General features: G+C 40.2%; 3 protein-coding genes, 1 long non-coding RNA gene and 1 pseudogene across 20 annotated transcripts in view; 3 read left to right on the top strand and 2 right to left on the bottom strand.

The window, feature by feature from the left end:
* Positions 1-14,237: 14,237 nt before the first annotated feature.
* On the top strand, positions 14,238-35,450 carry LOC116810607 (uncharacterized). Its single transcript, XR_009214126.1, has 5 exons — positions 14,238-14,640; positions 16,389-16,489; positions 27,434-27,615; positions 31,869-31,989; positions 34,744-35,450. It is a non-coding gene; the product is annotated as an uncharacterized LOC116810607 (long non-coding RNA).
* On the bottom strand, positions 32,635-53,605 carry PRKRA (protein activator of interferon induced protein kinase EIF2AK2). 9 transcript variants are annotated; one of them, XM_058440740.1, is made up of 9 exons: positions 53,539-53,605; positions 53,135-53,190; positions 52,411-52,580; positions 48,824-48,905; positions 45,798-45,876; positions 44,645-44,762; positions 42,965-43,059; positions 37,483-37,657; positions 32,635-33,331 (listed from the first exon to the last, which is right to left on the bottom strand). In XM_058440740.1, exons 3-9 carry the CDS (start codon positions 52,568-52,570, stop codon positions 33,174-33,176), a joined length of 867 nt encoding a protein of 288 aa, XP_058296723.1. In that variant the 5' UTR covers positions 52,571-52,580; positions 53,135-53,190; positions 53,539-53,605; the 3' UTR covers positions 32,635-33,173. The 9 variants fall into 9 exon arrangements, with proteins under 9 accessions (XP_058296723.1, XP_058296722.1, XP_058296730.1 ...); XM_058440739.1 differs by having other exon boundaries at positions 53,519-53,585; XM_058440747.1 differs by lacking the exons at positions 53,135-53,190; positions 53,539-53,605 and adding exons at positions 46,801-46,910; positions 52,095-52,218 and having other exon boundaries at positions 52,535-52,554.
* Positions 53,606-53,673: 68 nt separating this feature from the next.
* On the top strand, positions 53,674-64,078 carry PJVK (pejvakin). 7 transcript variants are annotated; one of them, XM_058440723.1, is made up of 7 exons: positions 53,674-53,927; positions 55,913-56,102; positions 56,813-57,008; positions 58,478-58,619; positions 60,996-61,113; positions 63,138-63,236; positions 63,766-64,078. In XM_058440723.1, the coding sequence occupies exons 1-7, from the start codon at positions 53,916-53,918 to the stop codon at positions 64,056-64,058; spliced, it is 1,050 nt and encodes a 349-aa protein (XP_058296706.1). In that variant the 5' UTR covers positions 53,674-53,915; the 3' UTR covers positions 64,059-64,078. The 7 variants fall into 7 exon arrangements, with proteins under 7 accessions (XP_058296706.1, XP_058296710.1, XP_032611167.1 ...); XM_058440732.1 differs by lacking the exon at positions 53,674-53,927 and adding an exon at positions 54,028-54,071 and having other exon boundaries at positions 56,035-56,102; XM_058440727.1 differs by lacking the exon at positions 55,913-56,102 and having other exon boundaries at positions 53,861-54,071.
* Positions 57,081-58,345, top strand: LOC116809391 (nuclear migration protein nudC-like; annotated as a pseudogene).
* A 4,303-nt stretch (positions 64,079-68,381) lies between the features above and the next one.
* FKBP7 (FKBP prolyl isomerase 7) overlaps positions 68,382-70,991 on the bottom strand; it is a 13,535-nt gene continuing 10,925 nt past the window's right edge. For all 3 annotated transcript variants that reach the window (XM_032755272.2, XM_032755273.2, XM_058440716.1), the window contains one exon: positions 68,382-68,706. In XM_032755272.2, coding sequence (XP_032611163.1) covers positions 68,545-68,706 — 162 coding nt within the window. In that variant the 3' untranslated portion in view covers positions 68,382-68,544. The remainder of the gene's footprint in view (positions 68,707-70,991) is intronic.

Below are 70,991 nucleotides of genomic sequence, written 5' to 3'. Positions count from 1 at the left end.
AACAAAAAGCATATGAAATTCCTGTGTGGGCTTAGTAGTACTATAAATGTAACTGTTTTTGAGTGAAGCACCATGTAATCCATGTCTCAATCCCATGCCCACTCCACTGACACTAGTCGAATTCCACTGAGAACAAAGGCAAGAATGCTAGTAGTTTATTTGCATTGTTTAAATGAATTCTATGCAAAATCATATTTCAAATTTTCATCAAGTGATTCCATATGGTACATGACTATATATTAAGCATTTACCTTGCTATTGGCAGAGATATGAAACTTAAGCTAAGGAATGTATCCGTCCCAAAGCAGGAAAGCAGAAGTGTGTTTTGCATACTTCAGGATTTGTTTTTCCTCCACTAATATACAGAGGCTTTCGCAGAAAACTTGCATCAGTATTCCTAAGTTTCTGCACGTAGATGACTATATAAATGCCTATATGTTTTTTTAAAAATATCTCCTCAGAGATTTTCCTAGGGAATTATAAAATTACATATATTTTATTGTTAGATGTTTATTCTTAGATTCTTACCATTAGAATTTAAGTGTTATTTAAAACTCTGATACAGTTACAGACACTTTACATTTTATTATGAGGTGTTGATTTTAGTGGTATTTCTCCTCAGCAAAGCATTCCTAATAATGGTTAATACACCATCAAATGAAAAACTGCTGATGAGAGCGTAAGGGAAAGCCTAACGTTTCCACTAGATGGCGCAATATTTTATTTATCCAAAACTCATCCCTTGCATCTGAGTTTTTATGTTATGTGTACAGTTGGCATTAGCTTAGAATGGAATTTCATTCTCAGGTAAATTTTCGAATCCATCACCAGATCTAAGCATTCAGCTTCAACAATACCCTCTCTATTCCTCCCATTCCCATTTTAAATCCATAGGTGGCCTGCCCTGCGGCAGTAAAATCTTTCCCTTGATATTGATTCTTTTTCTGCTCATTCATCTTGATGTTCTTTTATCTGCATCCTGAGATACATGTCGTTAATTTTAATAAGAATCCTATTGACTTCCTCACAGAAGTCTGTTCTCCTATGGTTGATAAAGCTTTAAATACTATTTAAAGTGGTTCTGGTCTGTACTTACTAGCACTTCCCTGAACAGTCTCAAAATAGCCTAAACATAAGAAAATAATCCTGCAAGGTAAAGGTTTTTACAAGCAGAGATGAAGGAAAGGGAGCATCAGCTGACCATCAGATGTGGTATCAGGCAGCTGGAAGAAGACCCAGGACCCATCAGGGAAGCAACGACTGTACTTAGCAATTTGGGTTATAATTACAAAAAAGAAAAAATAGTAGAAAGGATCTTTACCAGGCAGTAAGGTCATGGTACAAATCAGGTGAGTGAATGTTGGTCAGAGGTAGCCTGATACGCTGATGAGGACTTCAAGATGAGAATGAGAAAAATGTCAATTAAAATCACTACATTTGATAATATCTCAGATTTGGAATCTCTTTTGGGATTCAGATAGTCTGATTATTCCAATTCAAGTGTTCAGTTAAGTGTTAGTTACTATTCCTATGATACCCAATTCACTAATATCATATCTCCCATGGAATATTCATTGGTGCGATGGCCTCATCCCCTTTTTTACTTTTTATTGACATGGTGATTATAAAATTATGAGACTTAACTCTATTGGAATTTTCATCTACATAGTATTTGGGCTGTCAAGACTAAATAGCAAAAGGGTAGAATATTAGATCATTCTCTTAATAAGACCTGATTTATTCCTTAGGATGTTATACAAACCTTTTTATTTCAGGCCTACTTTCTTGTTTTTTCCTAAAAGGATCTAGGATAGAGGAGAACATAATATGCCTGTATACTTCTCCCATGGTTTATTCATAAGCTGCTTCATCTCATTGGAGATGGTCATTAAGGAGAGAAGTAATGAGTGACGATGATTCTGAGGACTTGGCTAGACTGAGCAGATCAATGGCACACACCAGCACTGGTAGAGGCCGACCAGAAGCTCATCGATTCCATGTGCTGCCACCCAGGGTGCAGATTTACTCTCTTTTGCTGTTATTTTATTGTTTTTCTTAAATTAAGTCATTGTTTTTCATGGATTATTTTAAAAATACCTACCCCATAATTTTCAGGCAATTGTAAAAATAAACCTTATTTAAGGTAACTTTTAATGGTACATATCAACTGTATGTGGGAAAAAATGCAATTTTCTGGGCAAGAGAAACCAAGGGATTTTCAATATATAAGATGCCAGGTTGTCAATTTTCTAAACCTTTTCCTCTAGATTATTCTGGTCCTAGAACTTTCAGCGACCCCACTAATCAATTATTAGATCCTGCCCCAAGGAGCAGTGGCTTGGGGGCTGGATTTAGGGAGGAAAACCTGATTAAACTGTTTTGCTTAGTACTAGTTACAGCTGTAGCTGGAGAAGAGTTTATAAGCATAAAGTACATTTTTGTTATTACCTTGTGGATTTTAATTATCCATCTTGTCTAATCTTGTTCTCTGTCATCCTAGATAATGAGGTGTTTGTGGGAGCAGAGCTCTGCACACACCAGGGGATGTAATAAATGTTTGCACTTGGCCCAGTATATTATGAATGTGGCACAGTAAATAAAGTTTGTGTACAAAATATTAGTTTATTTCTATGGGAGCCATTATGTTCAGGATATATAAAATGTATCTAATTAAACAATTTTCAATCTATTTTGTGCTCTAGAAATGTTCTTTTGGGGAAAGATGGAAAGAAATGTATAAATGGAGTTAAGATTTAAGTGTTTGGGGTTTTTTTTCCCCAAAAGCTTCCCAGTTGTTTAGAAATAATACTGCCCAAAGTAGGATTCGATCCTGTAAGTCCTAATTGAATTTCTTTTGTAAAACTGATACGTTTAAACTGTACATTGCATAATCATTCTGTTAAACTAAACTTTTGTTTAATATATAATTGTAAGAGCATATATTTGTTATTGAATTGAAGGACCTTTTTTTGTAGCTTTTGCTTTTAAAGAAGATGGCAAATTATCTATGAAAGACTTAGCTTTAATACGTCCAAAATGAGATCTAAAGAAGGAGGTCTTTAAAAATTGTTGTGATGGAACAACATGTCCAACATCTTAAGCAAATGAGGCTTCATGATTAAGGCAGCTTACAGATAAGTGGAAAAGAACTGACCTGTCATATGCATCCTTTTGTTTTCCAAAACAACATCTGATTTAGTTCATTTTCTCCAGCCTTGCTCCTGACATAGTGAAGGGCATAGATACACATGTATGTTCTTTTGCACTGTGTCATTGTTTGTAAAATATACAGTATTTATGTACAGTTTCAGAGACATTCAATATTGAAAACCACTTCAGTTAGCCTCCTAGTGAATACTATTAATTTTTCATGGATTACATATTACCCCATAAATACATTTTATTAGTTACTTTGGTATCTCCAAATTGGTAGAGAAAAAAAAAACATAAAAATGTTCTTATTTTCTGCAATTTTTTTTTTCTAGCCTTTCCTTCCTCCCAAATAGAAGTGAGGGCAATTGTAGAGAGAGGAATATTAAGTTTTCGTAAAGCAAAGTATCATCTTATTTGTGTTCCACCTGTTTCTTCTAACACTTAATTCATAAGGTGAGCAATTGAACTTCTTAATACTGTTAACGAGAGAATATGCTAGAACTATTACTTCTTTTATCTTAGACACCCACTTTCCCTTAATTCTCATCTATTTAGTTTTTTAATAAAAGTGTTGCTAGGATTTTTTTGTCTTTTCAAGTTCTTTTTTGTTAATTTTATTGATATTGCTGTACTTTTTTTTTTTTTTTTGAGACAGAGTCTTGAGTGCTCTGTCACCCAGGCTGGAGTGCAATGGCACAATCTCGGCTCACTGCAGCCTCCGCCTCCCAGGTTCAAGGTATTCTTGTGCCTCAGCCTCCCGAGTAGCTGGGTTTACAGGCGTGTGCCACCACACCTAGCTAATTTTTGTATTTTAGGTAGAGATGGGGGTTTTGCCATGTTGGCCAGGCTGATCTCAAACTCCTGACCTCAAGTGTTCCACCCGCCTCAGCCTCCCAAAGTGCTGGGATTACAGGTGTAAGCAACCACGCCTGGCTTCAAGTTCTTTTTAAAGCTTGATTAAGGTATAACTGACATATAATACACTTCGCATATTTGAACAGTACTTGATACAGTTTGATGTATGTATATACCCTTGACATAATCAAAATAGTGAACATATCTATCACCCCCAAAAGTTTCCCCTGCCCCTTTGTAATCCTTCCCCATCCTCCATCCTGAGGCAACCACTGATCTGCTTTTATTATTTTTAAAAGTTAGCATATTTTCTTATATGTATTGCATATAGGATTTTTCTAGAAGGCCACGTGCATATGCACCCTCCCCTTCCATTACCCCGGTATCCGCCATCAAGTAGTAACATGTTGTAAGAGAAAGAATCCCATTAAGTCCTAGTTCTGGTAGCCCGGTACAAATGTAAGATTTTCCCCCAAAAATGAAAAAAAATTATTTAAAAAATTTAGATTTGAAATGCTTAGAAAACAATCATTTGTTTTTTTATATCAAAATGTCCAAGTAAATTAATGAATTAATTTCCATGCTTTGGGAGTCCAAAATAATGCTAACGCATCTAGTGACGTAACACCACTTGGTGGTGGCACTGAGGAAACCCTGGGAAGTGTTTTTTCTCTTCTGTGTAATGAAAGACTCACTGACAAAGCCACCGGGATCCAGAATGACTGCTATTGAAATGATATTTTGATGATGATGATCTTGGAAATAGCCTATGCTGATTTATTTATCATCCCCCCACCCCAACCCCACTTTTGTGTCACAAACATTTGAAACACCCAGTGCTCAAGAATGCTGCTTTTCCAATTCTCCTAATACCCTCTCTCCCCATCTGGAAACAAAGTTACTAAACCTAGTTTTGAAAAAGCAATGGAAATGGAAGTGTCCAGTGAACTTACTGGCAGTTGTGCAAGTTGAAAGCTTATTCCTTATATCCTAAGACTAAAAGCCTTATTCCTTATATCTGGAGCCTAAAAGTTTGCTCAAAAGTAGAAAACTTTCCAGACAAGATCACATACAAAATGGTTAACATGAAATGCTAATGAAGAAACAAGGCAAGAATGAATATAAGGGAAATGGAATCTGGGGGGAAAAAGTAGGTTCTCTAACTGGGGCAGGGATCTTGCTTCTTGGGGGCATATAGATGGATCCCAGGTGGGCCACGAAAATCATCTTGGATATTTGCTTACAGGCTGATTCCTGAATTTCCCTCCAAAGATTCTGAGTCCACAGATCTAGGGTGTGGATCGAGAATCTTCATTGTAACAAGCACTCTCTGCCCCGAGGACGTTTTAAGGTAGATGGAGAACTAAGGTAAGAGTGTGCCAGCTAAATACTCTTTCCTTTGTCCCTATGCCTCAGTCTTTTTTGTTTGTTTTTTTTTTTTTTTTCATATGACACTCAGTAGGAAAGTCTAGTTCAAGAACCAGAAACTGAGCCGGGCATGGTGGTGCGCACCTGTAGTCCCAGCTACTCAGGAGGCTGAGGCAGGAGGATGGCTTGAGCCTGAAGCCCATGCCGCTGTGAGCTATGATTGCACCACTGCCCTGAGCCTGGATGGCAGAGCAATTTCCTGTCTTAAAAACAAAAACAAAAAGTAATAAAAAAGACATTTCAAAACAAAATTAGAGCTCAGTGACCTGTGACTCTCGCTTTTCCACTTTGTCATTTTCTTGACTTCTGTCCCACCGCCAGCACTGTAATATGGAGATAAAGAATGGGGAGGACAGAACTCTGAAACCTAAAAGACAAGATTTTTGCTAAACCAGAGAACATAAAAATACATTCCTAGAGGCAATCTAACCAGCCAGCTAACCAGAAGTTTACTCTTCAAAGCCAAGAATCAGTACCCCTACCTCACCTTCCATTCTCTCTTAGGCTTTGTCTATGTCTCTAAGGGGAGTTTTTCAGTTGACTGATGAGGTCCTGACTGCTAGGGAAGCCTGCAGGGAAATCCTGTGGCAAAGCACACTCTTGATCACCTACTTAACAAGGAGGTCTAGCAGGACATTCTTGAGCCAGGTCAGCTTCTTCCCTGAAAATAATATATATTTTTAATTTCTGTTTGAAAAAACTCCACTGTGAAATTACTCTGCTTATATTAGAAGGTATGAAGACAGTGGTTATGTACTGTTTGTTTGCATACGGTCATTTTGAGATAGAAAAATTAAATTTTTTTAGGAATAGAATTTCAAGCAACTTTCTACGAAAATACAGCTTGTGGTTAAATTTCCTAATGAAAGAGGAATTATTCACTGAAAAATTTGTCTAATCTGTGCCACCTCAAAATAAGAATTGTGCCTCTTCAATGAATGTTGTATAGAGAATGTTACATTTGTAACAGCACAGGAAACTCAATAAATTTTAAATAAATTATATAAGGAGTTTTTTTTGTCTACAGTATGTCCTGATGACTTTTCTACATTACTAATTTTTCAAAAATTACTAAATTTGCCAAATATTTTTATCTGTTTGAAGCAAGAGACTTCGAATAGGATATAAAGCTTGAGTACTTATATCTGACTATATTTCCAGGTCTTCCTCATGTGTTTTCAAATCAAATATGTTTTCAAATCAAATACTAAAACACAGATTCTTTTCCTGGATTTTGAACTGAACTTTCCTGAATATTAAAAGACTTAAGGCTGGGCACCGTGGCTCACGCCTGTAATCCCTGCACTTCGGGAGGCCAAGGCGGGCAGATCACCTGAGGTCAAGAGTTTGAGACCAGCCTGGCCAACATGGCGAAACACCGTCTACTACAAATGCAAAAATTAGCTGGGTGTGGTGGCGCATGCCTGTAATCCCAGCTACTCGGGAGGCTGAGGCAAGAGAATCACTTGAACCCAGGAGACAGAGGTTGCAGTGAGCCAAGATCATGCCACTGCACTCTAGCCTGGGAGACAGAGCAAGACTCCATCTCAAAAAATAATAATAATAATAATAAATAAACAAAAAAAGACTTAGAGTTGCCTTCAGTTTCCCATGTTTCTAGATTATGGGAGAAAAGCTGTAGTTCATGAAGTCTGCAGGAAACTCACAATCACTTAGATGAGAGTTTCTTCCATCTTGGTCTCTTGGGAAAGTTCTAGGGATTCATTTACATTCATTCAATAATTCTCCCTTTGGGAACAGAGATTTCACGGGGGGTATTTTCTATCTGTCAGTGGTGAAAACTCTTTCAATAAAACAATGACGATGTGTTTAGTTTGCAATCTGTACATGTATTATAAGTAGATGATTTATCAGCCTTAATCTCCAAGTCTCCAATTTCTTCAAAAGAAGTAGAGGAAGAAATATTTTCAGAGTGTCAAAACAACATACCAGCTGTTTGGTTAACTAGAATCCCAAAATCCGTTTTTTGTAAAACAAACATTGGTAGTCAACCTATTTCAATCCTGCTGGAATGTGATAAACTCACATGCTCTGGGGCCTTTCTACAGCCTGGCCCCACTGTGGTGCATTTATGGGATGGTACCCAGCCTATCCTGACACTGTCCAATCACAGAAATGTGAGGACCTTGTAATATCACGTCCTAGGGATAAGTTCCTAGGGCTCTATTGAGGAGAAACTGATGTGGTTGGCGAGAACACACAAAGAAGTCAGTCTTGTCTCCTTTTCTGTGTATGCACCAGAAGTTATCAGCTTAGAGGGAAGGGGGAGGTGGCAAGAGAAGATTGAGAAAATGCTAAACACTTGAAATGACAAAGAAATGCCCCCACCCCCTTTGCCATATGTACTTAAGTAACTGGGAAGCAAATTGAAAATAGACATAATAGATGAAACTTTCATTTGCATAGTTTGTGATTATACAATCACAGTTGCCATAAGTCGGTTTTCCTGCCCAATTATAAAATCATGCCAGAGAATTAATCTCTTATAAAAGTGCATATAGCCCCAGTTACATTAAACTATTGCTGGTTGTAGGTAGTGGTTTCTTGGTTTTGTTTTAGCTTGCTAAGTACAGAATTAGAGGATACAATGGGATAAACACAACTGAGTATGTGACAACAGTTTGTTGACTCGGCGAGAAAGCCATCAGATGGCAAGGGTTGACCATTGAAGGATGTGGGTTGGCCTGACTCAGAACTGCACAGCCTGTCTGGCAGCTGCTTGGCCAGGCAGCTGTGCAATGTGGACAGCTGGCTGCCTGAAGACCAGCCTGCTTCAACGGCACAGGTTCTGCTAACATGCTAACAGGGCTGTTTTCTCTTTAAAACAATGGGTTTGATGGGTTGGGAGGGAGTGAAAACTATAAAAATAAATCTCCACCAGGAAGCTCTCAAGTCTCTTAATGAGGTCATCCATATAGCAAGTACTCTAAGGTATAAATAATGAAAGTTCAGTATTTCCTACTTATTCCTGAAATTGTCCATCATTTTTAAAGTTTGCCAAGAGTAAACTTCCCAAATGTAACAGCTTAGTACTTTACCCTTCAAATTCAGATTTATAAAATTTTAGAAGAGAAATATAAGAATGAGAATTTTTCTTTCAAAGAAAATCAAACCACCTCACATTCAACCCTTCTCTTCCTTAAGATTCTCCTCCAAAATACTTAATTTTCTACTTCATTCTCTCGGAATTTTCTATATGTTAGCATAGTATTTTTTGGTTATTATTTTTTAAGCTGCTCATCTTCCCTGATTGCTTTTTTATTACTATTATTTGATACGGAGTCTCACTCTGTTGCCCAGGCCAGAGTGCAGTGGTGCAATCTTGGCTCACTGCAAACTCCGTCTCCCAGGTTCAAGTGATTCTCCTGCCTCAGCCTCCCAAGTAGCTGGGATTACAGGCATGCGCCACCGCACCCGCCTAATTTTGTGTTTTTAGTAGAGACGGGGTTTCTCCATGTTGGTCAGGCTGGTCTCGAACTCTCGACCTCAGGTGATCCACCTGCCTCGGCCCCCCAAAGTGCAAGGAGTAATAATTTAAATGTGTTTTAATCCATTGCAGTTATTATTTTTACTGATGCTTAAATTATCTCCTCTTTGGCCAGTGGGAACCTCATTAATCAGCTCCTGAGCCTCTTGACACTGTGGTGCGGTGGTTCACACCTGTAATCCCAGCATTTTGGGAGACCAAGGAGGGGATATTGCTTGAGCCCAGGAATTCGAGATCAGCCTGGGCAATGTGGCAAAACCCAGTGTCTACAAAAAATACAAAAATTAGCTGGGTGCGGTGGCATGTGTCTGTAGTCTCAGCTACTTGGGAAGCTGAGGCAGGAGGATCGCTTGAACCAGGGAGGTTGAGGCTGCAGGGAGTCAAGATCATGCCACTGCACTCCAGCCTGGGGGACAAAGTGAGACTCTGTCTCTAAATAAATAAATAAATAAATAAGCCAGTATGAGCTTATTAGAGATCTACATTTTACTTTTAGTTTAGAGACATGGTTTCACTCATATACTTAGCAGTATATGAGTAGGTGCATACAATGAACAAGATTCTCGCTTAACACATGATTAAATCTGAAAAAAAAAAAAAAAGTGAAAACCTTAACAATATCCTCTGTCTCTCTCACAGACCATTGCAGGAGTCAATATAACTAAATACCTCCTAAAATTTCAAGGAGAGTAGCCAGGGTACTTGATGATAAGACAAAGTATGCTCAGACTGAGGGACTGAGGACAGCCGTATCCTTCCAGTCCTGTGGGAGAAGCAGTTGATGCTACCGCTCAGCTACTTGGTGTGTCTGTTGTGCTGTGGTCTGTGCCTTGGCATGGGAGGTACATGAAGCAGGGTCAATGAAAACTGTGGGAAGTTATAGAGTATGTAGAGGCTTAACAGTCTTATGGAAGAGTGTATAACGGTCCATTCACTTTTGCTATAGTAATTCTAGTATTTATTGCATGGTGAAAGTCTACAACTGTTCATTTATTTCCTTGGTTGATAATAATTTTTGTTGTTGTTGTTGTTAATGAGACGGAGTCTCGCTCTGTTGCCAGGCTGGAGTGCAGTGGCGTGATTTCAGCTCACTGCAACCTCCACCTCCTGGGTTCAAGTGATTCCCCTGCCTCAGCCTCCCGAGCACCTGGGACTACAGGCGCACGCCACCACACCCAGCTAATTTTTGTATTTTTAGTAGAGACAGGGTTTCTCCATGTTGGCCAGGCTGGTCTCAAACTCCTGACCTCAGGTGATCTGCCTGCCTCAGTCTCCCAAAGTGCTGGGATTATAGGCATGAGCCACAGTGCCCGGCCCGATAACAATTTTTTATTTGTTGTAAGAAGCTAGCTTTTTAAAAAAGGACACATGTAATAAGAGATAGAGTACTGAATATTTGTTTTTTAAGAAAATTGATAGCTACTTGGGAGGCTGAGGCAGGAGAATCACTTGAACCCTGGAGGTGGAGGTTGCAGTGAGCCATTACACTCCAGCCTGGGCAACAGGAGCAAGACTTCGTCTCAAAAAAAAAAAAAAGGAAAAGAAAATTGATAAAGGATATGTAACTTGTACCAAGTGTTCATCAATGTTTACCATCCACTATTGGTCATTTCATCCATCATGAAATCAATGATGGGAAGTAGAGGAAGACCACCCAAATGAGAGCAGAGGTTACTGACTCAGAGCTGGCTATAGCAAGAGAGTCAGCCTCCATCACTTGCATTTGGCAGAGACTCAAAGGCAGGAAAGAGAAGAGTCAAGCTCTATATTTTAAGCAATTTCAGATATATTTGGTTTGAAAGTTGTTGGCAGGAAGAGGTGCAGGTGGGCTAACTAACTGGAAGCAAGGCCTCTTAGGTGTTTGGTTTAGGGAGCATATTTGACTTTCTCTGGTTGGTCCTGAGTTGGAAGAGGGGTAAAAAACAGGGAAGTTGGCAGCCATTTGAACAAGTCCTGACTGTTCTGGACTGATTGTTGTAGGAGTTGTAATACAGTTTCCCGGACCGGATACTGTAGAGCAAGCTTGCCCAACCCACGGCCTGTGGGCCACATGTGGCCCTGGATGGCTTTGAATGCGTCCCAACACAAATTCATAAACTTTTCTCAAAACATTATGGGACTTATTTTACTTTTTTTTTCTTTTTTAGCTCATCAGCTATCATTAGTGTTAGTGCATGTTATGTGTGGCCCAAGACAATTCTTCTTCTTCCAATGTGGCCCAGGGAAGCTAAAAGATTGGACACCCCTGCTGCAGAGGTTGTGGGTAAGAGTTCTATTGCCATATATGATGTGGCCTTGTCTGTTTTTATATTCAGTCTCTAACTTGAAAACCAGATTTAAATCTTGTGAATAAGCCATAGCATGTATTTGAAAAGTTAGTTGTTATTTTAAGAACATCATGCCTAAAGATGGTGATTTGACACATACAGCAGCAGAAGGGGCTTCGTTTTTTTGTTTGTTTTTTGTTTTTATTTTGCCTTGTTTTTTGAGATAGATTCTCACTCTGTCGCCCAGGCTAGAGTTCAGTGGTGAGATCTTGGCTCACTGCAACCTCCACCTTCAGGGCTCAAGCATTTCTCATGCCTAAGTCTCCCGAGTAGCCGGGACCACAGGCGTGCGCCACCATCACTGGCTAATTTTTTGTATTTTCAGTAGAGACAGGGTTTCACCATGTTGCCCAGGCTGGTCTCAAACTCCTGACCTCAGGCGATCTGCCTGCCTCAGCCTCCCAAAGCAGAAGAGGCATTTTCATAGCATTCCGTGAAGCATGAGTTTCATTCAGTTCACATGTCTCTACTTCTAAATTACTTGTACTCGTTTTTTAATCCAAGTTTCATATGTGTACATTAACATGAAGTAATAGCTGTTAGTGTGTTGGCTCCAAGAGCAGAAGAACTTTGCAGATAGTTAACTAATGTCGATTTTATACCACTGGTATAAGATGCTTCAAACAGAAAATCAACTGAACTAATTCCAAAAGTGGTTCAATTTTTTTCATCCAATTTATGAAATCAAAGTAAAACTTTTAGATGTTAATTGTGTCGAAAATAAAATATCTGACACTATTTTGTGAACGTTACTATAAATTCAGTTCAAAAGTTCAACTGTGCTGTGAAGATGCAAATGTCGGTGAGTATAGCATTGTGGTAAAAACAATGTTCTTATGAAGAAAACTTCAAGGCAAAAATATACTAGATATAAAATAAGACAAAAATATGTATATGCCAGATTTTGGCTATAGTATAAACATAATTCAAAATTGTGTTCAAACAAACTGAGAAATCTTACCAATGAAAGTAGCCGTCACATTTAACAAATATTTATATCATTTCCAGTATATGTAATCAAATTACAAAATTTTTCTAGCAAAATTGATATTCAATTTTTTAAATCCCTGAAGTTTTCAGCATAGTTATATACCTTTTTTACTATCTATCATTAATTGAATTTTAAAATATTTGAACCTTTGCAGTACTACTTTGTAAATCATCCTAAGTATCTTACAATGGTATTGAACTTTTGTGTAACAAGTCCCCTAAATTTTGGTTGTACTTTGCACAAAATCAGTTAGAAATTGTTACTCTAAATATTCAATGAATAGCATGCTAAAAACTTCAGTTTTTGGAGCTTTTAATGAATTGCAATTAGTGAAAACAAAACTTCCAAACGGGATAACACTACATTTTATTCCTTCACAGAAGACAGGAGCTGAATAAATTAAATGATGAGGGCTCAAACAATGTAGACATAATCTTAAAATTTTCTAACTGGACTTTGGAATGTCAAGACTTGTTTTTTTGTTGTTGTTGTTTTGTTTTTTTTTTTTTTTTTGAGACGGAGTCTCGCTCTGTCGCCCAGGCTGGAGTGCAGTGGCGCAATCTCGGCTCACTGCAAGCTCCGCCTCCCGGGTTCCCGCCATTCTCCTGCCTCAGCCTCTCCGAGTAGCTGGGACTACAGGCGCCCGCCACCACGCCTGGCTAATTTTTTTGTATTTTTAGTAGAGACGGGGTTTCACTGTGGTCTCGATCTCCTGACCTCGTGATCCGCCCGCCTCGGCCTCCCAAAGTGCTGGGATTACAAGCGTGAGCCACCGTGCCCGGCCTGTCTAAAAGTTATTAATCTTGGTCTGTCTTAACTACCAATTCTCTTAATTTGGGTAACCTCAATTTTTTTTTTTTTTTTTGAGACAGAGTCTTGCTCTGTCGCCCAGGCTGGAGTGCAGTGGCGCCATCTGGGCTCACTGCAATCCCCACCTCCCCGGTTCAAGCGATTCTTCTGCCTCAGCCTCCCTAGTAGCTGGGATTACAGGCGTGCACCATCACACCCAGCTAATTTTTGTATTTTTATTAGAGACGGGGTTTCATCATGTTGGCCAGGCTGGTCTCGAACTCCTGACCTCAGGTGATCCACCCGCCTCGGCCTCCCAAAGTGCTGAGATTACAGGCGTGAGCCACTGCACCTGGCCTGGGTGACCTCAAATTTTTAAATGAAGGGATTGGAGGTAACATCTAGAATTTTATCTAGTTCTATCTTCTATGATTCAAACCCCAAATTCTCCACTGCAATGACTGCTTCTGCAAAAAATATTACTGGTTGCCTGTCTCTGAAAAAAAGCTCTCACATAAGGCTAATGAGAGGGGAAACTAAGGCAGGATCTCTCCTTTCAAGACCACATAGTCAGGGTTGTTTAATAAACACACAAAGCAGAGACATGTTTACCCATTCACCATGAAAAAACACCCCTATAAAGGGCCCAATACCTGGGCTTAATAGCTTCATTTCTTGTGTGACCTTGCAGTATACATCAAAAAATTAACAAATAACATCCAGTGACATGATCTTGGCTCACTGCAACCTCCGCCTCCCGGGTTCAAGCGATTCTCCTGTCTCAGCCTCCCTAGTAGCTGGGATTACAGGCATGCGCCACCACATCCGGCTAATTGTGTATTTTTAGTGGAGACGGGGTTTCTTTCTCCATGTTGGTCAGGATGGTCTCTCTCGAACTACCGACCTCAGGTGATCAGCCCGCCTTAGGCCTCCCAAAGTGCTGGGATTACAGGCGTGAGCCACCGCGCCCGGCTCCCCCACCAGCAATTTCTAAAAATGTATCTGTCTCCTCCCAAGGCCTTGTTCCTTCATCCCCAACCCGGTGCAGATTCAGACAAGCATTTTAGTTCCTAAGCCGCGCGGTGCTCCCAGCTCCCGCGCCTCTGGGCGGCCCACACCCCTCCCAATCCCCTCCTCCGCGCCGGCGTCCTCCTTGCTCTTGGGTGGCCGCGGCGCCCGCTCCCTCTGAATTCGCTGGGCAAGGATACAGCCGCCCGGGGCCTCTTGCTCGTGCTTGGTTTTCCGGACCCCGCTTCCTAAAGGGTCTTTAGGGGTTCCCGGACTCCTCCGCTTGGGAGCCTCTATCCTCCTAGGAGCCTCTATCCGCCCCGCACACCCCCCGGCAGGGCCGAGGGGAAGCTTCAGTGGCGACCTGGTGGGGCCTCGCGGCCCTGCAGCCTGACGTCAGCGCCGTCGCGGTCATTTAACAGCTTTTGTTTTGGGCAGAAGAACCTATGGGCACAAAAAGCAGGATCGAGTAGCGGTGGCTGAAGAACGAGCAGGAGCTTGAATTTCAGTTTTCTTATGAGGAATTTTCCAGAAAAGATATCTTCACTGTGAAATAAGTAAATAAATGCCCACTCAGTACAGTAAGTATTGATATCGTCCTATAGCATTTGGCTAGAAAGTAGTGTCAATAGGGTTTTTCCTTCAGATTTTGCAATACTGTTCAGAAGGGCCAATGCCAATCCTTCTGTGAGGAAGTTTTTTTTCTTCCTAAATATGTTAATTGCCTCAACTTGGACTAACGGTCACACTTGTGAATATGAGTGTAAGAAACAGTTTATTTCTCACATGTATGAAAAGGAAATTTTCCTTCATCTATCTCAGGCCCCTATTCAGCGTAAAGTCAAGATTATTTAACTTGCAAAATTAAACAATGATCTTATTTCAAATGAAATAAAATTCAGTCTGATCAGAAACCCCTTGGAGCAGTTTATATTAACCTAATTATCTTTTTACTGCAGTAAGTTACTTGAGGATTATAGAATGCATCTAAAAAGCAGTTATATTTACAGGTCCCAAAATTAAATGCTAAGGAAAAGCATTTCTGCAAACCCAGGTAGTAAGGACAAGCCGAAGGGAGTTTTATTCTGTCAAGTTTTACTCTAAATTCAATCGTTGATCAGCTAGATCTCGGCTTGGTTGTTCTTGGAGGAGCTGCCTTCCAAATGATTCCACTCTGAGCTCGCCGGCCACAGTAGCGTGAAATGGACGCCAGTCAGTTTCCTCTTCCTAAGACTGGGTGGGTGTGGTTTCGCTGGGCAGAATACACAGTGGCGACTCTGGCGGGATTTGAGGAGCCTGGAGAGGCCCACCACGTGTGTGTGTCTCCCCCTAGTGACCAACGGGCTGAAGTTCCTGTGGTTAAAGGCAATTGCTGATTTTGTCATTAGCTGGAAGGTGAAGCTCAACGACCTCCTGCGTGTACAGCACCATTCTAGAAGCTGGATGTGTTTAAAGATATGATGCAATATGTACCCAGAAGGCATAAGACTAGATCACTAGAGTACAAATTAAAATATCAAGTTGCATACGCTGAGTATGGGATTAGCTCAGCGCAACACACTTTGGAAAACACTACTTTAACCACCTCATTCTGAGTCCCTGTAATGCTTAAGATTATAGCACAGTTTAGGCACCTTATATACATTATGATGGAATGCTTTCCTAGAGTGATATTCTGTGGTGGAAAGAGCAAATCAAAGGTCTTTGTGTTCTCTGTGACTGTGGAAGAAATTGCAATTAAGTATTAACATAAATAGGGGTTTTAAAAAACGTGGGAAAAGTCTGAAGAAGCATTTGCAGAAACTCCTTACAAAGTCAGTGACAGCTAGGCCAGGCCAAGGTGGGCGGATCACTTAAGGCCAGGAGTTTGAGACCAGCCTGGCCAACATGGCAAAACCCTGTCTCTACTAAAAATACAAAAATTAGCTGGGTGTGGGTGGCTGAGGTGGGAGAATTGCTTGAACCCAGGAGGCAGAGGTTGCAGTGAGCTGAGATCGCACCACTGCACTCCAGTCTAGGCAACAGAGCACGACTCTGTCTCCAAGAAAAAAGAAAGACATGTACTGTAAATGTAAAATATAAAATATAGGCTGGATTTCAGAGACATGGTATGTAAAAAAGAATGTAAAATATCTCATTAATAATTTTTATATTTATTACATGTTAAAATGATAACGTTTTTGACATATTAGGTTAAATAGAATATAATTCAATCAGTTTCTTTTCTCAAAGAATGTGGCTACTAGAAATGTTTAAATTATATATATGGTTTGCATTACATTTTTTTCAGACAGTGCGGATGTAATAGTAACAAAAAGTCTATTTTTAGTTAAAAGGCCATCATCAGACAATGCAGGACAGATTGTGACAACAGGAAGTACTACAGAGATTCAGAGAATGCCATAAATAACCTTGGAATCCTGTGCTTGGGTAAAACATTTGCTTTTTACTTAGCTGATCCCTTAAAGCCTGTTAAGTTGAAATGTTACAGAGGGAATTTTATATTAGAGTTGGCCACCTCAATTTCATAACTTTGTAAGGAGAAAATGGCTTACATTTGTGCATCTTCAAGGTTTTCAAAGCATTTGCACATTTATTATCTCATTTCATCTTTTTAACCTGAGAGGAGGGTAGAGCAGGTTATCCCCATTTTACTGGTAAGGGAACTGAGGCTCAAAGAGTTCACGTGATGTGAAGAATATTGGAATTAAGGATGCCAGAGAACAGTGACTCAGAGTGACTAAGTCATTATGGGGTCCATTTGGAGGTCTCTATGTAGAGGAAGAGCTTCCTCAGGGACTTCTGCAGAGACGTCCTTTTTGGAGGACAGGAGGAAGCTTGAAGACACTTTTCCCCACTCAGACTCAGTACTGAGTACTTTTCCACTCTAAGCCCTTCACCTTCTCCTCATCCCAGGCCCTGGGTCCATAAAACTGCAGGAGCCTTTTGTTCAGGGGTTCTCTCAGCAATGCTGTGCTGATCCACCTGACCCTGGATTGGTGCCATTCTATCACAGCATGGCTTTAAAGCCTTGACCCTTCCTTTCATATTGGCTTATTGTCTTCACTGCTTTTCTGACATCTGGCACCTCAACTCTCTGGAACTAAGCTCGGCCCTTGACAATTAGACCTGCTGTCTCTTCCCACTCTGACTTCCCTCTTGTCTCCCATCCCAATACTCTTCCTTGCTCTGGCTAGGCACAGCCCCCAACTTTAAAGTTTTAGAGTGATCACAGGCATTTCTGGGATTTGGCCAAGGGATAAATTGAGTTGAGACTACATTGAGTTTGGGTTTAATGGGATATATGTATGTGGTTTGTAGTCACATCCATGTATAGTTAAGTAATGGTCATCCCACCACTGGAATGGTTTCTAGGAATACTCCTACTAGTGACTATGCGGGTTCACATACACCCTACATATAAAAGCAGGGCCATAGGTCACACTATGATATGAATGTGACCTATTGCTTGGCACTAGAACTGTGCAGGTAGTGGAGAAGAAACAGATTGAAATGAACTGTGGTAGATCCATTTCAAGAATGTCTCCAATACTTCCTTGTAGGCAGACCATTTGCAATGTGATTTTTTTAACTCTACCCATGAAAAGTTGGGCCCACCTCTTGAATCTGGGTGGGTTTTGTGACTTGCAATGCTGTGGAAAGAGCCATACTTGAAGAATAGGGCTGCTTTAGTCTCTAGGAAGGGGCTACTTTAAACCCATGCTAACAAAGCTTTTAAAATACCCCTCCTATAAGAATTAATGTGATCCATCACTGAATTAACTGTGAGAAAAAAACTGAATACTCTTTAAAGGAAGACAACAAAATCTTGATTCACAACAATGTAGAATCTGTAATGTCCAGCATATGATCTATCAAAACATAAGAGAATCAGAAAAGCAGGAAAATGTGACACATATTCAGAATATGTATTGCTGGACAGTGCTGATCACCTGTGTTTTCTAACACTGTAGGACTTGTGGAATCTTGACTCAGCTTGTCACTCATCAGTGGTAACTGTTCTCTGCTGGCCCTCACAGAATCTTACTCCGCACATGCACAGCTTTGTATTTGGCTAAAGACTTCAGGGGAATCCCTATGCAGGATTCTGTAGTTCCTTCTCTACACCACTCCTTATCCTCAGGCACTCTGCCCTACTTACTCTAGGCAACTCAGCGTCCCTGAGGTCTCTCTTCACTTCTCCATTCTGCAGTCCAAAATGGGCCCCTGAGCAGAAATCTAGGGCCACCAGGGGATCATCTCATGTGTTTCCCCTCTCTCAGGTTAGCAATCTGTGCTGTTGTCTAAGATTCTTTGCTTGGCCAAACTTTAAGCAGGCTCCTGAGCCTTTTACTAAGCCCATCTGTGCACTTCCATGTAAAAGCCAGTTGTAGCAAGAATGCTGCTTAGTTGGGTTAGCAAGAATCCCCACCTTTGATATCTGATCACTCTTGATATCTGATTGGGTTCCTCATCCTCTACCATCCCACAGGTGACATCTGATTAATCTGGTCTGACTTTGCAAGAATCCTGTTAGGTTGGTTGGTTTAGGCAAAATTCCCCTTACCCTTGATGTTTCCTCTCAGTACTTGTCTATCCACTGCCACTATCCTGCCCCTTGGCTATAAATTCTCTCTTGCCCATGCTATATTCACAGCTGAACCTAACCTCTCTCCCCTACAGCAGAATCCCATTGTAGAGGTCCCTATACCTTTTGAGATAGTCCTAAAATCTGCCTTATTGTGCTTTAAAAAGTATCATTTAATTTTTTTTTTTCTTTTTCAGAAGACAGGGTCTTGCTCTGTCACCAGGCTGGAGTGCAGTGGCACAATCGTAGCTCACTGCAGCCTCCAACTCCTGGGCTCAAGTGATTCTCCCACCTTAGCCTCCCAAGTAGCCAGGACTACAGGAGGGTACCATCAAGCCCAGCTAATATTTTAATTATTTTTATTTTTTGTAGAGATGTGGATCTCACCATTTGCCCAGACTGATCTCAAACTCCTGACTTCAAGCAATCCTCCTGCCCCAATCTCCTATAGTGCTGGGATTACAGGAGTGAGTCACTGCACCTTGCCTCATTGAGTAATTTTTTTCTTTATCATATACAATGTCTGAAAGGAGCTGCCTTCTGTCTTTTGTCCAGTTTTAAAGTTGTTTACAGTGAAAGGAGGGCTAGCCCACACGTTATTATATCATGTTTGGAAGCAGAAGTCAGTTACCCTTAAATTAGAGATGAGGAAACTGAGGAACTGAAAGGTTAAGCAACTTGCCCCAAATCACACAGCTGTTTACCTGTGATGGAGCTTGAATTCAAACCCAGGCAATCTATGTTTAGAGATGCTCACTTAATTATTTTTCTGTACAGCTTCTTAGAAAAATGGCTTTATATATGTATGTAAAATGTTTTGTCCAGTGTCAGGTAACAGTCAATCCTTAATAAAGTCTAGCTAAATTATTCTTTAAAATTCTAAAGCTCAGTATGAATTTGTTCCTAGCCCAGTGTTTCAAAGCAAAAGATGATTAATAGGACATAAGCACCATCATGTGAGTTGATCTTTATTAACACAATTTTTATTACTATTAGCAAATAAAAACAAAGCATTTGAGGCCGGGCGCGGTGGCTCACGCTTGTAATCCCAGCACTCTGGGAGGCCGAGGTGGGTGGATCACGAGGTCAGGAGATCGAGACCACGGTGAAACCCCGTCTCTACTAAAAATACAAAAAATTAGCCGGGCGTGGTGGCGGGCGCCTGTAGTCCCAGCTACTCGGAGAGGCTGAGGCAGGAGAATGGCGTGAACCCGGGAGGCGGAGCTTGCAGTGAGCCGAGATTGCGCCACTGCACCCCAGCCTGGGCGACAGAGCGAGACTCCTTCTCAAAAAAAAAAAAAAAAAAACAAACAAAAAAAACAAAGCATTTGCTTAAGTCCTTTATTAAGCGTTTGAACAAATGCTTAATAAAGCATGAACAAAATATTAAATCCTTAGCCTGCTTTCTTTTGCCATTTAAACTATCTTTCTTAATTAGAAATATGAGATAAAATGAATAAAATAAACCAAGCAATCAGGCACAGGTACTATCAGTTTCTGAATTTCAAATAAATCCTGTGCAGTAACACACCCATCTGGCCATAATGGAGATTGCACTAGAATGAAAGCACAAGCTCATAAATAAGAATGTAAATATTTGTAATAGAACCCAGCATTTACTATACTATCTAATTCTTAATCTGCCATCTAAATGAGCTCCAATTGTTCATCTTATTTTAAAAAATTGTAACTGGAGACATCTGTAAGTCCAAGCCTTTCTTTAGTTTTAGCTCATATACTTGAAAACAGTTTGCCTCTGTCTTCTGCCTCTTTTTTTGGTGAGATATATGTAAATATTTTTCAAACCTCTACTGTATCTATTAGCACAGAATGCTATAAACATGTGGCAGCTATCCATTCCCTCAGATCAGCATAGAAAGAAAAACTAGTTTCTCCAGGTCTTCTCTCTACAATGTCCCACTCTTGCCCCAGCCCAAGCAGTGAAGCAAAAACCACATATTCCAATCCATCTACTTCGCCCTCTCTAATGTTCAAAAATTGACTGAATAGCTATCAGATCTTCATTACACACTGTTCTCTAAAGATGGCCTTTTTGATAAGTCTTAACCTAAAAAAATTATTGAGGGAAATGAAGAAATCAGAAAATGATAAATTAAATACAAGAAATGTAAGACTTGGCTTATTGTTATCGTCTCCTTTTTGATATCAGCTGTATTTGTGGCAGAAAGCCATCATGATCTGCTATCTCAATATATTGTCAAGCTAGTAATTCTGAATATGTTGTCAAGCTTGTAAATGTTCTGAGTAGACCACATCCTCAGTAATTTCCACAAGTTTACAGTTTTTCAGGTAAAGCTATAATTTATTGCCTTAAAAGAAATTCGTTTTTTCAATGTAGTAAGAGCTGCTGCTTAGTTACAATACTCTGAAACTTCCACGAAACTATCCTTTTTAGAACTCATATTACAATATGGGCTCTTTCATGTTTTTTAACTTCTTTGGACCTTGAGATGCAGTGTTATTCTAGATGCGGCATTACTCACAGTGGACATTGTCCTCAAATTAGCATAATTTCTATTTCATTTCCTACATATTGTTTTGGATAATGTTGAAAGAAATCTCTTGAAAATGCAAATACTTTTTGTCGCAGCACATACACACACCGTCTACAGAAACCTTGTCTTTGTTTAGTGTTGCTATAAAGGAATACCTGAGACTGGGTAATTTATAAAGAAAAAAAGTAATTTCGCTCCGGATTTTAGATGGCTGGAAAGTTCAAGATTGGGCTTCTGCATCTGGTGAGGGCCTTAGGCTGCTTCCACTCATGGCAAAGGTAAAGGGAAGCTGGTGTGTGCAGAGATCACATGCAAGAGTGGAAGCAGGGGTGGGGGAGAGGTGCTAGGCTCTTTTTAACAACCAGCTCTTTTGGGATTTAATAGTGTGAGAACTCACTCACCCTTAAGGGAAGGCATAAATCTATTCATATGGGATCCACCCCCATGATCCACACACCTTCCATTGGGCCCCACCTTCCAACACCACCACACTGGAAATCAAATTTCAACATGAGATTTGCAGGAGAAGGGACAAACAAACCATATCCAAACCATAGCAACTCTGCCAAAAATAAAAAGCAAAGAAAAAACTGGCTACAAACTCATAATTTGTCCTCTCTCCAGAAATTCTAATAAAAGTCAAAAGATATATGATCTGAAGAGAATGCAGAGTATCTCCAATGCTGACTTGTAATTTTATATATCTTAAATTATGTGATTTCTATGATATTCTTATCATCTTTTTTCACTAAACTATAACTCCATATCTCAGGTGGGACTCTCAGGGAGCAGACTCAGGAGACAGTGGGCAGCAGGTTTATTAGGGAATGCTTTTGTGATCGTCATCTGTGGAAGGAATGGGAAGAAATCAGGATTGGGTGAAAGGAGGACTTGGGTTGTGATACAGTGTCAACAGTGTTCTCAGCTTGACCCCATGGGAAACTCTGAAGCTGGTTGGCCCTTTTGATGTCCCATATTGGAGCAAGAAGGCCAGGACTTTGTTGCCCAGTCACTGGATGCAAGGAACCCAAAGATGGGGGTGACCTTGGATGCAGTGACACTCTCAGCTGTTCTCAGTGACTTACCTGGAGATAAAACTCAGTCCTCCATCCTTACAGGCTCAGAGTCCCTGGTCCCTATAATCCTTTTAGGCTCGTAAGGGCTGCTACACCATCCATTTACAATCAAAATTGGGCAAGAGCATACCAAGAGGTGCATACGTGCACTGCTTGGTTACCAACATTTTCCTCCTTCCTCCAACTGTGTAACCATGGTCCTACCTCCTCTTTATGATAAGATCCATTATCCCTGCCAGGATGTGACTCCTCTTTTTGCCTGCTACTTTCTTGGCACAAGGAACCTGAAGTACCTAGCCCGCAGATGTAGCTCATAGTTCAATGAGACTGATGAGTCTCTTCTTGGGTCTCACTGAACTATAAACTACATCTGCTGGTGGAGGTGTTTCACCTTTAGGAAGCAGGACCTCTAAATGACAGGACCCAGTGTTGTGGAGCCAGGAAGCACAATTTCCCCCAAGAGAATCACTGGGAATGTTAGAAAGCAGGGCCATTCCTGCTTCTACCTCTTGATTCCTGGACCCATGTATTCTACCTATTGAGAACACAGCCCTACATAAAGACCATTAAAGTGTCCACTTCATCTTAAAGGATGGTGTTCATGTTAGGTATGCCTTCAACAAGTTAATTATTCATTCTATCAGGGTAGAGGCTTCTGGGTGATGCAGCATGTAATAATAAGACAAGCAGAGGCTGTGGTCATTTGCCCACTCTCTTTCCTCCTTTGCTATAAAACAGGTCCCATGAGGTAGTTCAAACTCTCTGAAAGCTCTCAGTGATGCTGGCCAATGCCCTGCAGATAGAAAAGGAGAATCATTTAGAATATGTTTCTATTCCTGTCAAAATGAGTCACTGCCTCTTGTTAGGATCATTATTGTAAGTCAGCTTGCCACCAAGTAACTGATTGGTCTTCTTGAGGAATAGGCACTCAGCATTGCAGCATTGGTCTCTGTTGTTAGCAGGCTGAAAATTCAGCAGTGAATATAACTAGATCAGCCTCCGTGTATAGGAGCTCATCCTGTTAGGTCTATTATATAGCCTCCAATCCTGCCACAGTAGTTATTCCAATGCCAGATGCTGGATGTTATTAACCAGCCAAGCCCTGATGCTGACTCGGTTGTTCAGGGCCTTTTCCATTATGGATACTTTGTAGTATAAATCAAACGCAGTACAAAGCTCCTAACGCTTTGTGCCCACTCTCACGTGCCCGATCCACCATTTGTATCTCAAATCTCTTTGTTCCCAATAGTTTAGTCTCTCTATTTTCAGGACCCTGATCCCATGACCAAGCCCGTTGCCACTACCCATGTATATTCTAACTTTGAGCCCCTTTCTACACAAATGGACGGCAAAGTATACTGCCCAAAGGTCTGCCCTTTGGGAGGATTTTCCCTTACTATTGACTTTCAGGGCCACCCCTGAGGGGCACAGTAATACAGACACCATCTATTTTGTTTGCCAAAATATACCCATTTGTGAGTCAAATTCATGCATTTTCCTCTTTCATCAGCTGGTCATATGGGATCAGTGACAATAAATGTAAGCCAAGGGAGAGACACTGGTGCAACAGTGGTAGAGACACGGGAGTCTAGGCTGCTTGCTAATGTAACATACTGTGCCCTCTGCCTATGTTTGTGTTCTACATGTATAGAACCCAGCTCATGATCATTGTTCTTGGCTTCATGGCCACTTGGCATCCCTTTGTCAGGTGCTACATCTCTATAAAAGCCCAGCAGCACATCAGCAGCTGTCTGTTGAAAGGTGTTTACTTCCTTGCTACAGATAGCATGGCCAGACTCTTGGGTCTGCATTGTGATTTTCCCATTAGGACTTCTCATAAACTCCACACAGAATCTTTTCCTACATGTCTAATACAACAGCATCTGCTGGGTGGTATGGCAAAGTGGTAAAACCGCCACCTGGACCTGCTTCAGAGCCCTTTTCTGCTCTAGGTCCCACTTGAAATTGGAAGCCTTTCATGTCACCCAGTGTATAGGTAACAGCAAGTATTTCCTGCTATGGCATATGCTGCCTCTAGAACCCATAGAAACCTATCATTCTTTTATGCTACCTTCTTTATGGTGAGAGGTACAAAATGCAATAATTTGTTGCTTATTTTGGAAGGGATATCTTGGCATGCCCTGGACTGTGGACCCACTAGAGAGCCACCAGTGGAAGTTCCTTGAATCTTTGTAGGGTTTATCTCTCACCTTCAGAGTGTATGTGCCATAGCTCCAATGTATTATCTACTTCTTGCTCTTCCGGTCCAATTAACACAGTATAATTGATATAGTGGATCAGTGATGTTCTGCAAGATGCCCACCTCGTCTTGGTCCTTCAGACTATATTATGATAAAAGCTGGGAGAGTTAACATGCTTCTAAGAAGATTATACATGTTCACTATTGTCTGACCCAAGGCAATGTATTTCTGATCCTCTTTTCTAATAGAGATAGAAAGGATGCATTTGTGAGATCAACAGCTGCATATTGTATACGTGGTGCCATGTTGTGATTTCTACTTTTTTGAATCTGTTGAGACGTGTTTGAAATATGGTCTGTTCTGGAGAATGAGAAAAGAATGTGTCTTCTCTTGCTGGGCATGGTGGTTCACGCCTATAATCTCAGCACTTTGGGAGGCTGAGGTGGGTGGATCACCTGAGGTCAGGAGTTCGAGACCAGCCTGACCAACATGGAGAAACCCCATCTCTACTAAAAATACAAAAATTAACCGGGCATGGTGGTGCATGCCTGTAATCCCAGCTACTTGGGAGGCTGAGGCAGGAGAATCACTTGAACCCGGGAGACAGAGGTTGTGGTGAGCCAAGATCACACCATTGCACTCTGTAGCTGTTGGGTAAAATATTCTGTAAATGTCAGTTAGGCCTATTTGATCTTGTATGTAGTTTAACTCCAAAGTTTCTTTGTTGATTTTCTGTCTGGATGATTTATCTGTTACTGAGAATGGGGTGTTGAAGTCCCCTAATATTACTGTATTGCAGTTTATCTCTCCCTTTAGATCTATTAATGTTTGCTTTGTATAATTGAGTGCTCCAGTGTTGGGTGCATAGATATATAAATTATTATATCCTCTTGCTGAATTGACTCTTTTGTCATTAAGTGTTGGGTGCATAGATATATAAATTATTATATCCTCTTGCTGAATTGACTCTTTTGTCATTATGTAGTAAACTTCTTTGTCTCTTTTTATAGTCTTTGACTTGTAGTCTATTTTATCTGATGTGAGTATAGTTATTCTTGATCTTTTTTTATTTCCACTTGCATATATTTTTTTTTCCATCCCTTTACTTTCTATGTGTGTCATTACAGGGGAGGTGAGTTTCTTGTTAGCAGCATATAGTTAAGGGCTTGTTTCTTTATCAGTTCAGCCTTTTTATTGGAGAATTGAATCCCCTTACATTCAGTGTTATTATTGACAAGTAAGGACTTACTACTGTCATTTTGTGCTTGTTTTCTAATTGTTGTTTTATAATTCCTCTCTTCCTTTCTTATTGTCTTCCTTTGGGGTTAAGTGATTTTCTCTGGAGTATGTTTTAATTTGTTGCTTTTCGTTTTTAGTGTATCTATTATAGGTTTTTACACTGTGGTTACCATGAGGCTTACATAAAACATAGATATACCAAGTCATCTTAAAGAGATGACAACTTATCTTAGATTAAAAAAAAAGAAAAAACTAAAAAAAAAGCCTTTATACCTTAACTCCATCCCTTCTACATTTTGACTTTTGTTTGTCTCAATTTACATATTTTTATATTGCTTATCTCTTAACAGGTTGCTGTAGCTGTTATTGTTTTCGGTAGATTTGTCTTTTGGTCTTCATACTAGAGTTATAAGTGGATTACACACCACAATTTCAGTATTGAAGTATTTGGGGATTGTCTTTGTACTTAATTTCATCAGTGGGTTTTATACCTTCAGATGTTTTTGTTTTTGCACATCGGTGTTTTTTTTTTTTTTTCTTTTGGATTGAAGAACTCCCTTTAGCATTTCTTTTTTTTTTTTTTTCAAGGTCAAAATATATATATATTTTTTAATTATACTTTAGGTTTTAGGGTACATGTGCACAATGTGCAGGTTTGTTACATATGTATCCATGTGCCATGTTGATTTCCTGCACCCATTAACTCGTCATTTAGCATTAGGTATATCTCCTAATGCTGTCCCTCCCCCTTTAAGATGGGCTTCATGGTAGTGTTTTCTCTCAGCTTTTGTTTATCTGGGAAAGACTTTACCTTGCTTTGATGGTTGAAGGATAGCTTTACAGTATTCTTGTGTGGCAGACTTTTTTTTCTTTCAACACTGAAAATTTCATCCCATTTGCTCCTGGCCTGTATGGTTTCTGTTGAGAAGTCTGTTGCCAGTTGAATTGGAATTTATGTTATTTGCTTCTTTTCTCTTGCTGCTTTTAGGACTCTTTCTTTGTCCTTGCCCTTTGAGAGTTCGACTATGCCTAGGGGTAGACTTATCTGGGTCGAATCTGTTTAGTGTTCTCTGACCTTCGTACCTGGATATTTATATCTTTCTCTAGTTTTGGAAAAAATTTTTTATTATTTTTTTGAATAAGCTTTCTCCCCCTTGATGTTGCTCAACTTTTTCTTGAACACTAGTTATTCTTAGATTTGGTCTTTTGAGATAATTTTCTGTATCTTGTAGGTGATCTTCATTCTTTTTCGTTCCTTTTTCTTTTCTCCCCTCTGTGTAATTTCAAGTGGCCTGTCTTTGAGCTCACTGACTTTTTCTTCTCCTTGATCCATTCTGTGGTTGAAATCATCTAATTTTTTTTTAGTTCAGCAAATATATTTCTCAGTAATGAGAATTTTGTTTTTTTTCTAATTATTTTAATCTGTTAAATTTCTCTGATAAACTTATAGATTGCTTGTCTGTGTTATCTTGGGGGTTACTGAGTTTCCTTAAAACTGCTATTTTGAATTCTTGGTCAGAGAGCTCACATATCACCATTTTCTTAGATTCAGACACTGGTTCCTTGCTTTGTTCATTTGGGGAGGTCATGGTTCCCTATTGCTGTTTTTTTTTTTGTGGATGTACATCCATATCTTTGCATCGAAGGATTATTTATTCTAGTCTTCTCTGTCTTGATTGTTTTGTTTTCTATTGGGGATGTTTGCTTAGAGATTCTTTGTGACTTATCTGTTAAATTTCTTATTTTCTCACTAGGTCACCGTCTCCTTTTTGGAACTTGATGGCACCTTAAGCCCAGGTTTGCCTCCACTCTAGAAACTCATCAGAGTGATGCCCTTCTCAAATGGGGGAGGTCCCAAAGGGGATATCCTGGCAGTGTGAGAGGCCGGCTAAAGGTCTGTGCCAAGAGGATCTGTGGAATGCATCTCCCACAGCTGGTGAGTAACCACTCTGATCTGGCATCTTCTTTGGTCAAGTTACAGAGCAGAGTTTCCAGGGCTGGGGATTGAAGTCCTGCCTCCTCCCTTTGTCTCTGGTTGTCCTTGGTAATGTTTTTCCCTCAAGGTACTCGTAGGGGTGAGTCAGGGACAGGTCTCCTTCCAGGGAATCCAAGATGGCAGGGAAGTTGGTTGTCTACCTTGATCTCACTTTGCCCATTGTAGAAACTGTGAGTTGGGGAAAGTTTTCCACACACTTGGTGCTGGACAGATTGTGGCAAGGGGCACCACAGATATAAAAATCTGATTCTCTTACCATGCTCAGAGTTTTTTCACTTCTGTGTCCCCAGGAATTGACTCATCCTCATATCTGAGTTCTGGGATATTGTTGGTGATAATCTCAGTGCTGTGTATTTGTTTTTGGTTTTCTGGTGTGGAAGTGAAGCCAGCTTGCGTCTACACTGCCATTTTTGAACCAGAAGTCCACCTGATGCCATGTGGGTCTGCTCTAACAAAGATGCCTATAGCTGTCTCTGTAGATACAATTGGAGCTACTACTTCATAAAGTTTATGGTAGCCAACTCTCTGGTTTTTGGAGGGTCTAGACTGGTGAATTAAATGGAGATACAATGTGAACCATCATCCCCGAATCTTTTAGGTCTTTTAGGATGGCATTAATTTCTGCCATTCCCTGAAATGAAATATTATTTTTTGATTTACTATATTGGTATGGAGAAGAGGTCAATTTTTAAAGCTTCCACCTGGCCACTTGGCCTTTATCACTATGTTAGCTCTTACCACACATGCCGAGAAACGTGGTGCCACTAATCAAGTATATGTATCACAATTATACACTCAAGGACTAGGTGGGTCTGTGGATATATTGAGAGCCAGACTTGGGCCAGGACACCCTAGGACTTGGCCTCAATAACCCTTACTCTAATCAAGGGCATATAGTGACAGTTCTGTGATATCATTGTTAACTCAGACCCTGTGTCCAACAGATATCAAAATGTTGAGTATTCCCCTTTCACCACTGTATGATTTCCTGAGTAATGGCGATAGGTCCCTTTGGAGAAGGACTAGAGGAATCATTATTGTGCATACTTGTGGTATTACACAATCCTTCCTCCTGGGGACCCAGATTCTTCTTTAGTTAATGGGCCTGGATCCAAAAACTGACTCAGGTCAGGAAATTGGGCAAGGGGTCATGATTATTTTTTATTTTTATTTATTTATTTATTTTTGAGACAGAGTTTCCCTCTTTAGCCCAGGCTGGAGTGCAGTGGCACAATCTCTACTCATGGCAACCTCCACCTCCTGGGTTCAAGCAATTCTTTTGCCTCAGCCTCCCGAGTAACTGGGATTACAGGTGCGCACCACCTTGCCCGGCTAATGTTTGTATTTTTAGTAGAGACAGGGTTTCACCATGTTGGCCAGGCTGGTCTCAAACTACTGGCCTCAGGGGATCCGCCCTCCTTGGCCTTCCAAAATACTAAATTTATAGGCATGAGCCACTGCATCCCACCAGTTTAACTTTAATTGGCTTAGTTGCCAAGAGAGGAAGTTGGGGAGGATCCTGAGGAGTGTATGTTTTGTCCTTGGAGAGAGAGCTCATTGTCTTCAAGCAAAAGAGGGAGCACACTAGCCCTTATTAGAGAAGAGAGGGGCACTTCTGTAGCCTTAGAAGGGGCACTTCTGTAGCCTTAGAAGGGGCACTTCTGTAGCCTTGGAAACCTGAGAATTGAAGATTTTTCAGGTGCATCAACCCAGATGGTTTCATCCCATGTGTCGGGGTTCCATTTTCTCCCAATCAGGGTCCTGACAACAGCACGGTAGACCTGCCTAGCTTGGGTCCTAACTTCTTTGGAGTTTTATTCTCATGATTAAGTCCTGGGCCTGGTCCTCAGCTTTCTCTCCTCATTGGCTTGAGGAGCTGAGAGTCTCTTATTCTACAAGGGAGGCTTTCTGGCCCTCACACTGAGTTTTTGTTTGTTTTTGAGACAGGATCTTGCTTTGCCACTAAGGCTGAGTGTGTAGTGGCACCCAGGCTGAGAGTGCAGTGGCACAGTAAGCTACTGTAACCTTGAACTCCTGGACCCAAATTATCCTCTGGCCTCAGCCTCTTGAGTAACAGAACAAACGCATGCCACTATGCCCTGCTGATTTTAAAAAATTTTTGTGGAGATGGGCTTTGCTATGTTGCCCAGGCTGGTCTTGAATTCCTGGCCTCAAGCTATCCTCCCTTTTTGGTCTTCTGAGACACTGGAATTACAGGCATGAGCCACTGCTCTTGGTCCCACACTCAGCTTTTAATTACCAACTAATCACTCTCATTCTTTTATTTTGAGACAGGATCTCACTCTGTAGCTCAAGCTGGAGTGCAGTAGTGCAAACATAGCTCACTGCAGCCTCAAACTCCTGGGGTCAGGTGATCTTCTTGCCTCAGCCTCCCAAATAGCTAGGACTACAGCCACAAGCTACTGGGCATGGATAATTTTTTAAATATTTGTAGAGACAGGGTCTCGCTATGTTGCCCAGGCTGGTCTCAAACTTCTGGCTGAGCCTCCCAAACTGCTGGGATTACAAGTGTGAGCCACTATGTCTGGCCCATTCTCATTCTTCTGTTATCTTTTTCCAAGGTATCGGTCTAGTTCAGTAATAACTCATCAGTTCCACTGTCCGCACTGTTTCCCACCTGATCTTTGTGCCTGCCAGTGCATTTCTTTGTGTTGACATGCCATCTCAGTTCACCATTAGTGAAAGTTTTAACAACTGCACTGTCAGAGTGTGCTAGCAGTTAACTTCTCCCTACCCCAGTGAGGAGAATCTCATCCTATAAGTGAGAAGGCAAGAGAAATGGCTCCAAAAGCGCACTGGAGCACCTACTTTCCTGCAACCCTTCTGGTACCAAGTATCACAGATGCTGAGATGAAGATTAGTGGGTAGGAGATTTATTAAGGATTGCCACCTGTGGAAAGAAAGGAAGCTCCACTGGGTGGAGGAAGAATATGGGCTATGATGCAATCTCAAAGGTGGCCTTAGCTGACACTAAGGGGAACTCTGAAGCTAGGATGGTCTTTCAGATTGTCCTAATATGGGGCAATGGGACTAGTCTTTGCATGCAGCCTGGCCCAAGAAGGAAGTGTGACTTCAGATGAGGTGGCTCTTTTCAGTTAAGAGGGCAATTATAACTGACAGCTGAGGGCCGTTGGGTACACACTGCCAGGGCGAGAAAACAAAATCCTCTGTAGGGAAGGGGAACCTGTGTGGCATATCACAGCACACCCCGAGAACAGGGGAGCAGCTCTTCATCAAATAGCACAATATGGGCCAACATATTCCCAGAGGCTGCTGTAGTGCTGGGCACATTAGTGCTCAATAACTTATTGAATTAGTATTATCATATTGTGCTACTGCCATCCTCATCTTTTAAAGTTACTTATCACTTAATGGATGTTCTTATGTGTTAGAACTGACACTATGAAGATGACTATGACACAATTACCTGTTGAGCCTATTTGGGAAATTAACCTATATTTAACAAGTTTGACTAATTAGATTGGTTAAGAGCCTTAGCAGAGAGCTAAACAAAATGGTGTTAAAAAGAATACACCTGATGGTCCAAGAAAATCCCTAACTCCCTAGAAAATCTGGATAGTCTGAGAGGTGACATTTGAACCGTGTAAGAATGCACTTTCCTCCAGAGCCAGCAGCAGGCAAAGCAGAGGCAGCAGCAATTTTATCTTCTGGGCACCTTATCCTCAGACCTCATTTTATCAATACGTATGGACTGTCTACAACCACGTAATATTATCCTTTTCATCAGCCTTATGAAATTTTCCTCCAATTTATCCAAGTCAGGATCTCAGTATGCAGAAGTCTAATGTCATCTCGGAGAGTTCATTGTGCCTCCCCCATATCCAAGACCATTTACTAAAACCTTAGTTCAATCTTTAAAGAGTCACAAGATCCTATTATGCCTAGTTTTTTTCCAGTCTTTTAAGTCTATTCCTTACCTTGCCAAAAAAAGTACCTGTTTCTATGGTTTAACAAATGGAGCTTAGAATATGGAACTATGGTAAGTGCTCTTTAGAATTTAAAATAAGTTATATGTACTGGTTTTCCTTTATTTTGTAGTCTTGTTCTCAAAGAATTCCAGATATGATTTTTTCCAGACAAAAATACCTGCTACATACTTCCTTCTGTATGAATACATGAGACCTACCTTCATTCATGTTTCCTCTATGAAGCTTTCCCTGAGCTCCAAACACAGAGCTGAGACTTCCACCTAATGTAGAAAGCTAGCACGAGCCGGCGCTGACAGATGGAACACTTTGAGATGTTACAAGATGGTATATGGAAACACAAAAGGTAAGGTTAAAATCTGTTCATTAGACTTATTTCCTAACCTTTTAATCACTCATCTCTTGGGAACATTCTTGCAACTGAACTGAATAAACTGGGAAGGTTTTTTGGGTAATTCTACTAACGCTTTTTTTTTTTGAGACATGGTCTCACTCTGTCATCCAGGCTGGAGTGCAGTGGTGTGATCCTAGCTCACTGCAGCTTTGATCTTCTGGGCCCAAGCAATCCTCCCACCTCAGCCTCCTGAGTAGCTGGGACTAAAAGTGTGCCACCACACCTGATTTTGTTTGTTTTTGGTAGAGATGGGGACTATGTTGCCCAGGCTGGTCTCAAACTTTTGGCCTCAAGGGATCCTCCCACCTTGGCCTCCCAAAGAGTTGGGATTATAGGCATGAGCCAACGTGCATGGTCAAATGCTTTTTAAACTAGTAATTCACTTGTGTATGGTTATGTCAAAGAAAAATACAAGATTACATACGCTTAGAGAAACTAAGGAAGTAACCCATTACATGTATGTTTGTAAATTTTGCTTAGGCCATCGTTTTTTATTTTCACCTTTGAATTTCAAAGTAAATTAGGGATATGTAAATAACAGAATTATCAACATTAAAATCTTATTCACAACAATGGCTAACAAGAACAGGACGACAGTCAAGTCAGTAGCTTTTTAATAAAATGAGCAGAATCCCATCACAACAGTTCTTTGTTACATGAATTCAAATACACAGCAGACCAATCATGTTCCCTGAAATTTAACAATCATACTTAATAAAGGCCTGTTAGTGCTGTCCCTCAAGACTCTAATTCTAAAGGGCTTCCTTTGAATTCCCTTTATAAAGCTTTGTGCAAAGAAGAGCTTAAGCACCAGTAAGAAAGACTGTTGCTAGCATTTTTATTTCATCATCAACAACAAACATGCAGTTTCTTTCTCTGATGTGCATGGCACTGTAAAATGGGCGCTACACTCTCTTGTGGTACAAAGTTTATAAATACAATATACTGATACAAAGTTGAAGCCATTAAAAAGAGCTTGATAACAACTATGAAGAGAATTAAATCTGGAGTGTTGATGGAATCTATGAAGAGATTTAGAAACAAGACATAAACACTACGGTAAAAGTTTTACTTGGGAAGGGGCCAGAGGGGAACTTTTTATGTGCTACTGAAAGATTTTTTAAGTTGCTCCAAATTTACTTTCTTTCTGCTATTATCTTTAAATACTGCAAAGCATTGTGAGCTGCATCACTTTGTGCATTGCCACAGGAGATACCGGAGCCATGACAGACCGTGATGGGGCTGGTGGACAGTTCAGCAAGACATTGGTACTGTCCATTGGCGCTCAGTTCATCTGTAATGACACATTCAAGGATGATGATTAATGTCCAATATGTATAAAGTGGATCCCTTTGTAAAAACAATACAATTCTTATTATTGTCTTTCTTTTTAAGCATCCATGGTATACTACACCACTCACAATCTTTGTTTTGTTTGTACAAACAAAAAACCACAACCGCTCAGCTGTAGCAGTTTTCAAACACGTTACACTTCATAATGATCCAACAGCGTTAAAGACATACAGATATCTAGGCTGCACTCTAGCTCACTCAATCAGAAATATACGGTTGGGGGTGGCTGATTCCCACACTTAAAAAAAGCTCCCAAGGCAATTCTAATATAGTTAGTTGAACACTATTTGGAAATTACTGAACCACACGGTAACTTTCCCAAAAGGGAAAGAACCATTTGCTAGAGGACTGGAGAGGTTGTATTTTCCACTAGGAAGTCATTTTCAGGAGGCATTTGAACCAGGAATAACTTGGGTCAAGGCAAAACCTCCCTTGTGTCTTCTATTAAAAAAAAATTTGGCCGGGCGCGGTGGCTCACGCTTGTAATCCCAGCACTTTGGGAGGCCGAGGCGGGCGGATCACGAGGTCAAGAGATCGAGACCACGGTGAAACCCCGTCTCTACTAAAAATACAAAAAATTAGCCGGGCGTGGTGGCGGGCGCCTGTAGTCCCAGCTACTCGGAGAGGCTGAGGCAGGAGAATGGCGTGAACCCGGGAGGCGGAGCTTGCAGTGAGCCGAGATCGCGTCACTGCACTCCAGCCTGGGTGACAGAGCGAGACTCCGTCTCGAAAAAAAAAAAAAAAAAAAAATTTAATTGATACATAATAATTGTACGTATTTATGGAGTTGTCCGTTCACGTTCCTAGGTTTTAAGTCTGTGCAGAGTCTAGTTCTTTATTTATACTGTAAACGGGTTATGGTGTTTTAAAAACAATACCTGACCCAGGAAACAAATGTTCTTCCCATCAACTGATGAGCCACTCTTACTAAAGATGGCTGAAATGAGGGCAAAGAGGAAGAAATAGAAACGTGCGGTATGATTTATTTAAAGAGGCATAATAAAAATGTTATTTTTGATATTCTATTTAGTGGAAAATATCCAGATACAATGGGATTATTTAATGAGTGAAGAGGCTTTCTAGTTCTAGCATCTAGGTTCTTTTCTCCTGACCCTCCAGCCTCTGCTTGAGGCTCATCCATGTTGTAGCATATATCAGAACTTCATTTCTTTTTACAGCTGAATAATATTTCATTGGAAGGACAGTCTACAATTTGTTTATCCACTTATTCATTGATGGATGTTTTGGGCTGTTTCTATCTTTTGGCTTTTGTGAATAGTGCTGCTATGAATATACAGGTATCTGTGTGTACAGGCATTTGTTTAAATACCAGTTTTTGATTTCTACTCCTAGGAGTGGAGTTGCTGGGTCATATGGCAATTCATTTGAGGAACTGAGAAGCTTATTCCACGGGGCTGAACTGTTTTATATTCCCACCAGCAACATGTAAGGTTCCAGTTTCTCTACATCATCACCAACACTTGCTATTTTCCATTTCCTTAATGATAGCCATCCTAGTGGATTTGAAGTGGTACCTTATCGTGGTTTTGATTGCATTCTCTATTGACTAATGATATTGAGCATCTTTTCATGTATTTTTTGGTCATTTGGTCATTTTTCCTTTTTAATTTTAAAATTTTGAGACAGGCTCTCACTATGTTGCCCAGGTTGGTCTCAAACTCCTGGGTTCCAGTGATCATCATGCCTCAGTCTCCCAAAGGGGTGGGATTACAGGTGTGAGCCACTTTGCCCAGCCCATTTGTACATCTCCTTTGGAGAATATCTAGGTTCTTTTGAAGGTAGTTGCATATAAACTAGCCAAATTAACAGACTGTGGTTTTTAGATGGCTTTCCATATCTACAAGAACTATTTAGTTCTCAAAACTGGGAAGAAATGTTTCAGAGGCATCATTAATTCATAATCTAAAAATTTATCTCAGGTTTCCTTTTTTCCCCCAGATTCTGTATCCTCCATAGTCCTATTCATGACACGGGTTGTTCATCTCTGTATTCTAAACCCTCAAGAAACTGTAGACACTAACAAATATTTATTGGATGAATGCATCAGCCACCTTTACTTTTTTTTTTTTTTTTTTTTTTTTTTGAGACAGAGTCTCTCTCTGTCACTCAGGCTGGAGTGCAGTGGCGCGATCTCGGTTCACTGCAACCTCCGCCTCCCGGGTTCAAGCAATTCGCCCAGCTGAGCCTCCCGAGTAGCTGTGATTACAGGTGCACGCCACCATGCCTGGCTAATTTTTGTATTTTTAGTAGAGACAGGGTTTCACTGTGTTGGTCAGGCTGGTCTCAAACTCCTGACCTCAGGTGAACCGCCCGCCTTGGCCTCCCAAAGTGCTGGGATTACAGGCGTGAGCCACCGCACCCGGCCTCCAGCCTCTTTTCTTTTTTTTTGAGACAAGTTTCACTCTGTCACCCAGGCTGGAGAGCAGCGGCATGATCATGGCTCACTGCTGCCTCAACCTCAAGGGCTCAAGTCATTGTCCCCACCTCAGCCTCCCTAGTAGACTGGACTACAGGCATGTGCCACCACACCTGGCTAATTTTTCATCTGCCACCTTTTCTAACCATCTGTCTGCACTGACTTCCCAGGTTCTGCATCATTATTGGTTTACTGAGACAATGCACTTGACCCGTCCTTCAATCCCAAAGTAGCACAGAATATCAGGAGTTCTTTGAGCCCCTAAGTGCCCTACTTTCCCAGGGTTAGGGGACTCTAACAAGCAAGGTCCCCACATCTGTCTGTGGTTGGATATGGATATAAAATTTCTCATACATGTTAAATCAAGATACTTTGGCCAGGCACAGTGGCTCACACCTGTAATCCCAGCACTTTGGGAGGCTGAGGTGTACAGATCACTTGAGGTCAGGAGTTCGAGACCAGTCTGGTCAACATGGTGAAACTCCCATCTCTACTAAAAAAAAAACTTTGGGAGGCCGAGGTGAGTGGATCATGAGGTCAGGAGTTTGAGACCAGCCTGGCCAACATGGTGAAACTCCATCTCTACTAAAAATGCAAAAATTAGGTGGGCGTAGTGGCACACACCTATAGTCCCAGCTACTCAGGAGGCTGAGGCAGGAGAATTGCTTGAACCTGGGAGGCAGAGGTTACAGTGAGCTGAGATCACACCACTGCACTCCAGCCTGGGCAACAGATCAAGACTCATCTCGGGAAAAAAAAAAAAAAATTAGCCAGATGTGGTGGTGGATGCCTGTAATCCCAGCTTCTTGGGAGACTGAAGCAGGAGGATCGCTTGAACCCGGGGGGCAGAGGTTGCAGTGAGTTGAGATTGTGCCACTGTACTCCAGCCTGGGCAACAGAAACAAGACTCTGTCTCAAAAAAAAAAAAAAAAAAAAAATCAAGACACCAAACACACACAACTAATTAGCTTTATAAATTGAATTAAAAGAAAATCCATACTGACTTGCTTTCCCATCTGTCCATATTTGTCTATCCAAATGATTAAGGGCTACAGAAAATACAGATGATGATGGCTGAGATGGGATAAAACTATAAATTGACTTGGTTCCATTTACCTCCCAGAATCAGCATACAGTGACCAAGTAGAGAGAAAAGGTCTGGGTACCACAAACTTGGTACTTGTGCTGGAAATGTAGGTGCCTTTTCATTTGCCTAGCAGGGCCAGTTTAACAGCCAGGGTATCTTCTGGGACTCTTCCCCAAATCTTGCTCTACCACTGACTAGCTATGTGATCTTGGGCAAGTTTCTCAACCTTTCTGTGCCTTTCTTTCTTCACTTATAAATAAAGATAACAGAATTTGCTTCATAGAGTTAGTCTGAGGATTCAGTAAGTAGATACATGTAATCTTAGAACAGTGTCTGACACACAGTAAAACTCTATCTTTGCTATTGTTGTTTTTGTTATAACTGATAGATGTTAGCTATTATTACTATCCATAAGAATGGGACATATCAATTATATATATTACTAGCCTAGTAATTACATATACTTAGAATCTCTGATCAATAAATACATTATAATAGAAATTTTTGTTCCTCAAACACATTTTTAAATAAACATGTCTTGGGAAAGCCAAAGAAAAATAAATCATACCTATATCCAAATATGTTATATTAAAACCTTGTTCCTTGGCAATTTCACTAAGCAGCTGGATGTAATCTGTATTTGGAATACTAAGGAGGCTTCTTTTCAGTAAGTTGATCTTTTCACCAGGAGAATTCCTCAAGGAATGCCAAGTACATCCTAAAGAATGTCCTACTACATTTGTCTGAAAAACAGAGATGAAGATGAAGATTTAGACTCTTCATCAGAGATGAAGATTTAGACTGGGTTCCAACACCAGTACCAGTATAATTAAAAGTACTTATTAAGCACTTACATTTAATATGTTATAAAGCATGTTTAAATGGATAACATTTGGTTAATTTTCCAATTTAAACAAGACAACATTAAAAAGTACAAATTTAACAATACTACAAAATATGTTTTTAAGAAGCACTTGCTATAATATACTGAAAGCATTTTGTATTTTGTATAGTACAAATGTTTCTCAGTCGAGTTTTCTGATGGTCACATTAAGAGGTACAAGATATTTGGGACCACCATAAGTAAATCCACAAATAATTAAATCTGCCTAATGGAGCAATTTGCAGATTAAAATATAAAACAATTTTCATATCTTTGGTTTTTTTTGTATTAAATACCAATCACTATAACTGACAGCTATAAAACAGGAAAAAAAAAAAACTAAAATAACATGAAATGTGCAAGTTGGGTTTGAGGAATAAGTCATTCAAATAAATGACAGGATGTCAAAAAGTTCTTATCAGACTTCTATCCCAGAACCCAACTGAGTATTTTTTTTCCTTTTTCTTTCTGCTTTTCTTCTTTCCTTTATTCTCCCCTATATCTTTCCCTTTTCATCTCTGTCCGTAGAATGCCTTATATTTCCATATTAGTTCATGGTTCTCAATTGCTTTCATATGCCATTAATAAAAACAACTACTTTCTGAAGTAAGTAGGGTTACTACTCTTAATCTTGTTTTATTAATGAGCACGACAGAGAGGAGGCAATTTCCAAAAGATTTTAGAGATGGCATGATATGGAATTAAGTAATTTGTTAGATTTACCAAATAAAAATTTACATTATAGAAACTTTAAAATACTGTTTTTAAATAAATTAAAAAACACTATTTACATGGTTAAAAAAATACATACATGCACTAAGAACAAATATATAATGAAGAGTACAGTCTCTTTTCCTTACCATCCATTCCCTGAAGACCTCTGTTCTATTTCTTAGATGTACTGTTAAAACATTTTTCAGTATCTTCCCATAAATGTTCTATGCATATGCAAGCACACACAATCTTTTAAAGCAAGTGATAACTTACTCCTCTACATCTTGTTCATTTTTCTTTTATCAGTGCACATATATGCACTGTATTTACGTTATGGATCTCCAGCTGTGAGCTTTAGGTTGTTTCTGGCTTCTTGCTTTTACTAGCAATAAACACTCTTTTGCACTTGAATGAGTTTCTCTGTAGAATTATTTCTAGAAGTGGAACTGCTAAGTCAAAGAACATGTACACTTTTAATTTTGATAAATACTTCCAAACTGATTTCTGAACCAATTTATACTCCTACCAACTGTCTTGGAGGGGGCTTGTTTTCTCATACCCTCACTAATACCAGCTATTATCAAATTTTGTAGTTTTTGCCAATCTAAAAGGTGAAAATATTTTATCTTTCATGAATAAAGTTGAATATTTTTTCTTTTTTTCCCTTAATCGTTTGCATTTCTTCTATTGGGTTGTGTCTTTTTAACTGATGCATAAAAGCTTTTTTTAATTTTCTCTTTTTTAAGAGTTAGGATCTTGCTGTGTGGCTTAACTCTCAAACTCTTGGGCTCTAAGCAATCCTCCCACCTTAGCCTCCCGAGTAGCTGGGTCTACAGGCATGTGCTGCTGTGTGCAGCAGATGTGTACAAAACAGCTTTAAAGGTAGTATTGAAAACAGTTCCTTTATAGTTCTATGTTGAAAATAATTTCTTCCCATTTTGTTTTTATTCTCTTGATTTTATTTACAGATTTTTTGCTGTGCAGTAGGTTTTATGTTGTCAAATTTATTAATCTTTTAATCTTCTAGGTTTTAAGTTAAAATGCTTTCCCCATGCTAAGATTTTTAAAAAGAAAAACTCTTCCATGTTTCCTAATACTTATACTGTTTCAAATTTTTATGTTCAAATCTTTGATCCATCTGAAATTTACTTTGGTGTAAGGAATAAGGAAGCATTCTAAATAGATGTCATACACATAAACAAATATATATATAGCCCCCACCCAAATGTGGATGTAAACCGTTTCTACATCATTATTGAATAATCCATCCTCTCACCCACTGATCTGAAATCTCACTGTTGCTATATACTATGGTCCTATGTGGATTAGCATATACACCTGGATTCTATTCGCTCCGCTGACTATTCCTGGCCCAGTAACTTGTCTGACAAGTTCAGTTTTACAGTATGTTTTGTTCTCTGGTAAAGCAGCACACCCTTGCTCTCCCAACTCTTCCTTTTCAGTTTTCTTGGCTATTCTTGAGGGTCTTTTTCCAGATAAACTTCAATAAAGGTGTATCAAGGTCCAAAATGAACGCTGGTAGGTTTTTTTGTTTTTCGAGTTGGAGTCTCGCTCTGTTGCCTAGGCTGGAGTGCAGTGGCGCGATCTCTGCTCACTGCAAGCTCTGCCTCCTGGGTTCACGCCATTCTCCTGACGCAGCCTCCGGAGTAGTAGGCGCACGCCACCAGGCCCGGCTAATTTTTTTTTTTGTATTTTTAGTAGAGACGGGGTTTCACCGCGTTAGCCAGAATGGTTTCTATCTCCTGACCTCGTGATCCGCCCACCTTGGCCTCCCAAAGTGCTGGGATTAACAGGCGTGGGCCACTGTGCCCGGCCAAACGCTGGTAGGTTTTGAGTGAGACCACATTACATTTAAATACATTTACAATGTTTTCTGCTCTATTCTTTAGTAGACTTTTCCTCACGTGGTCCTGCGCATTTCTTTTTAAGTTTATTTTCAGATAGCCTATCCCTGTTTCTACAATTTAAATTGGGATCTTCTATATTCTAGTTATTATTTGTAAATAAGAAAACTATTGACCTTTTTCTAGTATATTTTCTCAGAATAGGATTTTCTATTTTTCTATAAAATGACCAATGTTATCAAGCTTCGTAAGTTTTGTCAAAGTGATACACACATACAGCAAAAAATCAAATAGTACAAAAGTATAAAAGCAAGAACCTCTGCCTTGCCCCTTCTCCACCTTCAGGTCCCCTTCCCAGATACAATAATTTTTAGCTTTTTATTTTTAATTATTCTAGTTGTTACCTACATAACTCTGGGTAATATGGAAAAGCTATTGATTTTGTATATTAATTTCATAATCAGTTACCTTGATGAATTCTCTTATTGTTTCTAGTAGTTTTTCTTTAGGGTTTTAAAGGGATACAATCATTGCAGTTAGTAGCCATTTTATCTCCTCTTATTTCCAACTTCGTACTGTTTTCTCTTGTCTAATTTGTTTTTAATTGGTGGGTACTTCTAGAACAAGGTTAAATAAAAGTGGTGTTGGTGGGCATCCTTATTTCTGATATTAATGGGAATGAGTATAATGTATAAACATATAACCATGATTTTGGTTTTTTTCAAGTTTTTATCAGTAATGATTGCTGAGTTTTATCAAAATTTTTTTGGCATCCATTGAGAGGATTATATATTACTCTTTGACACATTAATGTGGTTAAAGTAACCAACTTACTAACCTTGAAATAGTCTCACATTAGTTAAATAAACCCTACTTGTCAATGCTGTATCATTATTTTAATATCGTACTGAACATTTTACAAAGGTGTCTCACCATAAGGCATATTGATCTATAATTTTTTTTTTTTCTGTTGAACTTGCTATTGTCAGGTTTTGGTGTTTGTATTATGTTGGTTTTGGAGAATAAATTTAAAAGTTTCCTTTATATTATCTGTACCTTGCCTGAAAAAGAGTTTAAATACCATTGGAAATGATCTCCTTTGAAGATTTGACCAATTTCACCTGTAAACCTATCTGTGCTTTGTAATTTTGGTGATATTGTTGACTCAAATTCCAAAAGCAGTAAATGCAGTGTTTTATATTTTTCTATTAAAAAAGTAAAATCAAATTATATTACTCATTTGTATATAGTCTTTGATTTTTTTTCTAAAGAATGAGCCCTTATTTTATCATAAGCTCAGTGAAGAAGTTGCTACAGTTGTACTTTTTTACTTCCCACCTAATACACTACTCTCAGATAATGTACCACATGACACACCTATCTATGAATATCAGAATCTGAAGTTATCTATCATGTGTAGGCCAATCTCTTAAGCTCTGAATTTACTTGTTCAGCTACTTGATATATTCACTTAGCTATTCCATAAGCACTTCAAATTCAATATTTAGCTCATTATCTGCTCCCCTCTTGCTATTGCCAAGTTTAAAATAGTAATTTCCTCCCTTTCCCTTGCTTCCCACATCCAATCAGTTACCATGCCCCTTTACCTCAGTTTTCTAAATAACTTTAAAATCTACCCATCTCTTTCCATTTTCCCAGCCACTACCTTAGTTCAAGCTGTCATGTCTCACGTGTCTTCTATAACAGCACTCTCGCAGGTCTCTTTGATCCTAATTTCATTCACTTACCATAATGCAGCCAAGTGATTTCCTTCTAATGTACAGACTAGATCCTGTCCTTCCCAGATTAAAATTCTTTAATGACTTTGTACTACCCTTGGGATAAAGTTCACTTTCCTTATATAGGGGTCCCTTTAAGATTTAATCCCTCTTTACTTTGCTGGCCTCATTGAGACTCCCTCCCTCCAACACTATGTTCTACACACAACAAATCACTTAGGGCTCCTAGACTGCATACGATGTTTCACTCCTGGCCTTTGCACACGCTTTTTCTTCTCTCTGGAATTCTTTTCCCCCATTCTACAGGTCTTGGCTTAGACATTACTTCTTCCTGGAATCTGTCTCCAAACCTGTTTTGGTTGGATGCCTTCTTCTGTGTTCCCACATCACACTCTGTAAGGACTAGTCCATAGAGTTCCTTCTTTTCTGTAGTCTGTAAACTCCTTAGAGGCAGGGACTGCTTATTCACTGCAACCCAGTATCCAACACAACACTTAGCACACAGTATGAGCTCACTAAATGTTTGCTGAGTGAATGAACGAACAAACAAAGGGATGGAAATGCGCTGTCACTTTGAAGGCAAAAATGGCACTACTGGCCTATCATCTTTAGATCCCGTCCTATTATTCTGAATTTGACTGTGTCTCCCAAGCTCTCTTACCTAATTGCCTCTGTGATCCTGACTCACAAACAGGAAGCAGTTAAAAATGGGGTAGTGTATAACTGAATAATGAAGAGATTTCTAAAAATTGCAACTCTGAAGTAGCTATACAATAAGAAATCAAGGAAAGTTTCCTACTGCAAGAAATGCTTAATGACATTAACATCATAGCTGTCAACATTACTCACTAAAGAAATGTGGTTCTCTGGAGAAATATTACTAAATTTGGCAAGAAATTTCTCAGCAGCATTCCTTTTGGCTTGCTTTTTTGATGCCCCCTTTCCTGAACAAAGAAAAAGAAATGGTAGATTTAGAAAAGAAATTAGTGTCCACAGAGGATGATCAAACGTATAAAGTATTATGTTTAATCAGAGAACCTCATGGTTTTTTATTATATGCTAGACTATGTTCTTACTGACCTGATATCTTTCTTTGTTACGCTATTTTGTTTGTATAGCTATTAATTCTTCTTTTTTTTTTTTTTTTTTTTTGAGACAGAGCCTCGCTCTGTCACCCAGGCTGGAGTACAGTGGCACCATCTTGGCTCACTGCAACCTCCGCCTCCTGGGTTCAAGCAATTCTCCTGCTTCAGCCTCCCAAGTAGCTGGGATTACAGGTGCCCACCACCACACCCGGCTAATTTTTTGTATTTAGTACAGACAGGGTTTTGCCATGTTGGCCAGGCTGGTCTCAAACTCCTGACCTCAGATGATCGGCCCGCCTCAGCCTCCCAAAGGGCTGGGATTATAGGTGTGAGCCACTGTGCCAGGCCTGTATAGTTCCTAATTCTTACACTTTTGAAGGCATTTAAGTTTTTCTTTAATAGTTATGCTTTCTGTTTTCCTATAATAGTTGTATTTTCCTATGTCTAGCATTACTGAACCATATTTGGTTTAATTCTGACCAATTATTCAGATTTATTAAAATACACCTGAATTATAACTCCTCTCTCTCAATGTCTATTTCCTGCTTGTGATCTTCTCTAAACTGACGATTATATGGAATTCCTTTTAACAGGAATAAGAAAGGCACAGGGGATGCTGGAGTTGAAAGATACCATAAATACCTACCTCCATGCTTTTGTTTTATAGATTAAAAAACTGAGGTCCAGAGAGATTAAGTAATTTGCTTAACTTTGCAAATCAAGGACTGCATCAAGGACGGAAGCTGAGGTTCCTGCTTTTGGCCTGGTGCTTTCTGTACTGGCCCACACTACCTCCCAAAGGCAAATAGTTTCCTATTACTTGAAACTATTATCTAGCTAAGGTAAAATCCCAGTTTAAGCCACTTTTAAAAATAACAAAAACATGCCAGAGAAGTTAACAGGAATTCTCACTAGTACTTTTTAAAGTGTTTCTTATAGTTTATATAGTGACAGTGTTTCTTATAGTTTATATCCTTGATAACATAGAAGTTGCTATAATTAAGATAATTTTCATTTTTATCTCACTGCAATTATTTGCCATGTAGTCTCTTATCAATCATATCATTTTCAAGTGTAATCTTCCTCTAGTCCTATTTTCTAGATAGAATAGCTGTTAAAATCCAAGAGATTTACTATAGCTTTTTCTCCAAAGTGAGGTTTTTTAAGTCACTAATTTATCAATGAAGACTGTTTAAAGTACAGAGCCAGCAGTTTGTCTTTCTATTAATAATCTATGATTTTTAAAAATATCAAATTAAGAAGACTTAAGTATCTTAAGCCAAATATTTATACTTAAGTTCAACCTCAGAAAGTCAGAGACAATAAAAGAGGAGTGTATCAATTTTTCTGCATAGAAATATTTGAAAACATTACAACAGAAATTTCGATAGTCATTCATCATCTGAAAATATTTCAAGTGCCTTTAATTGTAAGAAATAAGTACCAGTTTCCATAAATGACTCTAGCCTGCAAATTGTGGTATATTCTCTCTTATGAGCAGGTCCTCCCTCCTGGGAAAGGGTATATTCAGGAAGTCTCCAGCCATGATGAATAGCCAATTCCTATAAAATCAAGATGAGGCTTTAATAGTAATTTTATGCAATGGCTTAATCACATAGTGTTTTCTTAATTTTGATCCCATTTCTATGTATATGTTTGAAAAGAATAGTGATTTTCTGCAACGGAAAAAAGAGGGAAGACCCTCTATTTCTCAAAGACATTCCCGCATTTTATATTTTTATACCCCAATACCAAAACTGGAGCAGTTTTGTACTACGAATGGTGTTCTTGCATTAAACCACAGTGAGCTGGTATCAGACTTCAACTAGAAAAACAGGCTACTACCGCCCTCTTTGGGAACACCAGAGGAGACCATCTACAGGTTTCACTGTTAGCAGTTCCTAAAGTCCCTCCCCTCCTAGCTATAGACTTCCAAACCCACAGCTGGCCAAGAACACATGAGGAGTAGGGACAGCAAACAACAGACTTGGAGGAAGTGGGAGACAGAAGGTGAAGAAAACTATAGAACAGCTCATAGCGCAGGAAAAGGAGACCAAAGGACTGGCTGAATAATGGGGAGGGGAATGGCCTAACAGAGCATATGGATAATCTGCAAGAAGGATATTCTGCATATAGAAATTCAAAGCTGAATATATGTGTGTGTTTGTGTGTATATAGATATAAATTTTTTTTGGTAGAATAAGCAAATAAACAGACTCCTTTTCTTCAGTTAGGTTCACTGATTTGATGTAGGCTCTTTATAAAGTCTTCTGTCTCAACAGAAGTAGAAAGAGATTTGTCACAAGAGTAGCAAGAACTATTCTTAAAGTATAAAACACTCTACCCATGTGCACTGAGGGCCTATTGATCTTAAATGAGAATTCTATAAGCCAAAGGCAAATACTGTATAGGAAAGAAAATCCAAAACATAAATAGGAAAATAATTTCAAGTTAGCTCTGTAAATCTAATGATCATAAGTTGGAAAACAAAATATATCACTATCTTGTCTTTAAAATATTAATTCCTTGTGTTAGCCCCTCTGACATTACAAACTTATTATATATTTCATCAGTAGGCAAAGAACTGTACAACTTACCTGTAATGAACCAATAGGATTAAGCTGGTTCTTTGGTTGCTTGGAAGGGTCAGGCATTAAGGGGTCAGGAACTGCAAAGCTAAATATTTTTTAAGTGTTAAAAAACAAAATAATTTCCCCCGAATTATGAAATAAATGACAAGCATTTTCTAATTAACTCTCTATGTCTTTGCTCTTGTCATTCCTTCTACATAGAATGCCCTTTTCTCAGACCTCTTCTATGGGAATCTGATCTGTCATCCAAGATATATCTCAACTGTCACTTCCTCCAAGAAGCCTATCCTTTTACCCCAGTGGTTTATAATCTCTCCCTTCTTTGAAACATTATAACACATGGTTTAATCCTTTCTTGAGGAAATTGTTTTACCATAAATTATATACTCTTACAAATACATATAATTTGTCCATCCTTCACCACACCTCTCCCCTGTTCAGACTGTAAGCTCCTTGAGGTAGGGCCTATGTATCACTTACCTACATAAGCTTTGTGGTGTTTTGTACATAATAGGCATGCCATAAAAATATATTTAAAGAATACTGTTACAACTATACAAAAAACAGAAGAGTAACAATGATCCAGAAAATTTAGCCTGGCAATGTGAATAATACAGATTATGTATAAATACTGTTTTTTCATCCACAGAACTATGAAGAGAGATCTGTTTGATCTATCATCTGCTCGGTGCTGGGATAATCCTCTAAGATTTACATGTATCCTGCAGAAAATAGATGGCTTAGATGAATTTGGTTTTAGCATGTGGGGATTATGATTAGGGAAAAAGAGAACAACCTCTTCTAGGGAGTTTGGAATTACTAGTTACTTAGCAGGTCAGTACTTAAAATTGAATAAGCGGCATTTCAAGGTTACTACCACCTAGGCAACTGGAGTCATTTTTCCATGACAAGTGAGGTTTAGTTATTGCCACTTCCTCAAGGTTTTTTTTTTCCAACTGTGAGAATTTCAAGCTTCACATAGGCTGATGAGATATGAGTATTCACTTACAATGCTGCATGCCGAAGCTACCCAAATAATTGTGATGGAGAAGTGAGAAAGTCTCTGTATTAAGTCAGGCCACTTTAGGCCTGATTACAGCTTAGTAATTCCCATTTTATCTGTCAAGAAGCACAAATATGGTAAAGTTTGTTAGCTTTTTTGCTGACAAAAGTGAAGTGCCAAGATGCAGAAAGGACACTCCATACCCCTCATTTCTACAAATGTACTTAATGGTTGGGTTCACCTTCAGGCTGTACAGAAACAGCATGGCCATCACCAGTGGGGGAGAACCCAATACCTGCCATGTCATTTGGCATGTCTTTTTGTTTGTTTGTTTGGAGACAGTCTTGCTCTGCTGCCCAGGCTGGAGTGCAATGGCATGATCCTGGCTCACTGCAACCTCTGCCTACTGGGTCCAAGGGATTCTCGTGTCTCAGCCTCCCAAGTAGCTGGGATTACAGGAGCATTCCACCACACTAGGCTAATTTTTTGTATTTTTAGTAGAGATGGGGTTTCGCCATGTTGGCCAGGCTGGTCTCGAACTCCTGACTCAAGTGATCTGCCCACCTTGGCCTCCCAAAGTGCTGGGATTACAGGTGTAAGCCACCATGCCTGGCCTTGTTTTTCTTTGAGGCAGGGTTTCACAGGCTGGAGTGCAGGGGCACAATCTTAGCTTACTGCAATCTCCGCCTCCCGGGTTCAAGCGATTTTTGTGCCTCAGCCACCCAAGTAGCTGGGATTACATACAGGCACCTGCCACCATGCCTGGCAAATTTTTGTATTTTTAGTAGAGACAGGGTTTTGCCATGTTGGCCAGGCTGGTCTTGAACTCCTGGCCTCAAGTGATCCACCCACCTCAGCCTCCCAAAGTGCTGGGATCACAGGCGTGAGCCACCCCGCCCAGCCTGGCATAGATCAATTATAATGTATGACCCTAGAGAATCAAGCATCATCTTGTGAAATGCAAGGCTTGTCTTGGGCAGCTGCTTATCTAGAGGGTTGCCATGTCACTGGTTAGTTCTAAACTACCCAAACAGTTTAGAATGATTTACAGAAAGAGAGGAATACTACATGAGAACCTAACTACACCCCTAATCCAAAAGCCTTTCTACGACTAGGGAACAAAAAACCCATCCCAAATTCCCTGGGTCTCTACTGTCAATTATAAACTGATTACACAGATCGTACTTCAGGCATATGTGAGTGTACACACAAGAAGAACGTGAAAGCATGCCAAGCTCCACAGTGCACCCAGTGGACACTGCTTTAATATGTGAGATGCTCCAGGACCAATATTCTATCTAGAAACACCTAAAGTAGTAAAAAAATCTTACTTTGGAAAGATATTTCAAGAATGAATATCCCACTTAACATTCTCTTCTTTTGGTATATATTATATAATAAAAGAAAACCTCTGCCTGCTTCTTCAAAATTAGAATTCCCAAAAGAGTACTTTTAGTGGATCTTTCTCCATCTCACACTTTGTTTTCTTCAATGTAGAAATAATCAAAGTCTAAATACAAAATGTTAATATTTACAAGCAGCACTGATTTTCTACTGTTGTATCCCATTAAAAAAAAAAAACAGTAAAGCCTAGTTCATGAGCACCTTCATTTAATAGCTAATTGCTGGATTTGATTGGATAAAGTTTTCTTTAATGGATGATAAGTTTTCATAAGGAAATAGAATTTGAGAGGTAGGATGCTAACAATTGTTCACTTTGTTGCTTTGTAAGCATGTTCAAATTTTTTTTTTTTTTTTTTGGAGACGGAGTCTCACTTTTTTGCCCAGGCCGGACTGCAGTGGCACTATCTTGGCCACTGCAAGCTCCACCTCCAGGGTTCACGCCGTTCTCCTGCCTCAGCCTCCCCAGTAGCTGGGACTACAGGTACCCGCCACCGGCCCGCCTCGGCCTCCCAAAGTGCTGGGATTACAGGTGTGAGCCACCGCGCCCGGCCAGCATGTTCAAATTTTTAATCTTACCTCAGCCATAATATTTTTGAGCTGCTGAATACAAAGAAATTTAGCTCACCAAATACTTGCATTGGCTTTCAAAATGTTTATGGCAGCCTCTGCAGCTCTATGTTTCGCCAGCTTCTTACTTGTACCTTCACCTGAATTAAGATTTAAAAAAAGAAGTCTTTATCTCCTACAAAAAATGTGCAGCTTACAAAGATGTTTTCAATACACAAAACAAAGTCACTTATAGATTTTACATACACATACTAGGTAATAAAAATATGTACTATATGTGGTTATATACTGTAATAAAATATTCACCATGTGAAAAATATTTTAAAAAATAACTTTTAAAGTTCTATATATTTAATTCTATGCATACCTGCATAAAAATCCTTATTTCTACATTACATATGTTTATTACATAACATGGTAATAAAGTAGACCATGTCATACCTCTGAAGAAATGCAGCTTAGTATTTTACTCTTCCTTTATTCCTGGAGGGGAAATTCTTCTGCAGCAAGAAGTTTCTTTTAAAGGAACCATTTACAGCAGAATTGTTTGATAGCAAAATGTGCATAATTTTATTCTGGCAGCCTGTCCTGTAACGTATCAAACTGCTCTGCTAGGCTGAGCAGTCATGATTATGTGTTGGGTACAACAGGAAAGAGTTTTATGGAATAAGGTGACAGCTTGTTATGTATCTTCTGGACAGTCTGTATCTTCTGCATGGGTAGCTAAGTTGGGACTGGGGATAAGACTGACGTCTAATTTCAGTAAGCAATCACAATGGCAAATGATAAATTCCATCTTTTTCCTTTTAAGTTCAAACTCCCATACCCTCATGGAATATGTTTCAAGTGTGGCCTTCAAGTGTGAGAAGACACACAAACCATATATTTATCTGCTAACAGAGGTATTAGGGATATAGCATACAGGGTCCCTGCCCTCAAGAGCCAACAGACTAGTGTGGGATTTTTGTCTGTTAATAGGCACCTGAAGTATGGAATGGGGATATGTTACAACAAGCCTAAGTGCAGGCTGTAGGGGAGTACATAAAAGCAGCGGCTCTCGTACTCTTTGTAAGGATTCAGAAAGGTTTCATGAAGGAAGAGATAACTAAATGGAGACCTAAATAATGAGTAACAGCTAATAAAGTGAAGAGAGATGGGGGAGTGGTAGGAAGAGCATTCTAGGCAGAGAAAAAGAGCACCTGCAAAGGCTCAAAGGCAACATACAACACAATGTTCTCAAGAATCCCAAGTAGTTGGCTTTGGCTAAAGTGTTAAGAGCTTTTTTAAAGTGTAAGAAGCAAGGCTGTAAGTCATGTTAAGAAACATGGTATTGGGCTGGGCATGGTGGCTCACGCCTGTAATCCTAGCACTTTAGGAGGCTGAGGCGGGTGGACTGCCTAAGGTCAGGAGTTCGAGACTAGCCTGGCCAACATGGCGAAACCCCGTCTCTACTAAAAATACAAAAATTAGCCGGGCGTGGTGGCAGGCACCTGTAATCCCAGCTACTCAGGAGGCTGAGGCAGGAGAATCGCTTGAACCCGGGGGGGCGGAGGTTGCAGTGAGCCGAGATTGCACCACTTCACTCCAGTCTGGGCATAAGAGTGAAACTCCGTCTTGGAAACAAACAAACAAACAAAAAACATGCATTTATCCAGAGGATTAGAGGGAAACCACTGAATGGATTTTGAGACGAGGAAGACATATGAATGCTAGAAAGAACACTGGCTGTTAAGGGTGGGTGAGGTGGCTCACGCCTGTAATCCCAACACTTTAAGAGGCTGAGGTGGGAAGACTGCTTGACGTCAAGAGTTCAAGACCAGCCTAGGCAATGCAGTGAGACCTTGTCTCTACTAAAAATCAGAAAAATTAGCTGGGCATGGTGGCGTGCACCTGTAGTCCCAGCTACTTGGGAGGCTGAGGCAGGAGGATTGCTCCAGTCCAGGAGATTGAGGCTGCAGTAAGCTATGATCATGCCACTGCACTCCAGCCTGGGTGACAGAGAGAAACCCTGTCTCAAAAAAAAAAGAATGAACACTGGTTGTTACGTGACAAAAGGACATCACAAGACTAGAAGGTAAACGTGTAGCTACAAGACTGCAGCTACAATCCAAGTGAGAGATGATGGTGGCCTAGGCAGTAGCAATGGCCAACAGAGAGAAGCAGACAGATTCAATGGATATTTAGTGGATTATTAAACTCCAATGGATAGAGTTTAATAACAGACTGGACAAGAGGGAGAGAGACGGGAAGTAGTTAGAAGACAAAACCCACATTTCTACTGAACTAGGTGACTGTGGAGCCTTTACATAGAAAGGGAATGCAGGAAGAATGGGTTTGAGGGAAAAGATGGATTCAGTTTGGCACAATGAGAGGCTTGAGGGGCCTCTGTGTCATCCAAGCAAAGATGCTCAGCAAGCACAGACTGATACACTATTCTGTAACTGGGCTTGGGATGTAGACAGACATTTCAGAATATTAGCCTTTAGAAAGTATCAGAAGCCATTGAGGCAGATAAGCTTGCACAGGAAGCCATGGTAGTGTGAGAAGAGGGCGTAGGCAGAACGGTTGCCATAGGTTGTTAATTTGGGGTCTAAAACACATTGAGAGGGAAAAACCCTCCCTTTTCTTGAATTCTTCCTGATTATCTAGAAATAGACTAGCTAAAGTAAGTAATGCAGTGTTGACTCTATGGTTCCCATGGGGACCCTTCCGGCCAGCACCTACAATCTAACTGCCTCACACAAAAAAGTTTTAAACTTTTCTTAAAGTGGCGTCAATTAAAATAAAGGACTCCAAACTTCCAGGGACACAAACAAATGCTGCCTTCAGATTTACCAGATGGTAGAACTTGAGCCTTCCTACTATTTTTTTTCTTGGCATTCTTCCAAATTAAATTTAGCATCCAATGTTTTCTGTGTTTGCAATTAAATAGATACATAAGAAAAATAATGTCCATATTTACAAATGAGCAACTTTAGTTATGATTTGCTCAAGCTCATAGACCAAAAGAAGGCATGAACTTTAAAATTTCATTGCTATGTGACTTCATTGCTATACGCATGTTACTTATAATCTCTCTGAACCTGTTTCTTCTTGTTTAAAAAGTGGATAATATACAAAATATCTGTTCAGTTTCGAAAACTAGAAGTTATTATGTAATATATGAGGACCTTCTCCCCTTTATTTTGTTTGGATACAGAATCAAAAGTGGCACAATGGACCTAAAATGCCAAATGAGTCCATACAGAGAGGAGAGATGCTCAGAAAATTCTGGGGTCATGCCTCCTGGCATCTGCTATAATCTATGAAACTTCACAGTACCTACTGACCCAGCTATGACTGCTCCAAAACCTTTCCTGCTTCCCTCTAATTCTTAGAAGAACCCTAGGAGGGTATGAGAAGAGCCGTGCAGGATGGCTGGGTAACTTTTTAGTTTCTGAGCTTCCTTGGTATCTGGGGAAGAGAAAATTAGGAAGAGAATCAGATGCAGCTGGAAAGCCCTAACGACCTGAGATGAGAGGTCTCGGTTTCAGAGCCTGTTACTCACAGCTGTCTGGCAAAAAGAGAACTTTTCCGAACTGAAAAGCAACACCAAGTATTGACTGCCAACCCACTCGGTCATCCAGGTTAACTGTGTATACAGACCTGTGCAGGTTATGTCACCAACGGTTACTCTGAAGGTGAAAGTGGGCACGTGTATTTGCACATCAGATCTTTCACATTCATAAACTGGGATGTTCTTGGTCTTCATGCCGTATTCGTGTAATACCTGAATCGGTGTTTTCCCTGGCTTAGCTGTTATCATCTTCCCCAAACTGCAAAAACCACAAAAAGGTGTGCTTTGCATGCCAAATTGGAGATTGAAGCAGAAGCGTAGAGGCCAGCTTTAACCGTCACCGACGGTGACGAGGGAGGCGCCGAGTTCCCCGGCGGCCAGGGCCAGAGCTGGCGAGGCTGGGGCGCACCTGTCTTCTGGCCCCGCTGCGGCAGTCACCCCGCAGGGGCAGGCGGGGTGAGCAAGGTCTTTAGAGAGAGCACTTGAATGCGGGTAGGAGAGATTCTCAACCGAACAGGGCTGGCGGCAGCGCCGCAGCCTCTCAAGACAAACCTGACGATCCCTTCCCGGGCGCGGCGACAGCGCGCCACCTCCGCCCGCCCCGCGCGCAGCCGGTGGCCACGAGAGGGGCGGGGCCCGGCCGCAGACCCCAACCCTCGCCGCCGAGAGGGCGGGGCCGAGCACCCACAGCCGCGGAGGCGTGGGCGCCGGGCAGGGCTTTACCCAGAATGCCTCTGGAGGGCCGGTTCCCCGCGCCCCGGCCCCGCCGCCCAACGCTCCCGGCCCTGGGGCCCTGACTGCCCGCACGCTGACCTGAAGGTCCCACTGTCCTCGCGCTCCAGCGGCGGGGCCTCGGCGCGGTGCCTGCTCTGGGACATGGCGAGAAGGGACGGCTCAGCGGCTGGAGGAAGAGCGGTGCGGAGCGACGTGCTCGCTCCCCGGGTCGCTGTTCCCCAGGAGGAGCTCCAGCGCCGCCACCTCCTCCGACTCCCCCGCCTCCTGCTTGCGTTCCTCCAGTGAGGGGCGGGCAGGGCGGGGGCGGAGCCTTGGTGGCGTAGCTCCGGCTACGCCCCCTCGCTGCTCCTCTGCGGGCCTCCATCCCGGCCCAACTCCGCCCCTGTCCCTTCCAGGGTCCGCCCCCTTTCCGCCCCACTCCCGCCTGGGCACAGGCATTGGGCTACCGGGCATTCTCCGCACCCGCCCCTGCCGGCCCTGACCAGCCTGCAGTAACTGGCCCCTAGGCCGCAGTTCTTTGTCCTTAGCAGGAGGCCGTTTTTTGCCGGTAGAGAGGGATGAGAGGGATTGTCCGGCGTGGATCTAGGGTCGTTGAGGCCTAAAGTGAAGCCTTTGTGGGGAGGACGGATTGGGGGCTGGGTCACTTTAAGAAAAAGATTTTAAAATTCCGAAGGCAGAATTCCAGGGAGTCTCCCGGGCCTGGTCCTGAAGCTTGAGACCCCGGATATATACACTCCAGGGGGCTGCGGTGGGCTCTTCGGGTCCGCGAGCCCTGTGTTTCGGAACACGCGGGGACGTCCAAACACCCCCACCCCTTCCGCCAAGCAGGCTCCTTTGTCTTCTGGGCTTTCGTCGCGAGATGGAACGCTGGGTCAGTGCATCCCAGCAAAACACGTTAGGAGTAAACGAAGGTCTTTCCGGGGACCTGTGTAGTCGGTTGTAATGGCGTTTGCCTGGGATGCAGCACCTTTGGTGGACCATTAGATGTCGTGTCTTTTCTCCAGGGACTTGCTAGGCACTAGCAGAAATGCCCCCCTGTGCTTACTCGGTGTTATGGAAGATTGCTTGCACAATGCTATTCGTACGAAAGGATATTATTAAAAATGATTTATGGCCGGGCGCGGTGGCTTACGCCTGTAATCCCAGCACTTTAGGAGGCCGAGGCGGGCGGATCGCCTGAAGTAAGAGGAGTTCGAGACCAGCCTGGCCAACATGGTGAAACCCTGTCTCTACTAAAAATAGAAAAATTAGTCGGGCGTGGTGGCATGCGCCCGTAATCCCACCTACTCGGGGGGCTAAGGCAGGAGAATCGCTTGAACCCGGGAGGCAGATGTTGCAGTGAGCCGAGATCGCGCCACTGCACTCCATCCAGCCTGGGCGACAGAGTGACTCCGTTATCAAAAAAAAAAAAAAAGCGGTTTGTTGTTTTGTTAGCATGTGAGCCCTGGATGCTTGAAAACAAGTGAAAGATGTTCAGAATCTAATCAAATTATATCATTTGATGCTTTAATTAGAGCCTATTCTTTCTTCCTCTCCGTCTATATATGTATGTATATAGATTACTATCCATCACTGTTTTAATGGATATCTTATTGGAAGGGCTACATAGTCAATATTTCAAAATATATGAACTCCGCCTAACACCTATGGCAAAACATTTCAGCACTCAGGTAAAATTCATTTTTTGCCACAAAATTACTTAAAAACAGGCCAGAACTTTATATAGCTCTTCTTAAAGGTTGAGTAGCTGGGATAATAATGAAACAAAAAGAAGGCCGGGCGCGGTGGCTCACGCTTGTAATCCCAGCACTTTGGGAGGCCGAGGCGGGCGGATCACGAGGTCAGGAGATCGAGACCACCCTGGCTAAGACGGTGAAACCCCGTCTCTACTAAAAATACAAAAAATTAGCCGGGCGTGGTGGCGGGCGCCTGTAGTCCCAGCTACTCGGAGAGGCTGAGGCAGGAGAATGGCGTGAACCCGGGAGGCGGAGCATGCAGTGAGCCGAGATCGCGCCACTGCACTCCAGCCTGGGTGACAGAGCGAGACTCTGTCTCAAAAAAAAAAAAAAAAAAAAAAAAAAAGAAACAAAAAGATGGAGCAGGACTCCATTTCAAAGAGAGAGAGTCTGTGTGCCCAACTTCAGAGTAAGAAACCACTAGGTAATAGTTTATATAGTTACTTGGTTACTTATATGTAATGTGGCGTTATTTTTTAAATAAATATCTGCATATAATAGTTTATATCTGTGAATTCATATTTAATATTAAACACAGTTTTGTAAGCATATAAGATGGAAAATGAATGGAATGCTCAATGAACTGCATGCCATGAGGATTCAAAACAGCACTTTCGTGTTGCCAAAATTCCAGTGGTGGACTTGTAAAGGAATTCCCTTTGGACTAGGTCCACTGTAGATTCTATCCAGGACTATCGTTAGTGCCTAAATTGCATTGCTTCCCACAGCGCTATATGCTTCCCTTAAAATTGGCCCATTGCCAGTGGCAAATCACTATCTACTGTGATCCTATCATAGACATTGGTGATATTTTTACGTTATTAGTCTTCTGTGTATATTTCAGTGCTATAGCCTGCCATTCCAAATTAAACATGCTCTTAGCATATCATTTTACACCGTTGATCTATAATTCATTACCTGAGCACATGAGCGGAGGCAGTGAATTATACAGTGGTAAACTACTTGGTGAAACCATGCTTTGTATTTTTAAGATGTATAATTATATTTAAAAACAAGCAATGCTTAATTTTGTGCCTGATTTTCCTCTTTAAAAATGGATTTATCTGGGGGTTGCAGTTGATGACGTTTTGATTTTAATATGTTTGCTGCTGCTACCAAGAGCTTTGTCAAGCAAGTTGGAGATGGAGGGAGATTAGTTCCTGTTCCAAGCCTCAGTGAAGCTGACAGATATCAACCTCTAAGTCTGGTGGTAAAAAAGAAGCGATGCTTTCTGTTTCCTAGATATAAATTTACTTCAACACCTTTTACACTGAAAGATATTCTCCTAGGAGACAGAGAAATTTCAGCTGGTAAGTTTAAATGTTTGGGAGTGCCAACTCATTCATCTGTATTATTGGCAACCTCAACATAGGTCATATATGCTACTGACGTTAGTAATACACATTTTCAATGATTAAAGCAACTTTTATTATGATGGTAGTGTAATAACATTATTAAGATTAACAATGCCAAAAGTTTGTATAATATCAAATCTCTTATTGGTCAAATAATTTTCAAATCTATCAATTATTTTATAAATTGTTTTAACCAAATCAACTTAGAATATGACATATTTCTTCATCTACAAAATGGGATAATATTTGGGCTTACCTATGTTATATGGTCAAATGAGATGAAAATAATTTGTGTTTATTTTTTACAATTCAATTATTACAATTGGTAAACTGAAATGTATTTGAAGGGTAGGTTATATAATAAGCTGATATTTTAATGAGTTACTGCTTATAAACGCTTATTTTTCTTTTAATTGCCCAGTGGATCTTCATGCTTAAGAAGTTCTGTTGGTTGAATAGAAAATTTGAGTTCCTTTTAAGAATTCTGGCTATGTGTTTCTTTTTGTTGTAAGATTAATTGAATTACTACTTTAAACCTTGGTGAGTCATGTTGCCTTTCCCTAACATTTCGGTAATGGAGTCTTCAACTGTAAATTAACATGTTACTATATATAATCTACATAAGATAAAGACGTTTAAAAAATACTGAGTTTCTTCTCATAAAGGTATTTCATCTTATCAATTACTGAATTATGAAGATGAATCAGATGTTTCACTCTATGGAAGGCGAGGTAACCATATTGTAAATGACGTTGGGATTAATGTTGCTGGATCAGATTCCATTGCAGTGAAAGCTTCGTTTGGTATAGTAACCAAACATGAAGTGGAAGTATCAACATTACTCAAAGAAATTACTACACGGTAAGTATAATAATCCTAATATATTTCAGTGTTTTCATTAAATACTTCAGCTATATAAACTTCATTACAAAGATGCTTAAAACATTGAGGTTGTATTTTACTAGTGTAATTTGCTAGGTATGTTTGAAATACATTAGTAGTATATCCAAACTTTGGATTAGGATAGATATCAAAAATCACTTGTCTTAAGTCAGAGACCTCAGGCCCCAGATCAAGGAGCTAACTGATGAAGAGGCAGAGAGTCTGCAGCTAGAGGCTGACCAGAAAAAGGATGCAGAGAATCATGAGGCCCAGCTCAAGAATGTCAGCCTTGACTCCCCAGGGAAGTAGGAGACTGAGGAAGATGAGGAGGAGGAAGATGAGAAGGACAAAGGAAAACTGAAGCCCAACTTAGGCAACAGGGCAGACCTGCCCAATTACCGCTGGACCAAGACCCTGTCGGAGCTGGACCTGGCAGTCCCTTTCCATGTGAACTTCCGGCTGAAACGGAAGGACGTGGTGGTGGACATCCAGCGGCGGCACCTCAAGGTGGGGCTCAAGGGGCAGCCAGCGATCATCGATGGGGAGCTCTACAACGAAGTGAAGGTGAAGAAGAGCTCATGGCTCATTGAGGATGGCAAGGTGGTGACTGTGCATCTGGAGAAGATCAATAATATGGAGTGGTAGAGCCGCTTGGTGTCCAGTGACCCTGAGATCAATACCAAGAAGATTAACCCTGAGAATTCCAAGCTGTCAGACCTGGACAGTGAGACTTGCAGCATGGTGGAAAAGATGATCTATGACCAGTGACAGAAGTGCATGGGGCTGCCAACCTCAGACGAACAGAAGAAACAGGAGATTCTGAAGAAGTTCATGGATCAGCATCCGGAGATGGATTTTTCCAAGGCTAAATTCAACTAGCCCCTGTTTTTTCCTCCCTGAACTCTTGGGGCTGAGCTGCAACCACCCAACTTTCTTTCCCACTCTTCTCTGGGACTTGTGGGCCTCAGGGCTTGGGGCAGGTATGGGACTGGCCCAGGCACACAGGTCCCAGGGCATCAGGAGAAAGGCCAGGACTTGGGGTCTTGTCCTCCCCAGTTGGCCTGCTGTTACACATTAAAAGGATTTGCTTAAAAAAAAAAAATCGCTTGGCTTAAACAAAACTTTTAATTGTTCCACAAAATTAATTTTGCTCTACACACATTTGCTAAATTATTAGATTTAAATAATACAGCAATCTCTCTGCAACAAATAGAGTCCCCTTCAACAGACTTTCAACAGATGAGTGAAACATTCTGCATAAGCATGTTTTAAGGAAATAGAGAGGAGAGACAAATTATTACATTTCTTATGGGTGTATTTTCTGACTATTAGGATTGCCTTGATTTACTATTAGGTGAACTATGAATAACACATGATAGCAAAAAATGTACTTGATTATGTGTAATTAGATGTTATAGAGTCTTGTGAATGTATCTTCTTTATTTTAGAAAAATTAACTTTGACCACAGCTTGATACGTCAGTCAAGGAGCAGCAGAAAGGCAGTATTGTGTGTGGTCATGGAGAGCATCCGAACCACACGACAGTGCTCACTGTCTGTGCATGCTGGAATTCGAGGGGAAGCAATGCGGGTAAACCACACTCGTTGGGCTTCTCTTACTAACTAAAGTGTTGCCATGGGAATTTTTTTAAGTATTGAATTTCTACTCAGATTTGTGTATTTTGTGAAATGTTCTGATGAAAGAGCTGCAGTTGTATAGGATTTTGCACAGCAATGTCTGCTCTAGAATATGAGAAAAAAACGAAATCTTGGGATTCTAAAGATGTGTAATATAATGCAAAAACAATAATCCTTGTGAAATTATGTGCATACTGGAGTCCCTCAAATTACTATTTAAGTGTTGTTTTAAGAATAAAAGTTGAGTGAGTTGAATTGATTTTATTTTTAAGTGATACAGTTTTTGGCTGGGCACAGTGGCTCACGCCTGTAATCCTAGCATTTTGGGAGGCCGAGGCGGGCGGATCACTTGCAGTCAGGAGTTGGAGATGAAGTTGGGCAACACAGAGAAACCCCGTCTCTACCAAAAATACAAAAATTAGCCAGGTGTGGTGGTGCACCCCTGTAATCCCAAGCCACTCAGGAAGCTGAGGCACAAGAATCGCTTGAACCCAGGAGATGGAGGTTGCAGTGAGCCGAGATTATGCCACTGCACTCTAACCTGGGTGGCAGAGTGAGACTCCATCTCAAAAAAACAAAATGAAACAAAAACCCCAACCAAAAAAAAAATGTGTAACATAATGCAAAATCAGTAATCCTTGTGAAATTACATGCATACTGGAGTCCCTCATATTACTATTTAAGTGCTGTTTTAACAATAAAAATTGAGTGCTTAAGTTGAATTGATTTTTTTAAGTGATAAGAGTTTTTACACTTTGAATTTTTTAAAGCTGAATTTATATATATATATATTTTTGAGATGGAGTCTCACTCTGTCCCCCAGGCTGGAGTGCAGTGGTGCCATCTCAGCTCACTGCAAACTCCGCCTCCCAGGTTCACACCATTCTCCTGCCTCAGCCTCCCGAGTAGCTGGGACTACAAGCGCCTGCCACCACGCCCGGCAGTGTTATCCAGGATGGTCTCGATCTGCTGACCTCGTGATCCGCTGGCCTCGGCCTCCCAAAGTGCTGGGATTACAGGCGCGAGCCACCGCGCCCGGCCTGAATTTATATTTTTATATTCAAATAGTTTTTCAAAGTTAGTATTATCAATGGCCATACATGCTTTATTCAAAGTTAGTTAAATCCTTTAAAAAATATTAGCGGCAAGGCGCAGTGGATCATGCCTGTAATCCCAGTGCTTAGGAAGACTGAGATAGGAAGACAGCTTGGGACCTGGAGTTCACGACCAACCTGAGCAAAATAATGAGACCTTGTCTCTACAAAAAATAAAAGAATTAGCTGGGTGTGGTGGCACACGCCTATAGTCCCAGCTACTCGGAAGGCTGAGGCAGGGGGCTCCCTGCGGGGTTTGGGTCATTGTCTTTTAGAATCTGGGAGCCTTTGAAAAGCTGTGGTCCCTCCCACTGCTATTGTGCTGGAGAAGATGTAGCAGCCTCTTCTCCAAACCATCCCTTTGCCTTTGGACTTCTCTGGGGCCAGCAGCCACCCAACTAGGGGCCCGGGGCCACGGGCTCAGCTGACGACTATAGGCTTCCTGTCCAACCAGCAGTTTGCAGGTTCGAGCTCAGGACTTAGCGGGGACACCTTAGGATGCAGGAGTGGCCAGGAGTTCAAGGATACAGTAAGCTATGATTGTGCCACTGCCCTCCAGCCTGGGTGACAGAGAGAGACCCTGTCTCTGAAAAAAAAGTTAGAAAAGTATCTGTGTTTAATTTTCAGCTCAATTATGATATTGTTTATCTTTGTCATTTAGTGACACCTAATAATGACTTGATTGGATTAAAACCAATTGTTAGAAAGATAGGGTTCAAAGATAATCTTTTCAAGTCTTTGCAAATGAAAGTTATTTTCGTATATTCAGCTGCCTGTCAAATTCTGATTAACATTGGATCATTTTTGAGGCACAAACTGAAACATTTACTTGATTGTTGGTGATTGCTTTAGAAAGCTACTAAAAGCTCTGGAGAGCTTTGGAATGGTAGACAGGCTAGGCTGAAAACTTTAACTCTGGCACTGCTTTCTAAGATTTCCCGTTGAAAAAGAAAAGGCTTCTACTCCAGAGCATTATGGTTGTGGTAGCACTAATCATGGGCTGTAATACCAAAGTAAGTGAAAAGTGCAGACGTATTTCCTAATATAGACCAGGAGTTTCTGTTGGCCCAATTGGATCTCTGCTATAAAAAGTGGTTTAATTCAAGCAGAATAATTCTTTACTTGGGAATTTTTTGTTTTGTTTTTGGTAGGATTATAGGAAATGTTTCGTTTCTCCAGAAAGCTATCCTTACATGTTATGATCCTTAATTATGTTATTTATTTATTCAATATAGTTTCACTTTATGGATGAACAGAATCCCAAGGGAAGGGACAAAGCTATTGTTTTCCCAGCACATACAACCATAGCTTTCAGTGTTTTTGAACTCTTCATATACCTGGATGGTGCCTTTGGTGAGTTAAGGGTCTGCATGAAATACAAATCATTATATTTTTAAGGAGCATTCAATAGGGCATGTGCTCTCTCTCTTTTCTCTCATTTCTCGTGTCTAACAATTATAGAACATGCTCTCAGCACTGTCAATCCTTTTTTTTTTTTTTTTTTGAGACGGAGTCTCGCTCTGTCGCCCAGGCTGGAGTGCAGTGGCGCGACCTCGGCTTACTGCAAGCTCCGCCTCCCGGGTTCACACCATTCTCCTTCCTCAGCCTCCTGAGTAGCTGGGACTGCAGGCGCCTGCCACCACGCCCGGCTAATTTTTTTTTTGTATTTTTAGTAGAGACGGGGTTTCACTGTGTTAGCCAGGATGGTCTCAATCTCCTGACCTCATGATCCGCCTGCCTCGGCCTCCCAAAGTGCTGGGATTACTGGCGTGAGCCACCGCGCCCGGCCAGCACTGTCAATCTTATGCTTGGGCAAAATAGCCGAGAAAGGCCCTCTGTTCCCTGCTTCCCCATTCCGCTTTTCTGCTTCTTGGTGAAGGTTGTAAACTCTCCATTACCCCATTTAACATTATAAATAAGAGCTAAAATGCCATCTGTATTCCTTAGCTTACATGGGGAGATAATAAATGACCTTCTTATTGGTAGTTTTTGATGGTGGCAAACAGAAGAGTAGGTAGATAGTAGGATGCCTGAAGTGTTAGGATGCCCAAACCAGGACATCTAAAGACAGCTTTTCTTACTTCAGTTTTAGTTATCATAGACCCAGCTTCCCCTTGCACTCTTCCTAAAAAATAACTTTAAAAAGTAAAAATACTTCCTCCAAAATTGTCACCTTGTATAATACCTAAGTGCAGCTCACTTTAGGTCTCTACATTTCACAGGTCTTTAAGGTCTGTTGGCCAACTGGAACAAGTCCAGGTGTAGCCCAAGGGATCAGGAAAGGGAGCCCCTAGCCATGGTAATTTAACAAATGTTTTTAGACCTTTTTTTGTTCATTTCTGCAATTTTGTAGGAGGAGGGAATAGGGAGTCCAGAAACAAAACAAAACTACATGTTAAGTAAATTTTTAAAAAAAAAATATTTTTAATTTTTGTGGCTACATAGTAGATTATATATATATTTATGTATGGGATACATGAGGTATTTTGATACAGGCATGCAGTGCATAATAATCACATCATGGAAAATGGGGTATCCATCCCCTCAAGCATTTATCCTTTGTGTTACAAACAATCTGATTATACTCTTTTAGTTATTTAAAAATGTACAAATTCTCAGTCTAAGATGGAGAAAAAAACTGTACAATTACATTATTTTGACTATAGTCACCCTATTTTGCTTCTAAGTACTAGGTCTTATTAAGTAAATTCTAACTGGATAACTTTAGGTTTTTACAGTTTTATTGATGGTTGGGAGGAATGTAAATGGACTGATATATCCACAAGAATTTAAAAAATATATATAATTTGGACTTCCACTTCTAGGAATTTACCCTACAGATATATTTATACATATATGAAATGATATGAGTGCAAGTATATTCAGTCCTCAATAACAAGAGATTGGAAACAACATTAAGGAGACTAAATAATGGTGCATCCTTACAAGAGAATACTATGAAGCCAATAAGAATATAATACTTTTAATAGATATTTTTAAAGAGCTGAGTATAATATGTAACTATTTGGGCATAAATAATTTTATAGACATACATGTATATATACATCTTTCTTTATGCTTATAAAATATATGGAGTATTTCTGGAAGCAAACATAAGAAACTTAAACAATGGGTGCCCCTGAGCCCCTGAGGTAGAAGACTGTGGCTGGATGCAGGGTGGGCCAGAGACCTATTTGTCACTGTATCTCCTTTTTGTATGAATTTTGTACCATGTGAATGTTACCTTTTCCAAAAATATGTAAAAGTTAACTTTTAAAAAAATACAATGAATGGTTTGTACTAGAATTCATCACCCCATCAAACAATAAAATATGAATTATTCAAGTTATAACATTTTCTAACAATTTTTTTTGTAGACCTTTGTGTCACTTCAGTGTCAAAAGGAGGATTTGAAAGGGAAGAAACGGCAACATTTGCACTGCTGTACAGGTTGAGAAATATCCTATTTGAAAGAAGTATGTCCATTGAAGAGTACTGTGAATGTCTTTTTTTTTTTTCTTTCCTGGCTTAACACATGAAGTTTTCTATTCAGTAATCCCATCTGTTAAGGAAAAATTTAAACTTAAAAGCCTGGCTGGTACGGTGGCTCATGCCTATAATCCCAGCACTTTGGGAGGCCAGGGCAGGCAGATTGCTAGCGCTCAGAAGTTTGAAACCAGCTTGGGCAATGTGAGAAAACCCCATCTGTACAAAGAATACAAAAGAAAAAAAATTAGTTGGTTGTGGTGGTGTGCACCTGTAGTCCCAGCTACTTGAGAGACTGAGGTAGGAGGATCACTTGAGCCTGGGAGGCGGAGGTTGTAGTAAGTGGAGATTGTGCCACTGCCCTCCAGCTTGGGTGACAGAGCCAGACCCTGTCTCAAAAAAAAAAAAAAGCCAAATTATTTCATGACTAGTGGATTCACATATTTATTAATGCTATTTGCATTATGTATTTTTCATTTTCACTTCTAACACATTTCTGTTCTGTTTTTGTCCTTTTAGATAGAAGAGTGATGGATGTCATTTCTCGTTCACAGCTTTACTTGGATGATCTTTTTTCTGACTACTATGACAAACCTCTCAGCATGACTGATATTTCACTCAAAGAAGGGACCCATATCCGAGTTAACTTACTTAATCACAACATTCCCAAAGGGCCTTGCATACTCTGTGGAATGGGGAACTTCAAAAGGGAGACAGTTTATGGGTGCTTTCAGTGTTCTGTTGATGGTCAGAAGTATGTGAGACTTCATGCAGTTCCTTGTTTTGATATTTGGCACAAGAGGATGAAATAAAATGAAAAATGAATATACTGTATTGGTGTTTTAGGTGCAGTTGTGCCACAAACCTTCCCTAAATTATCTAGGTTTGCTTTGATGAGTTAAATTAAAATGAGAAAAAAAGAAATTAACCTGTCTGGGTATCATATTCCCTATCTATAAAGTAGCGATGATGACAGTAGTGTCTATTTCTTAAGTTGTCATGAAAATTAATAACATTGTTTAGATCAAAAAAGATTTACATATAAAATTCAGAATAGAGATTATGAATCTTGCCAGTCACTTTAGAATCATTTTTGGAATGTAGTCTATCATTTTAGTTAACTTTTTTTTTTTTTTTGAGACAGAGCCTTGCTCTGTTGCCCAGGCTCGAGTACAGTGGCATGATCTCAGCTCACTGCAACCTCTGCCTCCCGGGTTCAAGCAATTCTCTTCCTCAGCCTCCCGAGTAGCTGGGATTACTGGCGCCCGCCACCATGCCTGGCTAATTTTTTGTATTTTTAGTAGAGATGGAGTTTTACCATCTTGGCCAGGCTGGTCTTGAACTCCTGACCTTGTGATCCACTTTCCTCGGCCTCCCAAAGTGCTAGGTTTACAGGCGTGAGCTACTGTGCCTGGCCTAGATAACTTTTTATATAATTAAGAGATTTTTCTAAATACCAATTTTATTTTCAATCAACTTTCAATTCAATATGTAAGGAAGACAAGACTGCACAAGTAGCAACTTTATGGTGTTTCAACTATTGCCTTTGGTCTGGTAAAATGAGAAAAATGTGTTAATAATTTAATGCAATCCTAAATGTTTAATTGCAGTATCAAATTAAAAGCACACTGAACTCAACATGGGGTTTTGTGTACACAGTTAACAAGGTGACTGATAGTAGTAATGGGCTGCCCATTCTATGATGTGGGTGTGCTCACGAGTTTTATCTTCATAAAATGCAATACGGTCATTGTAAAGTTAAGACAGGTAAGACACATCTGTTTCTTTGAAAATGTTTAAAACATTTAACATATTCAATTCTGAGAGATCTTTTTAATCTGCTCTGTTGAGAAATCTGAATTTTTCATAAACAAACTACATTACTATTTACCTTTATTAAAATAATTATAAAATGAATAAAATGTTAAAATTCTAGAACTCAGGGCAACCCCCTTGGGGTCCCTCCTTGAATGGGAGCTCTATTTTCACTCTATTTCACTCTCAAATCTTGCAACTGCACTCTCCTTGTCCATGTTTGTTACGGCTCGAGCTGAGCTTTTGCTCGCCATCCACCACTGTTGTTTGCCGCCATCGCAGACCCGCCGCTGACGCCCATCCCTCTGAATCTGGCAGGGTGTCCGCTGTGCTCCTGATCCAGCGAGGCGCCCATTGCCACTCCTGATCGGGCTAAAGGCTTGCCATTGTTCCTGCATGGCTAAGTGCCTGGGTTCATTCTAATTGAGCTGAACACTAGTCACTGGGTTCCACAGTTCTCTTCCGTGACCCATGACTTCTAATAGAGCTATAACACTCACCGCGTGGCCCAAGATTCCATTCCTTGGAATCTGTGAGGCCAAGAACCCCAGGTCAGAGAACAGGAGGCTTGCCACCATCTTGGAAGTGGCCCACCACCATTTTGGAAGTGGCCCACCACCTTCTTGGGAGCTCTGGGAGCAAGGACCCCCAGTAACGTTTTGGTGACCATAAAGGGACCTCCAAGGTGAAATGAAACTGTAAAACTACAAATGGTTCTTCAAATGGAGCCCCAGATGCAGTCCATGACTAAGATCCACCGCAGACCCCTGGACTGGCCTGCTAGCCCATGCTACGATGTTAATGACATCGAAGGCACCCCTCCCAAGGAAATCTCAACTGCACAACCCCTCCTATGCCCCAATTCAGCAGGAAGCAGTTAGATTGGTCATCGGCCAACCTCCCCAACAGCACTTGGGTTTTCCTGTTGAGAGTGGGGACTGAGAGACAGGACTAGCTGGATTTCCTAGGCCGACTAAGAATCCCTAAGCCTAGTTGGGAAGGTGACCACATCCACCTTTAAACATGGGGCTTGCAACTTAGCTCACACCCAACCAATCAGAGAGCTCACTAAAATGCTAATTAGGCAAAAACAGGAGGTAAAGAAATAGCCAATCATCTATTGCCTGAGAGCACAGTGGGAGGGATGAGGATCAGGATATAAACCCAGGCATTCGAGCCGTTGGGCAACGGCAACCCCCTTTGGGTCCGCTCCTTGTATGGGAGCTCTGTTTTCATGCTATTTCACTCTATTAAATCTTGCAACTGCAAAAAAAAAAAAAAAAAAAAAAATTCTGGAGCTCAGAATGTAGTCACAGCACTCAATGCCACATATATGCATATGAAGGCATAAGACAATCATGCAGATATGAAATACTTGTACACTGTATTGTATGTAGAATTATAAATTTATTTTTAATTATGTAAATACAAGTTTTAGAATGAATCATCTCCTTATTCATGTGGCATTATCTGTCATTTTTTAAAAACAAGTTTAAAAGCACTTTGTATGATAATGGGACAAAAAAATTAGAATTACAAAGTTTAGATTATAGAGTGACTTCTTAATATGGATACAGAAAATTGAGACAGTTTCCAAACCAAAATAAAGAATATTGAGTTACTTAGTTTACTTCAACGGAGCAGGTTTTTCTGAGGGAAGGCGATGAAAGACTAAATGATTAAGCACATGAGAAAGTGTTAGAAAATTGAGCATAGAAATGAAGAAATATTGGGAGGAAGGAAAAGATAGTACAGATTCTTGTTTTATGAGGTGTCAAATTAGGTGCTAGCCGTATGTATTATTTACTAATCTCATGGTTGTGCTACCCCTATGTATACTTTTGTTTGTTTTTGTACGTACTCATCTGAAAGCCCTCTATTTTTAAATAGAATTTTTGATAGCATAAAGAAGTTAAAGGATGAACAATGGTTTGGAAAGAGAAAGTTTCAGAAGGTAGAAAAAACTTTACTTGTTTGGAACTCAGTTATTTTGAACAGAGCTATTTATTGTCTGACCATACTTTCCTATATATGCAGTGTAGTAGTCCATTTTCACACTGCTATAAAGAACTGCCCCAGACTGGGTAATTTGTAAAGGAAAGAGGTTAAATTGACTCATGGTTCCCCATGGCTGGGGAGGCCTCAGGAAGCTTACAATCACGGTGGAAGGTGGGGAAGCAAGGACCTTCTTCACAAGGTGGCAGGCGGGAGAATGAATGCAAGAAGAACTACCAAACACTTATAAAACCATCAGATTGCATGAGAACAGCACGGGGAAAACCACCCCCCCATGATTCAGTTACCTCCACCTGGTCTCTCCATTGACATGTGGGGATTATGGAAATTATGGGGATTATAATTTCAAGATGAGATTTGGGTGTGGACACAAAGCCTAACCATACCATGCAGTATGCAAAATCTATGTTCTGATAGGCATGTGCCCTCTCTTTGGTACCAACGTGATCTCCTACAGCATCTCTTACATACTATTCTCAAGTCACATGATATCATAACTTGACCATGACACAAAATTGCCATGGCACTGTATATCCTCCTTTGTTTGGCACATTTATCAAAATTTGACAGCATACCAATTTGTAATGATCATTCATCATTAATGACAAGAATGATGGGAAATGAGGTGACATAAGGAAAGAGATAACTAGAGAAAGGGAACGAAAACTAAGAAATTTCATGGCATCAATTTAAAACTATCAAGACAAAAGCTTGGGGTGGCAGACATAAAGGTTTACAAGAGGGAAGAGGAGTTTCACATTTACAATAATGTCTGAAGGAATACAAAAGCCAGGCAGTACAGTCTTTATGCTTGCTCTAAGAGGCAAAAAGTCTTTGGTTTGGTCAAATATCTTTAAACATTCCCCACTGGAAAATACCCAAGGCTAGAAGCTTACACCAAAAAGTATAGAGACTGTGTTGCATTCTTTGTGGAACAGAGATATACAACTATCTTCCTGAACATATACCAAAGGAAGACTCTTCAGTTCTAGGATCTTTATATCCTCTTCATAATGTTATAAAATGTATAAACAAGTGAAATGCTAATTCCTGGGTCCTTACTGGATATTTTAAAAATATGAGGCACTTTAACTTTTAAAATACAAAAAAACTGGATATTAACATGCTGGTAAGTTTAAAGTTGGGAAAAGCTTGCAGTTTTTGACATACTATACATGCCCTCCTACATCCTGAAAGGAGAAAAAACGCCCACTGGGACACAGAGGTCTGTTTCATGGTGCTACAATTCTTGTTTACAGAATAAAGCAATAGGAAACACAATCATACCGTTTATACAAGTTAAGTTTGCAAAACGGCCTCACATTTATTATACCAAAATCAATGTATTGGGGAGATCAAAATATCTTCTCATAGGGGAAAAATAGAAAATACAACTTGGAGAAAAGTGACTTTGTTTTATACATAAAGTACAGTAAATAGCTAAAAAAAAGTAGAAATACAAATATGCTATAGTTCATCGTGTTGGTATACATTGTATTCCTTGGGAGAAATGAAGCCATCACCATCATGGTCATTCTTCTTAAAAATATCTTCTAAAACTGCATCCTGATATGACTTGTCATGTGGCTTCTCATCTTTTTCAAATTCCCTTTGCAAGTAGAGGTTTATCTGGAAGGCCAAAATAACATTCCTTTAATTAAAAGGTATCACAGTAAATTTCCAGTAACTTTGAGGAATATTTATAATAATGAAACTCATGTGCAAGATTACTTATAGTAAATGATACAACAGTATGAAAAGCTATTTGAGGTTTTATTTTTCTTACTCTTTGAAGCAATGTTTTGGACAGAAACAGGTCTTCAAATTAGTTTTCCCTAAGATGATAGATGGTTAGTGGTACATACTCAAAGATTAATATTTAAACTGAATTTTGTTGAAACTAAATGCTTTCTAATAATCCATGCTGTTCATATTATCAAAGGAAAATCACGCATGACTGCCACTAGTGAAAGAAACCCAATTGGCATTTCTATAATCTCTAAAACTAATGAATATTTTGTATAATCAATAAAACACAACCATGGGGTTTGAAATAAAATTTAGTATTTTAAGTTTTTCTATGCTTCTATAGCTGTCCTCCAAATCTACGTAACTATAATAATCTCTTTAATAATGTCAAATAAACAAAGGAATCCTTAAGTATTCACTAATTATATAACATTTCTATATGCAAACACACATTAAAAGTATTGTCCAGTGTAGTAGCCACTAGCCACATGTGACTAACGAGCACTTGAAACATGGCTAGATCAAAATGAGATATGTTACTATAAACATAAAATATATAACAGATTTTGAAGGACTTCAAAAAGTTATCTCATTGATAACTTTTACATCGATCTCATATTGAAATGGCAATATTATAGATATATTGAGTGAAGATATAACATTAAAATTAATTTCACCTATATCTTTTTACTTTTTAAGATGTGACTATAAAAATTTTAAAATTATATGTGTAACTCAATTATATTTCCATTGGAAAGCACTAATTCTTATAATAACTAAAGAAAGCAATGCACAATCATCTGGAGGTAATGTTCAGTAAGGCTGGCATTATAGAGGCAAGAGTATTTTTGAAAGCTAGAGTTTGAGAGGTTTTTAGCAATACATATTCCAGGGTCAACCCATTGCAAGTTGACTTTATTTTAGAGCAATCAGTGGACCTTAATGAAGGATACATCAACTGTTCTCAAATGGGACTTTGGTCCTACATGAGGGAGACACATTTTTTTTTTCCAGCCAAAGCTTAGCAATCCTATGTAGGGGTAAACAATTTTTAATAGCTTCAAATATTTCTCAGTTTCTAAGTAAGTCAATTTACTTTTACATAACCAATATTGCTGATGCTTAAACTCGACTCCTTTTCCAGTACACTAGTACAGAGGTACAAAAAGACAGTGGGTAAGAACATGACCTTAATTTTGCTAGTAATGGGTTCCACACTATTTCCACTTTTTAATTTAATAAAATACTGTATTTCCCCTATCTTTCCCATCTTTATTAATATTAAAGAAATAGTTGCACTTTGGGAGGCTGAGGCGGGTGGATCACAAGGTCAGGAGATCGAGACCATCCTAACACAGTGAAACCCTGTCTCTACTAAAAATACAAAAAATTAGCTGGGCGTCGTGGCGGGCACCTGTAGTCCCAGCTACTAGGGAGGCTGAGGCAGGAGAATGGCACGAACCCAGGAGGTGGAGCTTGCAGTGAGACGAGATTGTGCCACTGCACTCCAGCCTGGGCGACACAGCAAGACTCCATCTCAAAAAAAAAAAAAAAGAAATAGTTTTTCTTTTTCTTTTTTAAATGTACCTTCCTGTACACTGATGAAATAGTTTACTTAATCTTTCTGACAATGAATACAGTTTTTTTTTGTTTTTTTTTTTTTAGTTCATGTTTCTAATTCAGGCTTTGCCTTGGATTTGCTGTGTGGTCTTGTGCAAATTAACCTCTCTGAACCTCAGTTTTGTCACCTGTAAAAGGAGATAAGTAAGTATCTATATTGTAGGATTGATGTGAAGATTAGAATAATGATTATGGCCATGAATAAAAGACAGCTATTGTTATTCAAGTTAGTGAAAATCACTCTCGTCCATCTGGTGATAAAGGAGCTGGTATCACATAGATATCTGGGGAAATTGTAGCTACGTAGATTACTGTTTTGGATTTTCTCTATTCTTATTTTCCAGAAAAGAACTTAAGATCATCTAATGTCTTACTGAGGAGTATTCATACTGCAGAACATGGCTCTTGGTGTGCCTGTGATAATGAGTGGTCTGTGTGCATAGGCTGAGCTCTTGGGTACTATGCGAATTCATCTGCAGCTGCTATTTACTCTAAAAAAGGGTGATAAGGAGTCAATAGAGAAGTGATAAGGAGTCAATAGAGAA

The sequence above is a fragment of the Hylobates moloch genome, unplaced genomic scaffold, assembly GCF_009828535.3.
Source record: "Hylobates moloch isolate HMO894 unplaced genomic scaffold, HMol_V3 SCAFFOLD_1, whole genome shotgun sequence".
Classification (NCBI taxonomy): Eukaryota; Metazoa; Chordata; class Mammalia; order Primates; family Hylobatidae; genus Hylobates; species Hylobates moloch.
This window is presented reverse-complemented; position numbering and strand designations above follow the sequence as displayed.

Bases quoted from the DNA above. Each gene is read 5' to 3' on its own strand.
- PJVK (XM_032755276.2), top strand. From the start codon at position 54,601: ATGTATGTATATAGATTACTATCCATCACTGTTTTAATGGATATCTTA. The intron at 58,620-60,995 runs GTAAACCACACT...TATTCAATATAG, and splicing joins TTCGAGGGGAAGCAATGCGG to TTTCACTTTATGGATGAACA. The intron at 61,114-63,765 runs GTGAGTTAAGGG...TTGTCCTTTTAG, and splicing joins ATACCTGGATGGTGCCTTTG to ATAGAAGAGTGATGGATGTC.
- PRKRA (XM_032755277.2), bottom strand. From the start codon at position 53,199: ATGTCCCAGAGCAGGCACCGCGCCGAGGCCCCGCCGCTGGAGCGCGAG. The intron at 45,877-48,823 runs GTGAGCTAAATT...AAAAATATTTAG, and splicing joins AAAGCCAATGCAAGTATTTG to CTTTGCAGTTCCTGACCCCT. The intron at 44,763-45,797 runs GTAAGTTGTACA...TTGATTTTATAG, and splicing joins ATCCTATTGGTTCATTACAG to GAATTGGCTATTCATCATGG.